The sequence below is a fragment of the Stomoxys calcitrans genome, chromosome 5 (assembly GCF_963082655.1).
Source record: "Stomoxys calcitrans chromosome 5, idStoCalc2.1, whole genome shotgun sequence".
Taxonomy (NCBI): Eukaryota; Metazoa; Arthropoda; class Insecta; order Diptera; family Muscidae; genus Stomoxys; species Stomoxys calcitrans.
The window spans coordinates 79,227,301-79,299,067 of NC_081556.1; the positions used below are offsets into that span (position 1 = coordinate 79,227,301).

The following is a 71,767-nucleotide window of genomic DNA, read 5'->3' on the forward strand; positions in this document are numbered from 1 at the left end:
TGCATGAAAATCCTAACCTCAAAAAAATCACCCTTAAGATCGTGTGTTTTTATAACAAAAAAACGTCTGAGTTCCGATCCTGGCGAAAATACAAAAAAACATTTTTAACTAATATTCTCCGTCACTGATACATACTGACGGCATTTGTAAATGTGGTAACATAGTCAAACTGCTCCGAAGGCAGAGCGCTCAACAAAAAGTTTTTTAAAACAAGTTTTTTTATCATATTTTAAATTTTGAAAAATTTATATAGGCGCTATAGCAACAAAAATAAATTTATAAAAATTATATAATGTCGAAATTTAACATTTTCGATCGAGTTTTAAGTCCTAGATCCAGTGGACTTAAAAATGATACAAAACAATGACCAACGTAATAATAACGAACAATACAATTCAAATTACAAAATAAATCTAGCAAGTAATGAAATATCGGACAACTCCGATCCAAACAAAAGTGAGGTACATCGAAATGCTTCTATTGTGGCCGCATATTTTACCCAAAATGAAGTATAGAATCTAAAGTCTCGAGTATTAAGATACTTCAGAAACAAATTACGACGTCCAAACTACGTTCCTAAGAGATAAGAAGGAAAAATTCGAACTGGGTGTAGGACCCACAACCATTGGTGGATAATTGGGAATAATGTAATAAAACATTCGGAAGCAATAATTGGCTAACCGATAAAACCCTTCACTGTATGAAGGAACAACTATCATAAATATCATAATAGCAGAAATAAAGAAACTTTTTCATTTCTCCGAAGAAAAAAATAGATCAGAAAATGTAATTCTAAAATCTCTATAGAAGGCTTTGCCAAAATCCATCTTTAAAATGAGGCAATGTACAGAGACTTCTAAGATCTTTTGTGTCGTAAACTACGAAATTCCTACAGACCGATTTGGTATTACAACAAATTCTAATTTGAATTTTTGGAAAAAATTCGCCATTACTGAAAATACGTTTTGAGAAAAAAATTGTATCACCTAAACTCTAATTTAAAAATTCACTAGTTAAATAAAACATGAAATTAGCACAAAATTCCAAATCATTTCATGCCTTATAACGGTATAATTATATCCACAAGAAAGGAAATATAGAACAAAACACAGGAAAAGCATAAGCCTAAGTCGCTATTGACAGAAAAGCGAATGAAGTCAATATTGACAATCGTTATCCAATTACCAACATAGATGAAATACTGACAATCTCGGAAAGTTCTTCAACAGCGAAGTCTAAGGGTGCGAACAGAGTGCGCGCTGATGCCGAGCAAAGCCGAGCCGAACTTATTGTCGCTTATTTTCATGCGAGAAAAAAATTGTCTTTGCCACAGTGAATGCGAGAATCAGAGCTGATCGGTGTTAAAATTCTGTTTATTCCACTCTTTTGCTTTTATGTATTTATTCTTTTTGTTCATTTGTGTTTATAGAATCAACAATGTAAACAAGCGCGAAAAACGCTTTGGAACTATTTTCTGCCATTTAATCGAGTTTGCTCTCCGCTCTACTCGGCGTTCAAGTTATGGACAGCTATTAATGGAAACAAATCATAAACCACTGATATGACTATTTTCAATCATATAGCCGCCCTCTACACTTGTTACACAGTGCTAAGAATAACAGCATAAAATAAAAGTTATCTTGATGGAACAAAATTCCTAGACTATTTTTAATCTGAAGTCAGTTATAGCATAAAACGAAATGTCAACCAATACACAAAAATCTATCCTCAAAGCAACAACAAATAAGAACTCTTACAAAAGTCAATCTAACCGGCAGTTTTTAAAATGTACAAACATCATTCGGGACATTTGGTCATTCATTTGACATTCAAATAAATAAATGTGTGTAACACAGATATTTTATTAACATAGATGTGACTCGAAATGTAAGTCTACTTAGGGGCTTACATTGCAAATGCAAATTTTGCCCATGAACATTCCATTAAGGAACGGAGGCAAACTTCTCACATATCAATGAGTGCAGTCCGATTCAAGTTTAAGCTCAATAATAAGGGGCCTTCTTTTTATAGCCGAGTCCGAACGGCGTGCCGCAGTGCGCCACCTCTTTGGAGAGAAGTTTTACATGGCAGAGTACCTCACAAATGTTGCCAGCATTAGGGGGGAAAGGTTAGGTAAGAGTGCCAGTCCATTACAGACTCACTTACACAATTAAAGTACAGCGGTCAAAAAAAGTATTCATCATTCAATGTTTTTTTTTTAATAAGTCTACAAAAGACAATTGGAATAAAAACATATTAAACTAATGATGCAGTAGTGCTTATGTGATATATATGTACACAATTTCATTGTTTTTAAAGAAAAAAATAGTATTTATTGGAACAAAAAGGGCCATTTTACAGCTGAACACAAAAAATTAAACAAAAAAAGTATTCATCATTGCAAAAAAACAAAAAAATAAATAACATAATTTAAAAAAATTAATACTTTGTTATTCGACCACCGCGTCTTATAACTTCTTTTAAACGGTTTGACATCGATTGGACTAATTTAGCGGTTATATTTTGGTCTATATTAGTCCATTCCTCCATTATCACCTGTTGCATTTGACTCTTGCTCGAAAAATTGCGCGTTCTCAATTTGCGTTCGAGATGTTCCCAAAGATGTTCAATTGGGTTCAAGTCGGGACTTTGAGGAGGAGTTTTAATGACTTTGGGGCAGTTATACAGCATCCACATCTTGGTATTTAAAGCAGAATGTTTGGGGTCATTATCTTGATAATATTGAAAGTTATTACCAAGCCCAAGTTTTACAGCACTATCTTTTAAATTCCTCTTTAAAATGTCAATGTAATACTTATGATCCATTACTCCATTAATAATTTCAAGATTTCCCGCTCCTGAAGCCGCCATACACCCCCAAACCATTAAACCACCTCCACCATGTTTTACAGTAGCAACTGTGTTTCGTTCTTCAAGCTCTGTATTTGGTTTTCTGTACACTATGACCTTTCCATCGCACCCAAAAAGATTAAACTTGCTCTCGTCTGCAAAAATGACTGTTTTCCAAAATGATTCGGGCTGTTTTACATACATTTTTGCGAAGTTTAGCCTTTTCACTCGGTTTATTTTATTTATAAAGGGCTTCTTACGTGCAGTTCTTCCTCTGTAACTATGCCTTTTGAGTTTATTTCGAATTGTTTGTGTAGTAACTTCCTTCCCTAAATATTCCATAGTGTTTTTACGAAGAATGGTCGCATTTGTCTTCGGAGTTTTCTGAACTTGCCGCACTAGCCAACGCACATCTCCAACTGAAAGTGCTTTTGGTCGACCAGATCTTGGTTTATTGTCAACAGTTTTCGTTTCTGTCCACTTTCTAATGATGGATTGTATAGTAGATCGTGGTCTATTTAATATTTCACTGATAGTTTTTTGAGTTAAACCATTCCTGTGGTGTTTTATTATCAAAACTTTTACCTCATCAGAAACCTCGTTTTGCTTACGACCCATTTTGACAAAAACTATATTTTCAATGAAATTAAATATTTGCTGTCAAGGGCAAAGCCTCCTTTACTAAATAAAACAGAAAAGGGGGATTCCCAAATAATATTTGAATTTGACTTTGATGATAGCACATCAATGATGAATACTTTTTTTGTTCTGTTTTTGGTGTTATTATATAAAATTGCATTTTTTGCGCTAATTAAATTTATTTTTTGAATTTATTTTAAAACATATTACGAAAAATAAACTATTGCATAAAACTGCATTATTTGTTTACTTTAAATTTTCTTCAATTATGAATTTATTATCAATTTTGATAATGATGAATACTTTTTTTGACCGCTGTATATTGTGGAGGAGGGAAAAACCACCGTTGAAAATTTTTGTCTGATAGTCTCGCCAGGATTCGAACCCAGGCGTTCAACGTCATAGGCGGACATGCTAACCTCTGCGCTACGGTAGCCTCCTTACATTTCCCACAACCGGAAAAAGGAGTTTTGGAAGAATCAGTTGTCATTTGCTTACAAAGAAATGTTGACATAAAATAATTGCTTCTGAACTTCTTTGTAACTAAAATGGTAAATTTTCTCTAATGGGAGAAGGATAGCAACACCTCCGAATAAGTCGAAATAAACATCTCTGAGTATGTCCAAAGGCTGAAAAAAAACCAGGAATGGTAAAATTTTTTAAAGGAATTTTCAAGTAAACCTACCGGATTTTGTTGGTGGGGGAAACCAGTCGACAGGATAATGAATCATTACGAATCATGCCTATGACAAAGACTTGCTAAGGAGGTCTTGTTGAGACCAAACCACGATTTTATCACAAGAACTTGCACAAACTTTCTAAAACTAACGGCCTTGGTTTGTTCGCCAATTCATTGGAAACGACTGATTTTATAAAGGGAGAGCAGATGTTTTCAATGAACTGGCGAACGAATCGAATAGTGAACCTCTTGAAGAGTTATGGGGCCCAACGCACTGCGCAATATATAAAGCTGCATTATCATTAGATTCGACAATGGAAATACGCGACAACAGCGATTAATCAACAGCAAAACTACGGCTATTGATGATATTTGGCAAATGTTGCAGTCTAAACGGCTTACACTCCGCTTGATCGGTTACAGTTCATGAGCAGTTATTCCTATACAAAGGCCGCACCTGATTCACACAATACATTCCATCGAAACCTGCCAAGTACCGGTAAAAATATATGGTGGACGTGCGGCTCAAAATCATTTTATCCCGTCCCAGGAATGATTTACTCTGGGAAATTGCCTGACCAGGCACGAGAGGTCGATCAAGGGCAGAATGTTGTACTTCAACTTTGGGAGAGATATTTGAATACAGGCCGCACAATTTATGCCGACAATTTTTTTACAACTTTGAATTTGGCGCGTACATTGATTAGGAAGAAACCCGCATTTGGAACAGTGCGCTCGAATAAGACATGCCTCGGGATTTCAAAAAAAATCATACGTATCCTATTAACAGCATATTGTTCGGCTTCAACGTAACCGATATAGCACTATGTTCATATGAAGAAGAACAAAGCGGTAATTTTTCTGTACTTGCGGTGTAGACATGCAAACTGAAAAGAAGCCGTTTGCTATTTCGGATTACAAAGCCAACAAATCGGGCGTTGATACAATGGACCAAATGCTTGGCACATTTACATGCAAGCGCTCAACAAACCGCTGGCCAGTGGCCATGATTTATAATCTGGTGGACATGCTGCATTCATTTCATACAACGAGATGAAGCCAATAAAAAGAAGTGACAGACGACGGTCATTCCTACTGATGCTGACAAAACAATTGGCACTACCTTTCTGCTTGTGTCCATAAATTGAGACCTATTATTATTTCATCATATCACCTTCCGCGCAGAGATATTTAAAATTTTTTTGCTATTGAAATTACATATACGATCAGCTGCTCTCCGAATCCTCTCGGACAAACATTTAATACATTTTACCCATAATGTTGGAATAGGAAATTGCATATAAAGACATCTGCAGATGATGTAAGTATTTGTGAAATAGAAACAAGCAGGGAAAAGAAGCTTGGAGACCTAATGCCCATTAACAAAACTCGATTCTAGTGTGTGGAGTACAGTACAATAAAATCCAACTTCCGCGTAAAGATATTGCTGTACATCTTTTTGCACGCTTTTATTTTGATCTCTAAAATCTTTTTGCAATTTTTTCGAACATCTTTCAGCTCGAGATCATATTTGTTCTTCTCTCTTGCTGCGCTAAGGAGAGTTGGAGGACTTAGTGAGCCCTATTTCGAAACAAAATCATGCTCTGCACCGTACTCAATAATCTTATCTGGGTATGTAGGGCACCTTAATCAATTTGACAAAGATGCTGGTGAAGATACATGGCGTATTAGAAATTACGATCCACTAACCAGTCAAACCAGCCCTCTGGAAGATCATGTTACACGGATGGATCAAAGCTAGAGGACAGAGTGGGCCTGGGGGTTTACATTGAGAACCCAGGCACTGAGATCTGTTTTAGACTGCCTGACCATAATACGGTCCTGCAGGCGGAAATCTGGACGATTACGGAATGAGTGAGGTGGTGTGGTGCTAACGCGAGGACGTCGAGTGTGAACATCTTTACGTACAGTAAAATTGCCATAAGGCCAATAACAATCAGGACGGTAAGGTCACGAACAGTCTTGCATTGCAAGAAAGGGATTAACGCTTTCTCTGAGGTTGGCAAAATCCGCATCGTTTGGGTGCCGGGCCATAACGGAGTAAGGGGAAATGAAAGGGCAGACGATTTGGCGGTGAAGGCCAGAGGACTGCCAGAGGACTCAATCTTGGTTAAACTTGGTTAACCCGAAGCCTTTCGGGTCGACGCAGTCCGAGTTAAGGGAGTGACCGACGAATACGCATGCAACATTGTGGAACAGCGAAACGGTCGGTAAGGCGGCGAAAATCCTATGGGGGATCCAGATCATGAGAATACGAGGCTATTACTGAAAGGAAGCAAGAAGGAGGTTAGTATAGCTATTGGTATCATAACGGGACCCATACGACTACGAGCTCACGTATGTAAAATCGGTGCGGCAAGTGCTAGCATGTGTAGGGCATGCGGTGAAGATGATGAGACATTGTAGCATTTCCTTTGTCATTGCCCGGCTTTCACGTCTAGCAGATACCGGCACTTAGGTGGAGGGGCATTGAAAACAATTAAGGATTTTGTAAATAGCACGAAATTCCTAACTTAAAATTTTCTTTTTAAGTCAAATTGTTTTTAAGTCAAATTGTTTTGAATAATAACACACACTTGCTCAACTTTTACAAGTATTGAAAATGATCTTGAGCTGGAAGATGTTCGAAAAATCACGAAAAGATATTGTTGTACTTTACTGTACTCTAGAAACTAGTATTGTTATTGGGTTTCAGGTGTCTTTACCAACAACTTCTGCAGATGTCTTGATCTACATTTCCATTTAAGGGATAAAATTACCATTTAAGGGATAAATGTTTAACCGAAAGGACGCGGAAAGCTGATCAGCTGCATATTAAAATTCCAATTCATTCCAAAGTCAATTTTTGAGTTTGTGTATATGATTGGGAGTCAAATTCACATTGGGCGCAAGTATAATTTCAAAGTCAAAAAATCAACCCTATTACGTTTGTCGAACGCGTAGCCGAATTTAAGCATTTTTATAAAATTCATATAATCGGATATTGTATGGCTGCAGATCGTCGCACCACAACTATACTGTCAAACTGGAAACAGGCCTTTTTCTCATCGGCGAATCACTGAAAATGGTATTATGATTGTCGACGACCAGAAACCTTTAACGACAACGTTGTGTATGTTAATTTCGCTCTTAAGTACATCACGCTTGTTTGTAGGAAGAGCTTGGAACATAATTTAACATTATTTTGTTCTTATAAGATAGTTCTATTACCAAACTGCCTAAGGCAAATAAGTTACATAATACATCGAAATCTAGAATTGGTCTTCGACTACGGCAGCTCTCGGCTTTCGACAACCAGAAAAAGGATGAATATGTTGTTGTTGTAGCAGTGTGTTGTACACTGAGGCGGCAGCCGTTGCCAATAAAGGACTCTATCGGGTCAATCCCGTACGTACAACCTGCTGCTATGAGATTGGGTGAAACCATTGTATACATTGAGATGATCATGCTACAGCATTTTTAACCATATTGTTGACTACTGTAGATATGCGTTTACATAGCGTTATCGATAACTTATTCACTATTTATGCATTTTATTTACCTTCTTCCAAACCAGTGACCCTTATGGTAATGACTATTGCCTAATAGTATTGGTACACTTCATGATGTTGTGATTCATATTGCAATAATACAGAATTGAGGTTATTACATTTTCCTGTCACACAAGATTTTAGTAAATAACGATAACACTGCATGTAGACATTTTTTAGATACTACAATTTGAGGTGCTTCTTGGCTTGACTTTTCTCCATTTTACGCTGCTTGACATTCAGAAATTCACGGCGAACTTCGGAGGTCGTCACTCCCAAAATACAATTGAGTTTCTTTAAAATCTGCTCGGCAATGGGCAGTGTAGTCTCAAAGTCGTAGTGCTTGAAACGAATACTTTGGTTGGAAGATGAATTTGCTGAGGTACTGCCACTCACACTAGAATTATTTAGAAAATTGAAAGGTGATGCAAAGTGGGGATAATGTCCAGGGCTTGAAGGTGAATGAGCTGTTGTATTCAAGGAGGACGATTTGGTGTCATTCATGTTTGCCGGATTTATAGCCGATGCCGATTTTAGCCATATGCGGAGTATGGCTTTCATAGTGCGCTTCTCGACAATTTCACAGTGAGCCACAGCATCTATTGGATAGGTGACAGCTCTTTGCTTTGTCCAAAATTTGCCATGCTTATGCTGGTCAATTTCAATTCGTTCGCCTGATATACCCAATATCACTTCAGTTTTGAAAAATTTTTTGTCGATGATATTCAGAGTAAAAGTACGATACACGGGAGCTTCTAACATATCATCTTGACTTAAAATACGTTCCTCCAAGTCGTCAACACGGCCTTCACCTCCCGTATTATTTTGATTTCCATCAACATCATCTCGGTCGTCGAACGCTCCATCAACTCCTGCTATGCTACTATTGAGCGAACTCACAGCCATGGCTGCTATGCGTGCTTTATCTTCTTCCGATGTCATGGACTTTGTGGGAGCGCCATGAAAGTTCGGCAAACTCCTGCGCTCGGCCAGAGTAAGATGCGAAAATCCAAATTTGGAGCATGGCTCACAATTATCTAATGGTGGAAAAGTTTCCAGATCATCAGTATCTTCAGTCATGTAAAGGCCATAATGTCGTATAGATTTCAGTGGAAGGTTGGGAAATTTAATGCTAGCTTTGTAGCACACCAGTCCAATAACCTAAACAGTTTGGGGAATAACTTGCAAATTCTGTTTATGGTTATGAAGCGTCAAATATATACTCACATCGGATATTTTTGCATGTGAAAGAACACATATTTTCAGAGGATAATTTCTTTCCTTTTCGGGCAGCATACTAAGAAATACATTGATGCGTTTGGTTTGAACTCCCGACTGGGACGTACCATCGAATTTAGCATATTCTTGAAATTTATTCATCACTTGTTTGGGACTATTTGCTAACTGTATGGAGAGTTTACTTTTGAGTTTATCACTACTGTCCTCTCCTTCAGCTCCATTTTCCAGTGACAGTTTTGGCTGTGGCTTGACTAGCTTACGGACAAAGAAATCACTTCGTTCCGGTTGTATAATTTCATCTTCATAATTAACACACTTCGTTTTGGCTGCTTTGCGTCTAGCTATGTCCATCTTTTCCAACTTTTGAGCTGTGTTGGAGCGAAAACGATAAGATCCAATTTCGGGGTCCATTTGTATGTCAAATGATTGTGCAGTTAGGTCCACGTCTTCATCATCACTTTGGTCTAGACCTGGGTAGCAAAAAAAATCAACCTCTTGCAGAGGTGGATCATAGTTTCGGTGATGCGTTGGAAGTTGCTGGCCTAAGAAACGTCTAAGATGTTGTTGTTGTAGAGTTCCCTGATTGTATTTCTTGAGATAATGCTTGGGCAGATCATCGCTCACCATTACCGTCTCACACATGCCCGTATCGTCTGTGGATATAAATGAATTGCGTATATGGCATAGTAACCAATGTGGATTCGAATATGTTGCCATTATAATCTCAGATCAGTTCTTTCTTTTCCAAATTTCACGATATAATGAAGTCCTGCCGAGAACTTTCTCTTCTTCTTTTATTTTATCGATAACTGTTAGCTTGTCAGCTGTAATAGCATATTCTAGCCTTATGAGCAATTTACATGACACCTCACATGTGTCATCATAATAAAAGGTATTGATAGCTTAAGCTGAGTATTCTGTTCAGCTTTTTAGGCGGAATGCTGTCAAACTCCATATAAAAAAGAAACGTCGGTGAAACGCTGGTGGAAAATAGGCGAAAAAGCAGTACACTGTTTATAGTGAGGAAAATGGCAAAAATAAATTTTAGTGGTAACGCTTGAAACCATTGTCGGCGTGAATTTTGTCTGTTATATTAGTTTCAATGGTTCATTTTTTCTTTTTGTTATTTTATTTATTTGCGAAAAATTATAAAACCTTAAGTGCAGATTAAATCGTATTTTGGTATGAAAATGAAAACAAATGATTAATGTCAAATTTCGCTCGCGAAACAAACATTTCAGCGACTTTTCCGAAAGCAGAACAGAATACCAACCCTTAAGCTGACTATTCTGTTCAGTTTTCCATGCGGAGTGCTGTCAAACTGCTGTCGTCGGCAAAACGCTGAAAGAAAATAGGCGAATAAGTAGTACTCTGTTTGTAGTGAGGAAAATGGCAAAAATAAATTTTTGTCGCTTGAATCATTGTCGGCATAATTTTTGTTTGTTTTTTGGTTCGTTTTTTCCTTTTTTTTACTTTATTTATTTGCGAAAAAACAAACGATTACCGTTGAAAACACATTCGCCAAATTTTAGAATTTATGACGAGGTGCAAAACCCAAAAATTGGATCCTTTTATAGAATTTTACCGAATAGTCGGGAAATTATGTGATCCCTTGCACCTTCGTCTAGAAGTAAAAAAAGAAGAAGAATCCCATGCAAGTCAGGATGATTTGGAGGCCTTAAATTTGGAAAATATTGAACGCCAAAGTAATATTTCGGGATACATTTTCCAAATTTGATATCCCCAAACCAGTGAGAAGTGGCAACTTAGCACAAAATAGCCAGTTCCGTGAAATGGAAGGGTACTCACGATAATAAAACTCCTGAAGGGGAATAACATTTGACTATCATTTCCACGCGGTAATCCCTGGGTAACGCCAGGGATTACCCCATAAAATACAGTTTTACCCGTAGCCTAGAGGTCTCAGATGTATCCTTCACAAAGCTGCAGAATTCCACCCAAGAATACCATAAGGAGGTGTACTGTCTCCTCTACTTCGGAATATAGCCATTAATAATATGTTATTGTCTCTGGAAGAAAAAGGTGTAAAGTTGGTGGTTGATGACGTGGCAATTGCGGTTGGGAAAAAGTTTCACAGCATTCTAAGGGATATGCTTCAGGAAGATCTACGTGCAACAGCAAAGTGGGCTATCGAAACTGGACTAGGTATAAATCCGTGCAAGACAGAAGTAGTTCTTTTCAGCAGGAGATACAAGTTGCCTACAGTGGAACCGGTCTCATTGGGAGGACAGAATATTCCATTTACAGAAAGCGCAAAATACCTGCGTGTTTTGCTGGGCTGGACTTAAAATCTAACGTTTTGGAAAGGGAAAAAAGGCAACGCTTACCCTGTACACCTGAAAGAGAGTTGGGGGTTTAGATCGCGTGTCATGCATTTGGAATATGTTTGTGCATCACAGCCGCACTGAGGACGTCACCATCTGATGCACTGAATTTAATGCTGCATCTTATGCCTCTGGACATAGTGGCTACCCAAATTGCAGCGACCACTGCCGTGAGGTTAAGTGAGCTTTCTCATTGGTCATGTGGCGGCGAAGAACACTGTGTTATGCTTGATACAATATCCGATGTTCCAAGCAGTGTAGAGTACACCCTACCTGAGCAGCTTTTTGATAAAAATTACTGTACCACTATTCCCGATAGAGCCGATTGGAACTACGATATCCCTGAAAACAGATGTTAAATAGACTTCTGTACGGATGGTTCCAAACTAAACGACCAGGTGTACTTTGGGGTGTACTCTAAAGATCTAGAACTAGTCATATCGAAAGGTTACCCGACCATTGCAGTGTGTACCAAGCGGAGATCCTTGTAATTAAGGAAGTGGTGGAGTGACTAAAATTTAATGTCATTACGACCATTGGCATAAATATCTTCTCAGACAGCCAGGCAGCCATTAAATCCCTGGAGAACGTATTTCTGAACACAAAAACCGCCCTCGACTGTCGCAGATATCTCAACGAGATGGCTGAACAGTTAAAAAATTCACCTGTTCTGGGTGCCGGGGCACAGAGATATCCCAGGGAAATGTAAAGCGAACAAGCTTGCGAGACTAGAAACTACCCTTTAAATTCTAGGGATACTGGAATCGGTGGTTATGCCTCTAGCGATATGTAAACTAAGTTTTCAAAACCAGGCCCGAAGGACAACGAATGATAGATGGTCACAAAGAGGGGGCTGTGACCATTCAAAAACTATGTGGCCTAATCTAGACTTGGCTAGAACAGACGTCTCAGTCATTGTGTCAGTCATGAAAGGTCACTGTCTACTCGGAAAACATGCTGAAAGACTGAAGGTTGCCAGCAACGACTTTTGCAGAAGCTGTGTAGACATCGAAGAAGAAGAGACTATAGAACACCTTCTGTGTGTGTTCCGCTCTAGCACTCAGAACGAGCTCCACTTTAGGTTCTCATTTCTTTGAGAACCTGTTTGATTAAGTGGGTGTAAACATTCGCAAGTTATTGGGATTTTTAAAGCGATCTGGATGGTTCAACGGTAGGAACTTGAAGGTATCTTCCTTCTTCTGTTCCTGTGGTATCACATTGGACGAAAACGTCAAAGTGAGTCTGATGGCAGACTGCCACTTAAACCTAACCTAGCCTAACCTTTTCAGCTCGCCCATGTATTTTCATAGCTTAGCTTTATAAACGCCCAAATCGTATAATGCCCTTGCGGCTTTTGCTCTGTTGAAGAGATTTATTAAATTTATTACAAATCGCCAGATTGCAACTTATAATATATTCGAAAATCAGCTTACCCCTTTCGTTGATATCCGCACTTCCCCATATCTGGATCTGGTGATATGAATTAGCATTCATTCCTATAAGGAATGAATCGTGTGTCATATATAGGCAAGCCAGCCAGTAATGAGGTTTATTTATTTCAAGGCTGGCTACAACTGAATCTTTAGTGCTCAACGACGGAAGAAAAAAAAGGCAAAGTCGGGTCATAATGTTAGCTGATGTGTTAACCAAACGAAACCGAAGCTACTTCCCTTAGCTGTTGCTGTCGTAGCTATATTTGTATGTGGAGGTAGCGATCATCGTCAATCGCCGCAGGAACGTTATGGCCATTGGTTATTTCAAGTTGACGATAACTCGCCTTTTCATATCGAGTATCACAGGAACTTAATATCTACAAGAGCCGGGCCAACCGCTGATTGTCCAACATCACTATCCGCAATCTGTGGACGCTCCCGGTAGCTCTTAGCTGAGCTTCTCATGACATAGATCGGAGCTCACAGCTTTATGCTTTTCAACTTCGTTAGTGCATCCAACATGCTGTTATTAACAACATTCGCATGCGGTAGCCTTTGCATTTGACCAAGGCGGATTTAAAAAGGTGGTCTCACGTGTTGTTTGCACGGGCCGTGTTTGACAGATTTTTGTATGCATTCTCTGTTTTGTTATCTTCTTTCTTGCATTTTCTCTGCTCGTGTACGCACATGTATACACACATGCACACACATTTTTATGTGTGTGTTGACAAAACTTCGATCAGCTTGATGGCAAGATGGAATTAGGACCAATTTATTCAACTTACAACCAGGTCAATCTGAAAGCACCCTAAACAAGTTGCAAAGTTCCTTAATCAGTATGCTTAAAAGAACCTAACCAATGAATAATGGATGAAAACCTAATACGATTACAATAACAATAATCTTTTGTAGGCCCCGATTTATGCGGCCTATTTTTCTTAGGACTGTCTTATTACTCATTGGTCGTCAGCTGATCTCCGACTGTTTTTTTGGAGTTCTAAAATAAAAATAAACAAAAAAAGTGCAATAAGTAATCAAATCATTAAAAACGTTCAAACAGTTATAAACTATGCTACTGCTCAAAAACCCCGCTTCCCATATGGCCAAACATTGGTGGCATAAGTCAGTCTCAACATGGACACCTTTAGCAACTGCCTTCAATTCGCCGCCCTACAAGAAAATCAATTTTACACGCAATGAAGTGGTAGGTCAACAACCAATTTGTTATGTATATATTTCCAATGTTTTCCTTTATTTCTGGTGGAAACTTTAGGGTTTATTCTGTATGTCAGAACTTAAGGACCATGAAGGATTTTTCCTACTTAAAGACAATGTCACTCATCAAACGACACAACTGATAGATGAAGCCATTTCCTCGAATCGGCAAAGAAAAATGGTACAAATATTCGATGAACTCTCAGACTCTTTGTGCAAGGTAGCCGATTTGTCTGAGTTCATACGGGTAGCTCACCCTCAAGCGAAGTTTGCGCAAGCTGCTGAGGATGCCTGCATCAGCATTAGCGGTATAGTGGAACACCTGAATACTCACAAGCAGTTGTATACGACCTTAAGTCATGTGACTCACAATGGCGATATTGTGCCTACCACGGACATAGATACACATGTGGCCAAATTATTCCTCTTCGATTTTGAACAATCCGGTATTCACTTACAGGAGGATGAAAGGGAGAAAGTGGTGCGCTTAAATGACTACATTCTGCAATTAGGCCAAAAGTTTATGCACGGAGCAATTCAGCCAACATCATTTCCACGAGCACAAGTACCAGAATCCATACGGAACTATTTCCCTTCCGACGGCGATCACATCCTTGTGTCCGGTCTCTACACAAACTCCACGAATGGCCAAGCTCGTGAAGCAGCCTATAAACTGTATCTATATCCCTCAGAAAGGCAGGAAGAATTGCTGACGGATTTGTTAAAGTGTAGACATGCTTTGGGGAGGATATGTGGGTTCGAAACCTATGCCCACCGAGCGCTGAATTCAAGTACTGTAGAAAGCCCCGAAATGGTCAAAGAGTTCATAGACGAGTTAACACGAGATTTGAGGCCTCGTGCTGAGGCAGACTTCCGCATAATGGAAAGGATGAAGCGTAAGGATAGTGGCAATCAACAGAGCACGTTGGCTGCCTGGGACACGCCATACTTTACATCACTAATGAAAAAGAATGCCCTAAATGCAAATGCCAGCGAGTTTTTGCCATATTTTAGCCTAGGTGGCTGCATGCAAGGCTTAGACAACCTAATGCGATCCCTATATGGCATTAGCCTACAAAACACAGAAATGGAACCGGGCGAATCTTGGCATAATGATATTTACAAATTATCTGTAGTCCACGAAAACGAGGGCCTTCTGGGCTACATCTACTGTGATTTCTTCGAGCGCAATGGTAAACCCAACCAGGACTGCCATTTCACTATACAAGGCGGCAAGCGGTTGTCTGACGGGTCATATCAACTGCCAATTGTTGTGGTAATGCTTAATCTCTCACAACCTCGTTGGACTGGACCAACCCTCCTCACTCCGTCTAGAGTTGACAATTTATTCCATGAAATGGGGCATGCTATGCATTCTATGTTGGCTCGCACAGAATACCAACATGTGACCGGCACTAGGTGTTCAACTGACTTCGCAGAAGTACCCTCAGTTCTGATGGAATACTTTGCCAGTGATCCGCGAGTTTTACGCACCTTTGCTAAACACTTCCAAACACACAAACCAATGTCAGAAGATATGCTGCAGAGGTTATGTGCTTCGAAAAATCTATTCTCAGCCAGTGAGACACAACTCCAAGTGTTTTATTCAGCTTTGGATCAAATTTACCACGGAGATCCATCAAAACATGGAGAAAACACCACCGAGACTTTAAAGAATGCTCAAAATGAATACTACAGTCTGCCATATGTAAATAACACGGTAAGTATTTCGCAAGAGAATTCGAATATTAAAAAAAAAAACCTAAATTATGTTTAAGGCTTGGCAGCTACGATTTTCCCACTTGGTTGGTTATGGAGCAAAATATTACTCATACTTGATATCCAAGACAATTGCATCTTGGATATGGCAGAGTTACTTCGAGGCGAATCCTTTCAATCGCGAAGCAGGTGAAAAATACCGTCAAGAAGTTCTAGCCCACGGAGGAGGAAAGCCTTCCCGCCACTTAGTGTCTAAATTTCTTCAACGTGATCTCACACCAAAGAATCTTGCCCAAAGCTTGATTCATGAAATCGATGTGAACAATGACAAGATCAAAGATATGCTTCATGTCGACAATCATTGACCATTGTTAGCTAGTTCTATAAAATAGGCCGACACCACATGTTATAATTATTTTTTGTTTTTTTTTTAGTTATTACTGTTATTATTAAACATTTTTCAATAAAAATGTTAACAACCATACAATCTATTCATACTTATAAGAAACTATTTTAAACAATAGGGAATCATCAAGCTAGTGGGCTATGGCCGGCATAATTTCCACTCCCACGAATTCCTTAGCGATACGTACGCCCAAAAAGAACAGTCCAAAACTTTTGACCACGGACCTGAGATAAACAAACAAAAATTAGGTTATAGTTTTTATTTCATGTTATAAAACATTGCGATGGTTGTCTCTAAATGAATTACCATTGAAATTCGTTGTGATAAATGCTTTTAAAGAAATTTACAGCGGAATTGCCTTTTTGTGCCATTTTATATAACTTTTTCTCTGGAGTTCTTGGGACTACACACCAATTTTGAGAAGAACAGGTTTGGAAAAAACACCTGTTTTTATTTGAGTACTTAAAACGAAACGCATTGCATACAATTACTGGCAATAGCTACAATGTATTTTCTCCAAAATACGATCTCCACAACGAACGGCGAATATTCTGTAACACGCTCATGGTACCAGCCTTTAAGCCAAGTACTGAGTTCGACTTTTCGCCAAAATGTTCTACAAAACTTAGTGGCAAAGGTAATGAAAACCCAATCCGCTTAAGCGGACGTGTTTTATTTATCCATAAAGGCTAGTCTTATATGCGCTTTTCGCGTAGTGTTACCAGGTAACACTACCTGGTAATTATGTTATGGCCGGTACTATGTTCGTTTTTCACCGGTTGTTGTTGTTGTAGCAGTTTATTGTGTTCTATCTTTCGTCTGTTTAATTCTGTTGAGTCAAGAACCAGGAAACTTTGCGACTAAGATGGGGTGCGTCCACAGGCATCTGGGTCTGAGTCGAGTGGGTCTGGCCGGGCAGTTAAACAGGTAACGTGTACAGTGTGGTCCTTGGTTACAATCGGGACATACATCTTGCGCGTCGGCATCAATCCTTGCTCTATAGAAGTTGGGGCGGCTGCATCTGCAGAAACGTATTTGAGCCAGAACTACTCTGGTTTGCCGGGGGACGTCAATTTCTTCAGGTGCAATGGGAGGCGGTCGTTCTCCAAGGACTACATTCATCCGGTAGCCATTTACCGCATCTGCTACCCTGTCTGCATGAATGTTGCCTAGACCTGCTTGATATGCCGCTTGATCAGAGGTTCTCTCTTGTAGCGCTGAACCTCACGCTGTAGATCATGTAGATTTACCTTAAGGCTTCTGGGCGGTGGATATCTATCCCCAAGATGATGAATTGGATGGTCTTTGCGATAACATCCCAAAAAGGTGTTGCTTAGGCAGCATGTAGTAATGTCTGGTAGAATTGTCTTCTGATGGAGATGGTCTACATGAGAACTGAGGAGACAGCCCGTCGCAGTTCGGAAGGCGGCATTCTGACAGATCTGAATGTTATTCCACCGCGTGTCACAAAGTTGACGAGACCACACTGGCGCTGCATAACTTACCACAGACCGGCCAATTGCTTTGTACGTGGTTAACAAGGTTTCTTTGTTTGCACCCCAAGTGCTGCCAGCAAGTGACTTGAGAACCTTGTTTCTACGTTTGACTTTATCGCAAATTGCTGCATTTGATTGCAAGTTGACAGTGCTTCGAGATCTTATCTCTAAATTCCACAAATGACTGGCGACCACACAGATAATTCGCGACCCAGCGTTTCTGGCCTAGTTGGAGAGACGTGTTGGCGATGTCCTCAAATAATTTGGCATTGCTGACCGTGTCGAATGCCTTCGATAGGTCCAGTGCCACGAGGACCGTTCTATCACATGGCCTGCGCTAATTGAAACCACGGCAAATGTGTGCGGTGATGGCATGCAAAGCTGTTGCTGTGCTATGCAGTCTTTAAAATCCATATTGATACTCGACGAATGGAAAATCTTCTACGAGGCTCGGGAGGAGTAATGCCTCAAGCGTCTTTGCCACTGGTGGGAAAGGGGAGTTGGTCTGTACGATTCCTCCAAACTCGGGTCCTTTCCAGGCTTCAGTAGCGGGATCACTCTGCCCATTTTCCAGACATCGGGAACTATAAGAGTGTTCAAAAACAGGTTGAGGACAGTAGTAAGGTACTCGATTCAGGTGAATTCAAATTCTTCAACATCAATGTAGAGATTCCGTCGGGGCCCAACGCCTTAGGTGATTTGGCACCACGGATGACATTCGTAACTTCGCCCACGGTAAATTGTGATGGCTGTTCATCGTCTCGGGGACCATGAATACGGCGAATGGCTCTCCTCCTTGCTCTGTCACTCTCGAGATGCTACACGTTGTATAGCGGCAGTACCGGACCTGACTGAGGCCGCAGCCCCTGCCGATGAGGGTTCCATTGGGTCAATCCGATGCGTACAACCGGCTGTCACCGGTGAAAACACATGGTTACTTTTTTGAATCTATACCAAAATCTCAATGATAACATAATACTTTTATAAAAATTTGTTTATAAGTAGCGAAGGAATGTCCTACTGAATGAAATCTGCAAGTTATTTTGCTTCAAAATCTATTATCTAAAAAAAGTATTCATGAAAAAATTTCGATAAAAGCGAATTAGTACTACCCTTAAGCGGGGATAGTATTTTTCTCCATACAAACTAAGAGAGAAAATCCCCTTAGTGGGTAATTAAAACCCACTAAAGGGCGATGACACTCATATTTTGCTCATAGAACTTAGTACCACTTCTGAGGAATGAGTCCGCGTTCTCTTCGCTAACATATTTTTATAGAGCATTTTGACAGGTATTCAGGCGAAAAGTCGAACTCAGTATTAGGTTTAATGTGTGTTGGCAGTTGTTCCGGCGGAAAGATGAACTTAGTACTAGGCTTTAGAGACAAAAATCGTCGCAATTCGATTAAGCAGAATCGCTCGCCGAAAGCATTGTGGTTAGTCTCTTGCTTGAAAAAATCAATGGCTCGCAAAATTTTAGATGACACCCGTTTGTAGAAAATCTTTAAAACAGATGTTAATTTAAGGTTAGTTTCAAAAATTAGTAATTAAATACAATGAGCAGTTTAATAAGATTATTATTAAATCCCATTAAAATTGTACCTAGCCACCAACAGAGTATACATTTAATAACCCGAAAACCCCTACTTAATAAGCTCAAAGAGACCTTGTCATTCACTTCCCACACAAAATCGGCAAATGTTGTCGGTCGGCGCTACTGCACAAGAGCCTATGATGTAAACACAAGCGTTCCGAAAGACGTTATTTTATACAAATATGAAAATCCAAAATTTTTTCGAATTATCAACATATTCGGAATATGCCAGTTTGTGTTTTGGACATATTTGTCGCATTTCGCATTAACATCACTGCGTGATGCTCCGGTAGAACAAAGGGAAGGCGAGGAGTTGGCTTGGTACGAAAAGATCAATTTGGGTGAAAACAAGTATCGTAATGGAATATCAATTATAAGCTTTGCTATTGGTAATGTGATATGGTTTTACATTTGTCTGGGAACACATAGTTAATTTATCGCTACTTCATAGGTTATGGTATACTTTTCACTGTTTGGATGTTTACTTTGAGATCTGTGCGTTTCCTGATTCTTAGGAAAGGTGGACGTGATGTGACTCTAGTGACCTATGGACCATTTGGGCACAACCGAATCATGACCGTTCCTTTAAAAGATGTTTCAGCCCAGCAACCCCGAGAAATTGCTAATGTTCATCTGCCCTTAAAAGTGCGAAACCGTTCATTGTTTTATGTACTAGACATGAGAGGAGAGTTCAAGAATACCCGACTATATGACTACACAGCTGGTTTGAATCGACATTTCTAGATGGGGAAAGAAAAAATGAATAAATAGCTATCATATTAAATTATTATTTTTTAATTATTTGAAACTAAATAAATTAGTGTGTAAAGTACAAGATAAATAGAATGAGTCAGAAAGTAAATGGATGAAATACATGGCAGAGGGTTTTAAAAGTTGCAGCGCTGGGCAGTGGGTAATAACAACTTGGCTTTACAGGAATTGTCTCCAAGGATTTGGGTTAAGATTACTGTTCATTTCTGCGGTGCGTTCTATTAAGAACTCCAATGTGGTAGTTCCTACCACAGCCTACCATCCACAAGATTTGAATATTTCATGTCCAATTGCAGTCATTTTATAAAAAACTAATTTATCATTTTTAGTAAACAACATGTGATTATTAAGCGAAGGAACTCTTACATCTCAATTTTCTATAATAAGAGAAAATCAGGTAACTCATTTTCGGATGGACTTGGAACTCTCAATTCCGATTTGTGTGGTGTTCATCGTCATTACGAGAAGCTCAGCTGAGAGCACAGGTTGCGCATAGGGGGATGCTCCATATACGGAGTAGCTGCAACTATAGTCGCGGACAATCGGCCGGCACCGGCCATTTCTTAAATTCCCCTATGATATTCGATATGTCAAGGCAAGTTTTTGGCTTGCGCACATATGGAGCCTGAAGAGGTTCGCTACCTCTCCATACAAATGTGATTGGAAAAACAACAAGGGAAAAAATAAATGAAACCAGCATGTCTTATTAAAGAACTTTACAACAGACATATGGGCGATTTTTAGTTTGCGGCTCAAATTAAAAACTCTCAGTGGTAACTAATTATTATTTATTTTAAATGAAATGGTACATAGCGATGTGCCCTTAAAGTCTTAAAAACAAATTACAATATATAGTAGCTATTCACTAGAAAAAATGGGAATAGTTTTGTAGCTTCAGTAAACTGGCTCTGGTTTTTGTGTAAGTAATAGCCCGAAACGTTTCTTTATGGTAAGACGTTGGCGGGAGTACTTATCTTCAGGAGAGAAATGAGCTGGATGTGCAGAAATGGTCGGACGTCCATCGTCAGTACGTTTCTAAACAAAATAAGATATTTAGATCGGTTTCCCACATGAGATTATTTATATTTTTGGTTAAAAGTTTCCTCACCTTTAAAGTGTAAACACGTTCACCATTCTCATTCAGTGTGTACATTAAATACATTTTGATTATTTTTAGGCGAATAGCTAATCAATTTAAATTCAATTCTCTAGAAACACGTGCAATAATTTGTTTTTATTCAATAACGACGCTACTTAACATGAGACGTGCATCGCTGACAGCTGTCAACAGAATACTGTATGGGAGCATGGTACAACTAAGAGGTATTGTATTTAGTACAGCAACAAAAATCTACCCCCAACGAAACTACCTTGAGTGGCATATGTTGTAAATTGAAATGTCAAAATGGTTTTTGAAACAAACCTTGTTTTGCAACTGATCTTCTTCAAATGTATTTTATATTTGTATTTTTATAATTATAACATTGTTTTGTTGGCAATATTTGGAATATCGGATCAAATGGACCATCTTTTGAAGATTTTAGAAAAAATTCAGCAGTGTTGTCCAGCCTTTGACATTTAGATTTACTGCAAAATCAAAACAAATATAAAAAAATTGTTCTCAGCTGGTCGCATGACCTCACCTTATAAGTCCATCCTGGTATGGGGGTCTCACACACTTAAGGCGCTATTACAAGGCGTGTAGATGCCTTATAACATGTCCCTTTTTTGTATTCACATGCAATTGAAAATGATTGTCAAAATACTCAATTTGCATATGATTCTCCTTTTTACTATCACATCTATATGTTATTTTTCGTATGACCTAACCTAAACATTTGAACAAAATTTGATTTTTTTAGACGTAATAATTGTTGAAGTTGTGAAAAAGTTGGTTAAAACATAAATTTTTGAAACAATTCAATTTGGGGTTGCTTTCATTTGACTGACAACAAAAACAGGTAATTTCTTTATATTTTTTTTTCAGAAAGAATAAAGCACGCACTAATCGAAAAAAATTACATTTGCTATTTGAAAAGTGATTTTCATATTTTAGTTTCGTTTGTACCATACGACATGTACAACTCAACATATGCTAAATTTGACATGTCATAAGACATGCCGTATAGTAGAGCCTTAACGACGCTATTACACTGCATGTAGTCGTCTTATGACACGTCACATTTTTGTTAAAGGTGTTATTAGACTACATGTTCTTGTCTTATGACATGCCAGTTTTTAAATATCATTGGTATTTCATTATGTGTGTCAAAGTTGCCAATTCACATACGATTCATAATTTTTGCATGTTATTTTTTTATGACATCACCTAAAAATTTAAGCAAAATCAGTTTTTTTAAAGGTGTGAAAACAATTTAATTTTGCGTTGCTTTCATTCAACATACAACAAAAACCGTTGCACTAGGCTTTATTCCTAGTACTCATTTAAACCCATGACATAACTATCGGGTAGAGTACCGTAAACAGCTGAGTACAATTTTTTCTCGTGAAGTGCACTATCTGTCAACGAGTTTTGGTTGTGTGTGTGTATTATAAGTAAGAACTATACACACACAAACAACGAAGAATGGCTCGAATTAATACCATTCTCAAAATCAGGGTTGCACTAATCACTGATTTTGACAGATAGTGAGCTCAACATTTTGTTGTTGGGCAACTGCCACTACCTGTAAATGAATGCATCTTGCTTAAACCCAGTTTACATCAAGATATATTCATTTCAGGTAGGGGCAGTTGCCCAACAACAAAATATTCTGTGCACTATCTGTAAAAATCAGTGATTAGTACAACTCTGATTTTGTGTATGTTACTAGTTGGCGCATTTTTTCGTCACACAACCAAAACTCATTGACAGATAGTGAACTTCGAGAGAAAAAATTGTACTCAGCTGTTAACTGTACAATTCCTTGTAATTATGCCATGGTTTACACTACACTTCAAATCCGGATTTAATAGCTCGATCATCTGTTTGCCCTTTATAAAACAGGTAACGAGAGCCTTAAATCCGGATTTAATGAGCAGTGGAAACGGGGTTTTAAATCACATTTACACCGGAGCCCAGGGGGAATTAAAAAGGTGGTCTCACGTTTGTTTGCATTCTCTCTTTTGTTATCTTCTTTCTCACATTTTCTCTGCTCATGTACGCACATGTATACACACACATTTCTTTGTGCGTGTTTTGGCAAAATCACGATCAGCTTGATGGCAATATGGCGGATTGCACCATATGATTTGCGGTTGTTGTACAAATGAGACCACCATTTACTGTTTCGCCATGACTAGAGCCCAAGGTGGATTTAAATAGGTGGTCTCACATGAACAGCTGTTAACAGCCAGCCAAGTTTGACGGTAATATTTAAGATGTGAGATTTTGGTTTGCATTCTCTTTGTTGTCATCTTCTTCCTCGCATATTCTCTGCTCATGAACGTACAAGTATACCCACACGTACTCATTTCGTACCCTCATTTGTACAACAACTACGAATCATATGGTGATTCCATAGACAACCTCTTTGACCCCTTATTTTTATCATGGAATCCGTGGTGGTAACCTAAGGTTTTTTAATGCTAAGATTTGTATAATTTCACTTCATTTTGCTTTGCAGTTTTGCTAAAAAAAATTTCGCTCGGAAGCAAATTGCATTGTGGATGGTTTCAACATTTGCTTCGTATTGTTGACAACTGTTACGATATACATAAACCCTTTTTTGTATGGGAATGCTTACGTTTTTGTTCGGCTTGTCGTTCCATGAATTTTTCGGTTAAATTGAGATTCACAAACCAAAATCGGGTTTTTTTCCGTTTGCAGGCCGAACCAACGCCTGCGTTCGACGTCGACAAGCAGGCATTAAACTTCCTTTTGTCGATGAATGAGAGTTTGATGTTCCGTCTAAACTCCGCTTAAAATTAAACACAGCAAATATCGATACAATGAAGTATCAGCCGATAATGAACCAAAAATGAAACATCGATAGTGCCATCGATATATTGCCAGCTCTAGTGTTTATTTAACACAGCTCCATATTGTTTGTGGTTGATTGCGGCACGCGTATTCCCCACTTTCGTTGCGATCGCCGAATTCCTTGCCCACTTTCGTTGCGATCGCCGAATCCTTTATTGGGCTTTTTTCGTGGAAATAGGAAGTGCAAATAATAATAAATGAAAAAAGCTATTAGGCAAGACTGACAACGCCCCAATGAAATGAGGGACTTGCTATTCCAAGCAACGGTCAAAAATGTTATAGATATTTGAGATACACAAAAAACAAGTGCAACGCAAAGACGAATCTGAAAAAAAGGATACTACGAGTTATAAACTGTGTTTTTAGAATTTGAGAAAAAATATGAATCTTAAACACTTCTTGAATCATGCACCCTCATACATACATGTGTGTACCACTGTTGGAAAAAAATAAAAAAAATACAACTTTACCCCATTTAACAAAACAAATAATGCAATTTCTGCTTGTAATGTAAAAGTTCATGCATACAGCAGTTGAGTTAAGTGCAGCACTTTAAAGTTTAACAAAAAACGTTAGAAAATCTCATGAATTATTGTTTTTTGTGGAAACATTGTACAAAGTTCTAACAAATATATTAGTAAAAATATTGGTAAGTATTCTTTCAAAATGTTTTTATTTTACATTGTTTTCTAAATTTAAAAACAATTGAAATGTATAAAATTGTAGGCAAACCTCCGTTTCATGTTTGTTCGCCATTAAACCAGTAGGGTTGCCAATATTTTATGCCTTCACCAAATAAATTGGGAATGAGTTGCTTTAAAGGCGATACACAAGAAGTCCTGTGAACTAAAAATAGACACAATTCAGTTTTTATAGAAAAGAAGATCAATTTTGTTTGTGAGAATTTTTTATTAAATTTTTTAATAATAAGATTTGTATCCATTGAATCGTATCACCTTTTATATGGGGTCTTATGTTTAAAGGTTGGTATTATGTTCGCTTATCGCGATTACTCCTTTAGATTATAGATTTGGAACTAAAAAATTTGCTGATTCTATGTAGTAGGAGATTCCCTCATTATTTACGAAAAAATTTTATAAATGTATTATGGTACCATTGACATTTTTGAAGTGTTTCAAAAAAGTTATCGCGAAAAAACACCAGTTTTGAACTGTGAAAAATTTACATACTACCAGCCTCAACATATAATATTTTATTGACGGAACTTTGTTATAAAATATTCTGCTGCTGTTGTTGTAAACACATTTTTATATGGTGGTCCCGGGATCGTGACTCTTTTTGTCAATCCGTGCTGCGTAGGAACTCTGAATTTAAGCAAGAGTCGTTAACACCCGGCCTCGCGGAGCCTATTCGATACCGCTGATTGCCGTCGACTAAAGTTGTAGCTACTCAGTATACGGAGCATTCCACTATCCGCAAAATGTGAACGCGTTCGGCAGCTCTCAGGTGAGCTTCTCATGATAACGATGAACATCACAATAGATCGGAACTCTAAGTTCCAGTCCTTGTGCTCATTGTTATCCCGTGCCGCTGTTTCTACTCTACGGTTAGATATGCACAATTTTTAAAATGATTTTAATGTTGAAAGCTATGTAAGCCTTCATAATAGATAAAGACCACTTGCGTTTGTCCCCAGCGATTGTGCCTCTCTAAAGGGAGCTTGCATGGTACAACTAAGAGGTGGCGTAATAGCACAACAACGAAAATCCACCCCCAACTAAAATACCTTGATTGGAAAATTCCGTAAATTGAAATGTCAAAGTGGTTTTAGAAATAAACTTTGTTTTATAACTTATCTTTTAAAAATTTGTTTTATATTTGTATTTGCATCATTATAACACTGTTTTGTTGCTTATGTGTGAAATATCGGATCAAATAGGACATCTTTTTAAGATTTTAGAAAAAAATCACAGATGTGTTATCAAGCCTTTGACATTTAGATTTACTGCAAAATCAAAACAAAAAAAAAAAATAAAAAAAATTGTGTACTCAGCTGTTCGCATGACCTCACCTTATTAGTGCATCCAAAGAGCTTGCCAAGGATCGTTACAACAACACGTAAGTAAATTGTTACAACATGCCGCACGACCGTTCTAGCACGAACAGCAACAACTTATTCCACGAACTTTTCACTAAGAGCAGCATATTAAATTTTTATAACAATAATTAGGAGCATATTTTTTTGGGGGTATTTGATTTTTATGTCGCCTTTTTGTATGTAGAGATAGCGATCTTCGTCAAGATCCATATATGAGCAAAGTTTGTTTCGGTCTATAGGACCGATCGCCGAGGGATTCTGATCATTGATCATTTAAAGGCGCGAAACTTTGACCTCCAATCTCTTTGGTTTTCTTTATTATCACGAGAAGCTTAGCTGGGAGATACCAGGCGCGCCCACAGGTGGCGGATAGTGGAATGCTCCATAAGCTGCAACTGCAGTCGCGGACAATCAGCAGAATCGAGTGAAGAGTCTCAGTGAGAGCCCGAATGGCACCGGCTCTTACTTAAATACTGAGTGCTTACGATGCTCGATATGACAAGGCGAGTAATTGGTGCCTTTAAATAACCAATGGCCATCATGTTCCCTCGCTTATATGAGCTTGACGAGGATCGCCGCTTCCACTTGCAAATGTGGCTACAACAATAACAACATCAATCATTGCTCTTTAAGAATTTAGGAGTGTGGCGGCTGTATCTGCCGGATCGTAATTGAGCCAGAACAACTATGGTTTGCCGGTGGAGGTCAATTTCTTCAGGTGAAACGGGAGGCGATCGTTCTCCCAGGACCACATTAACCCGGTAGCTATTAACCGCATCTTGTACCTAGTCTGCATGAATGTTGTCTAGAGCCGTTTGATATGTCGCTGGATCTAGAGGTTCTCTCTTATAGTGGTGAACCTCTCGCTGTAGATCATTTAGATCCACCTTAAGGTTTCTGGGCGTTGAATACCTATCCTCAAGATGATGATTTGGTTGATCCCTGCGTCTTTGCACGTGTAGGATCTATGTCTTCTGATGAAGGAGGTCCAGGTGAGAACCGGGGAGATTTCCCGTCGCAGTTCGAACAGCGGCATTCTGAAAAATCTAAGAGTTAGACCTTCATCCTATCGGAGATGCCACCAACGGTGGGGTCCAATGACATGATGGTATAACCGTCCACAGTTGATAAGATTTTAATGCCGTTATGATGGGGGGTGACATCTTTCACTCTGCGGGGCTTCGAATGCTTATCCATATATTCCACAAATGACTGGCGAAAACACAGATAATTCATGACCCAGCATTTCAGGCCTAACTGGAGGCCGAAGTCCTTTAATAGTTTGGTATGGCTACACGTCTTGAACGCTTTTGATAGGTCCAGTGCCACGAAGACCTTCCTATCACATGGCCTGGGCTGATCGAAGATGCGGCAAGTGGGTGCGGTAATGGCTTGCAAATCAATTGTTGTGCTATACAGTGTACGAAATCTATGCTGATGCTCGGCGAATGGAAATTCTCCTATGAGTCACGTGAGGAGTAGTATATCAATCATCTTGGATGATAGTCGGAACTTCTTCCACGGCAAATTGTGATGGCTGTCCATCGGCTCGGAGACCACGGATTAGATGGATGGCTCACGTAGCCTTCACACTCTCGCGATGCTCAATAAATTGACGGTGAAAAACTTGGCGGCATTTCTTCGGATCAGTCACAGTCACGTCGTTAAAAGTGGCTGAGGCGCTGTAATGCCTCCTTCCGGGGATAGAGAGTGCTTGCTGATTATTTGCGGGTGCGGACGCGGCGGGCTGCCTTCGATGATAACGATGAACACAACATAAGTCGAAGCCACAAGTTCCAATATGTGCGGTGCTCATAGTTTTCCCGCGTATAATATTTTCCTTTAAGATCAACGTTCTGTGCGAGAGGGCCCCTCCCTGGACCAGGGGGTCCCTATTTAAATTCCCATAATTTATTGAAACTATCACACATTTTAATTTGAGAAACATACATTTCCTCCAGTTTTGTAAATAAATTTTTTGAGATTTGGGCATTTTTAAAAATCCCGTTGGGATTTCTAAAACTGTATACAGGGTAACCCTTGCACAAAGAGAATAACAATTAAACTGTGGTACCAGTTTATTCTTCCGTTGTCAGTTTTTTTAAAATTGTAATTTTGTAAAAATATGTTTTTTTTTGTTTTTAATCAGTATGTACTTGGAAATCCGAAGGTCTTTTGCAATTTTTTGTCGTGCACATAACCTCAAATGCTACACATACTGGTTTATATGTGAGCACAATTTCACAGGCAGCCATCTTAATTTGCCAAGGTATATTTGCTTCGTCATACAACAACACAAACCGCTGTTTTGGTGTTGTACCCCTGCTTTAAAACATTGCCTTTTCGTAAAAATCAATATGGCCGCCAGTCTAGTTTTTTTCCAAATCCCTTGTACGTTCGAAAATATCTTGATCATATGTAGGTCTATTCTGATTTTTTCACCAAGTTTTTTTTTTATTAAGCATGTACCTAGTATGTATACAGCCAGTCAGCTATTTGTGCAGCAACTTTTTTACTTTTTTTCTACAATTCGTTGCCGACCTATTCTTTATACATACATGTATGAACGTTCCCCTCTTTGTATTTTTGTGTTTCTTTAACATTCCTCTCTTCGCTATAGCTGTTGTTGTCTCTCACATTTAAGATAACTTGAACAATGGCATCGACTTAAATGTCGCAACAGATATCGGTCTATATACGTAGTGGATTTATATAGATTGCGGTTATTCAAGATAAATATTTTTTTGCATTTTGTTTAAATCTTGTGTTTAATATGTTGGCATAAGTTTCTTACGCATTATGCGCTTTCGCTTTAAGCATTAGATGCATACATTTTAACCCATGTGTATAATATCGTGCACCGATATTTTTTGGTTTTATATAGTGTTGGCAAAAATTGAATTGTATGCTTCCCCCACCCTACCCATTTTTCATTTCAGCTAAATTAGTTGTATCTCTTTCTTTCACTTACCCTCACTTGCCAGTACGAGTGAGCAAGCATGTAACGTTTCACACAGAATAATGTTGTGTCGTCGTGTTGGTTATTTTTGTTCTGTCTTTATTTCTTCTACTTTATGCCAATGTTATATGGGCACCAATTTGCTTTAAATATTTTTATTTAAGGTGGATTTGAATTTATGCTTATTTAAATTAATTTCCAATTGTATTTTCTTCTAACCACTCTAATAGACTATAGTCCGGCCATTGACCTTTAAGCTCCAACTTAATACACTAATAAAAAAAAAGCTAAAAACTCATTATAGGTACTTTATTTCTAAAAAAAGTTTTTTATTTATTAATTTGTAAATAGAAATATATCTCCATATAGCCAAAAAGATTTTCCAATGCCTTTCACTTTTATTTATCTCTTTCCCTTCAACTTTTGTGTATACTTAAATATACAATAGTATGTATGTATGTATGTAAATGTGTTGCTCGTATGACAACGTCATTTCGAGCACTGCAACTTCTGTCTGTTAAGTGTTTGGAAGGTCAGCATATGAGCACGATTTTTAAAGCCGATTCTAGAAATGAAGTATTATGGAACAAGTACCTACCATAAATTAAAAATATGTTTTTTCTTCTAAATATAGTAACAAACCAGGGTTTCTGTTTAACAGTCGATAACATAACCTAATTTGTGCATCGCTTTGTTAGTTGGCACAAAACATGTAAAGCAACATCTATGTATATATGGCCTTACTTTTAATATCGTAATTTAAAATTTGTAGAAATACAGAAAATTTTAAAAGAAAACCCAAGCGAATATGAAAATAAGTAAAGAGGGCACTGCATGCAATAAAATAAATAAAGTTTTTATAAAGAGCAAGAGAGAAAAAGAGAGAGAGAGAGAGAGCGAGGGAATTTTCTCTCATATTCCGACAATAGTTTGAATAACAGGTCCAAAATAAGTGGGTATACATACCTTAAATAAAGTACACGAGACAGAAAAAATAAGAAAAGAACATAGGTAGGTATCTAGATTTACTTAAAAAAGGTCCAAAGATATGTTATCGTTTACTTTTACATTCTTTGCAATAGTACCTATAAGAATAATAATAAAACGTAATAAATTCAATTATGGAGCATTATTTGAAAGTATAAAAGTCTTAAAAGAAATTTAGTATTTCTTTTTTTTATAAATAATGTTTCTTCAAATACCAACCTATGAACAGAACTAAGCGTTTGGATACATTAGCTCCATTATGTTACACTAATAAACGTGAATACACTCGTAAGCCATACGTATTATTTGCCATTATCAGTATTTTTTCATACATATATCAGAAGGGCAGAAGATTTTAACATATGGCAGAGTGGGAAGACTTTTAAATTTGAGCGGTCCCTTAGTTAAACTGGTAACGTTCATAGCTTAGGGAAGTTGTAAACATCTAGGTATTGATTATTTTTCTTCGCCATTGACTGCGCTATACTCTAAGCACATACTGTATAAGAAGAGACTATTAAATACAAGTGCGGTCGTCTCGTCTATGGCTCAGGTCAAAGCAAACGCAAAGAAGATATCTTTTGTTTCTTTTTTGTAGTTACTCTGGAAGGGGCCACATTATGAGATTATACTTAAGATTAATAACAATATGTTTGGCATTTTCTTCAAAATTTTAAGTTTAACAATTTTTAAAGCAATGTGCTTTCTCTAAACACAAACTACCTTCTAGTGCAATGATATAAACCTCCATATATTTAGTTTTAGTCAAGTATATCCTGAACTATAGTCACCAGTATATAGCAGAATTGTGCAATTTTGTATCTCGTTTCTTTTGTTTTTAAAAATATGTACATGAACCTTTGATTTAAGTCAACAAGAGCGTTGTACCATCTTCCTCGATTTAGTCTCTACAATGCTATACTGTGTGTGTGTGTCAGAGTGTGCATAACTGTCAGAGCATTTGATTACCCTCTCATTGAATTCTTGTTTAAAAAGAGTATAGGCATACATTTTTTAAAATAATATTTTTATTTAAAATATAAACAAAATATAAATATCTAACATTATTTATTTATAGATTTATTTTGCGGGAATTTTACTGTAATTATGTATTTTTATTAATTATACCTATAGACCGAAGCGAGAAAACTAACATTTTTATATAAATTAAAGTATTATTCATATAACCTAAATATTGTCTCTCGTAGGGCGAGGAATGGGCGACAGGTATTATTTTAAGAAATCCCTTTAAGTTACTACTTTAAGAAATCGAATAAGGTACTACCTACCCAATATGTATTGTGTAGCGTTTTTAGGTATGTATACCGGTTTGATGAAGTTTGTTTTCTTCTTATGGTCTGCTTTGAATTGGCATCAGTATACAACAGCTTCTGTCTAGCTAGCAATAGTGGGTTAAATAAGTCAATTGCATTAATGTCAAAGTATTTGCCATTTATGAAAAATACTTTTTATATAAAATATTTCTTATAATAATTTGCTATAACTATGCTCTCATCGTCTACTCTCTTCGTTTTTGGTTGCATAAGGCGGTGTGGGTTTGTGTGTTTGTTGGTATTTTTTTATTTTTGTACAAAGGAAAAGATGAGTTGTTCAATTATATGAAAATTATGTTTAAATTTGTTGTAATGTTTAAATGATGAAATATTAATAAAAAAAATACATATTGAGCATGTTACCATAAAATATAATTATCGTCAAATAACAGAAATGTTACCTATGATGTTGCATATTCAATTATGCATTACAGAGCAGAGGTTTATTTGTTTTATAGAACAAAATTTGTAATATGGCCAGATATGAAAAACTATATTAACCAGAAATGTCCATTAAGTTATTGATGTGGTACAATATACAACTCTGAGGGGCCATTATACCTCAATAGATATTACGTGTCATAGCACTATGTAATGAAACAGAAACAACAAAAGAGCGAACAATACAAAGCCGACAGACAAAACGCTCTCTTGCTCTCTCTCTCTCTTTAGTGTATAACAAGTTTTTATGACCTCAAATTAGGGAAAATCATATTTTTTTGTATTTATAACTGCAAACAAAAAATCTTGTTTGTTTTATTTTCTTAATTTTAATATATTAAAGATTTATTCACAGATCTTTACAAAGAAAGGGACTAGTATGGCATATGTTAGTTCAGTTAGGTACGTATGTACATGTTTTGCGAAAGCTTTGACTTATAGAATTGTCAAATGTTACTTTCATTTAAGGTTTTCTTTAGTTTGTGTAAAAATACATAAAATTATAAGCATTCCTGGACTACAAGTACCTCATGGCAAACAGCTTAGAGCTACATCCAAATTTTACAGTCGCACACACTTGCACACATACACTTATGTTCACATAGCACACCGGTCTTTCTTGGGTTGGATTGTAGACTATTTTGTATCTGTGAGTAAATATCATGCTTTGCTTGTGGCGTTATGGCATTTAGTTTGCTCTTTTTTTCCAAATTATATTTTTAAGAAGAAAGTGGGGAGCAATCTATTCATTTAGGGTAACATGGGCACGTTTGGGTTCCTAAGGTTATTACATAATATCATTCATTTAGAAATGCAAAAGTACCCATAATCTTATTGAGATTCGGTATTTATTTTTCGTGTCCTTTGCATATTTCCATTTTTGTCATTTCATTCCAGGCTTTTGCTGGGTGCTTTCAGCTGTCTCCCAAGCCACTTTGTGTATGTATACCATGAAAATACGCCCATAGCTTTTGTGTTGATAAATGTTCCACATCTGGTTTTTTTCTCTATATGCATGTGGGTACCTTGTTATCTAGTCATCGAAAGATGTATTAGAAAATGTTCCAAGAAAACTAACAGAAAGTCAAAATATTATTTATATAATTTTTTTGACGAATTTCATTTTTTAAATTGGTACCTGCTAAGCTATCCTCGCTGTTTCTTTTTTAACATACAAATATTACATTTTTGAGCTTAGAAACATTACCCTATTTCAAATTTAAACTCTAAAATATGTACTTCTTAACATTGTTCTTAATATTTACTAAGTATGTGTTGTGTGCCCTACCTTATTGGTGCTGTGGCATCCTGTTAGTGCTGGTGTTGCTCTGTGTGTGTTTTGCAACAGTAACCAAGTAGGGGACATGTTTAGCTTTTTTTTTGATGGTTTTCTGAAAAAAGGGTTATTATAAACTAAATTTAAGATCATGCAGTAGACTCGAACCAAAAAAAGTCGTAGTTAGGGCTTACCCTTAGAGCTACCTTCCTCTTCTTCCCTGAAAAGTCAAGAGGTGGTTCTTTTTTGTTGTTGGGAGTAGTGCTAGGTCCAGAAAGGGCATTTTATTCCCCTTGTTTTACTACTAAGTCATAGCCCCAACTTTCAGAATTCACGAGAGTACAGCCTAGCTATAAACCGAATGCTCGTTCAACACACGAATGTCAAAAATCATGCCAGCAATGGGTCTCACTTGTTTGTTTATTATAGCTCGCCGTTCAGTTCTCTGTTTCACGTGTGCCCGTGCGGTTGCTTTTTTCATGCACACTTGAATTAATTTTTGCGTTAGTCATTCTTCTTTGGCAAAACTCAAAGTAATCTGCATTAAAGCCAACAATTTTGCAAAAAAATATTCTTGCGAATCCAAAATTATGTAAGTTTTCCAAAAAAAAAAATTACAAATTTATATCTTGAATGTTTTGTCTCATTTTTTTGTATTACGCTCCCTACATTATTCTTATCTTCTCTTTCGCTCTCAACATTTCATATCACGTCTCCTCTATACTCTTCATACCCGCATACAATCGGTTGTTTATGATACGTACTAACGTTAGCATTTGTGTGTGTGTGTGATTGTCTTTTGAAATATGTAAGTGGAAATATTTCACACTTTAGTTAGATGTCGCCATTTTGTTTTGAAATCAAAAAAGTCAAGTCCACATCTCTTAAATTTTTATGATAGGTACCTATTTGTTCTGCTTTTATTTGAATTAATGCATATTTGTTTTATTGCTGAGCTGGTGGACTTTGTACCACTCATTTGAATTAATAAAAATACATAGTACTCAAGTAAACTTTTAAATCGGGTCTATTACGGACAGCATGAAGTATCAGAACAAGCTTGGGGTTACATAGGGTAAAAAATATGCCGTCGCCCAGAACTAGTTTGCCATATTCGAAAAACGCACAAATGACCGCTTTAAGCATTTTTTACTTATATTTACGTTTCTGTATTTGCATGCACATAATATATGTATGTATGTTTGCATCTATGGTAGTAGTGTCGTGCAACATGTAAGTAACCGAATATTTTCATTATGATATGGGGAAAGAGAGAGAGAGAGGAAGAGGTAAAAAATTGTTAATGGTTTTGCAAAACCAATAGCGTAAATGCATGGATGCAATCAGGATGCATTTATAAGGCGAGGTCATGCGTACAGCTGAGTATTTTTTTTATTTTTGTTTTGATTTTGTAGTAAATCTAATGCCTGATACTATGTTCGTCTTTCACCGCTGAAAACCCATGTTTTTCACGATTACTTTTTTGAAACAAGACCAACTAACAATTCTATTAAATTTTTTCCATAACTTATAAGGGAATGTTCTACTGAATGAATTCAGCAAGAAGATTATTATATTATCTAAAAAAGTAATCGGTGAAAAATATCGCGAAAGGCGAATTTATTAGCAGCCTTAAATGTTAGTAATGTCCTCAGTAAGAGTAGCATGGCTGACGAATCAAAGTGTTTAGAGAGGTCCAGAGCCACGAGGACCGTTCTATCTCATGGCCTAATCTGATTTAGACCGCGGTTATTATGTATAGTGATGGCGTCGTAGTGCTATGCTATCTATGGAATCTGTGCTGGTGTTCAGCAAATGGGATTACTTCAACTATGTTCAGGAGGATAAGTCCGTCAAGCGTCGTGGTTACTGGTGGGAGAAGGGAGATCGGTCTGTACGACTGACTCACCTTTACTCGTTAGCCGACAACACAATAGTAAAGTTAATCGATTATTATTTGGTATTCTCGTGTGTGCGTTCACTAGCCTGATTAACAGCTGATATAATTTTTTTCCTGTTGTACAGTGTAACCCGAAAGGAAAAAGTTTGTTCACTGCTATGAAGATGTTTCAGAGGGTTGGACATATACAGCGGTCAAAAAAAGTATTCATCATTAGCAAAATTGATAATAAATTCATTTATTTTGGGTAATTAAAGAAAATTTAAAGTAAACAAATAATGCAGTTTTATGCAATAGTTTATTTTTCGTAATATGTTTTAAAATAAATTCAAAAAATAAATTTAATTAGCGCAAAAAATGCAATTTTATATAATAACACCAAAAACAGAACAAAAAAAGTATTCATCATTGATGTGCTATCATCAAAGTCAAATTCAAATATTATTTGGGAATCCCCCTTTTCTGTTTTATTTAGTAAAGGAGGCTTTGCCCTTGACATCAAATATTTAATTTCATTGAAAATATAGTTTTTGTCAAAATGGGTCGTAAGCAAAACGAGGTTTCTGATGAGGTAAAAGTTTTGATAATAAAACACCACAGGAATGGTTTAACTCAAAAAACTATCAGTGAAATATTAAATAGACCACGATCTACTATACAATCCATCATCAGAAAGTGGACAGAAACGAAAACTGTTGACAATAAACCAAGATCTGGTCGACCAAAAGCACTTTCAGTTGAAGATGTGCGTTGGCTAGTGCGGCAAGTTCAGAAAACTCCGAAGACAAATGCGACCATTCTTCGTAAAAACACTATGGAATATTTAGGGAAGGAAGTTACTACACAAACAATTCGAAATACACTCAAAAGGCATAGTTACAGAGGAAGAACTGCACGTAAGAAGCCCTTTATAAATAAAATAAACCGAGTGAAAAGGCTAAACTTCGCAAAAATGTATGTAAAACAGCCCGAATCATTTTGGAAAACAGTAATTTTTGCAGACGAGAGCAAGTTTAATCTTTTTGGGTGCGATGGAAAGGTCATAGTGTACAGAAAACCAAATACAGAGCTTGAAGAACGAAACACAGTTGCTACTGTAAAACATGGTGGAGGTGGTTTAATGGTTTGAAGGTGTATGGCGGCTTCAGGAGCGGGAAATCTTGAAATTATTAATGGAGTAATGGATCATAAGTATTACATTGACATTTTAAAGAGGAATTTAAAAGATAGTGCTGTAAAACTTGGGCTTGGTAATAACTTTCAATATTATCAAGATAATGACCCCAAACATTCTGCTTTAAATACCAAGATGTGGATGCTGTATAACTGCCCCAAAGTCATTAAAACTCCTCCTCAAAGTCCCGACTTGAACCCAATTGAACATCTTTGGGAACATCTCGAACGCAAATTGAGAACGCGCAATTTTTCGAGCAAGAGTCAAATGCAACAGGTGATAATGGAGGAATGGACTAATATAGACCAAAATATAACCGCTAAATTAGTCCAATCGATGTCAAACCGTTTAAAAGAAGTTATAAGACGCGGTGGTCGAATAACAAAGTATTAATTTTTTTAAATTATGTTATTTATTTTTTTGTTTTTTTGCAATGATGAATACTTTTTTTGTTTAATTTTTTGTGTTTAGCTGTAAAAGGGCCTTTTTGTTCCAATAAATACTATTTTTTTCTTTAAAAACAATGAAATTGTGTACATATATATCACACAAGCACTACTGCATCATTAGTTTAATATGTTTTTATTCCAATTGTCTTTTGTAGACTTATTAAAAAAAAAACATTGAATGATGAATACTTTTTTTGACCGCTGTATAACCTTGTTTTATTGTAAAACACGTCTTTTTTATTTTTATAGATAGACGCCCAATTCAGATGAACGAAGAGTACTAAATAACCGCTCCAAGTAAAATAAGATCAAAATGATGGAAGTAAAACAAAATACGGCGGTCGATTTGAATGACCTCTTGGCTCCGGTTAAAAACACAGAAGCAACTGATGAGGTTGATGACGTTATTATGACAGACTTAACAGAGAGAGCAGCACACGAATTAAATTGTGATATGATAAAGACAAGTGGTGAGTATATCTGATATTAGTTTAAACTTTTTCAATAGGTGTACTGATTTTGTTTTTTTACTCTTAGAAAAGTCCAACAATGGCTTGGTCACAAATGGCGAGGAAACTATTTCCTCCTTAATTGATTTGGATTCAACTAATGTTGCACTTGCCACTCCTGTCCCTGCTGAGCTTGAGGATGCTTTATTGGCCGAAGAGGATGTCTTGCCAAAGTTGACTGATGCTAAAGTGAACAGTGCCACATCGTCGTCTGCCGCAGTAGATGACATTTTGGCAGATAAAGTGGAGACATCAAATTCCACAACCAGTTCAAATAATGTGCGCGATCCTGGGGACGACTTAGATACGCTTCTATCAAAAATCAATGATATTGTGGATGATTGTATGGACAGTGAAATGGCTCCTGTAGATAACATTCCGAAGACAGAGGACGAAAATACGGATTTAGCTCCAGATTCAACTAATGCAAACCAAGAGCCTGTAGATGAGAGCGTAATTACGTTAGACGATACAGTAGCAGAGGATAGCTGCATAGAAAATGATGACATATCGAACCAGGATGAAAAAGGCACAGTTAGTGAAGCAGCGGAATCTCTTGCAGATGATAATAACGATGTCATAAGGGATGTGGAAATTAATTCAAGCGAGCAAACAGATGTGGAAAGTCATCGGCTGGATAAGATGTCTGAAAATGATTTGGATGATGGAAATGTTATTGATCAGCCTACGGCAATAGAAGCAAACAGTGACAATGAGGCTAGAGAGTCAAAAACGGAAAAAAGTGTAGATGAAGAATCTACTCTTGCGAAAGTATCCAGTGATAATATTTCTAAAGAGAATATTCCAAAAGAGTTTGATTCTGAAGATAATTCTTGTTTAGATGATATATCTAAAGAGCCGACTCCTAAAGATATTCCCCTAGAGGAAGGCTCCATGGAGGAATCCGCAAAAGAACAATGTACAATGGACTCGAACGCTGCTGGAGCAAATTCTGAGAATATGAATTTGGATGAATCAGAAGCTGTAGTTGAAGATGAAAGAGAAAACATCGATGATGAAAAGAGTCAGGAACAAGATATCGATGAAATAAAAGAGGATGATGCGGAAATTGACCAATTAAATGAGGATGAACTGCTGAAAGATGATGATAAAATGGATGATATTGACTTACATGTGGATGATAAAATCAATGATGATCAGCTGTTGGAAGACGTTGCAACTACCAATGCGAAATCTGATATTGAAAAAGGGAGCAAAGTACCAGGTTTAAAAGAGGGTATTAGATTGGAAGAGGTTGCCCAAGAAAATATATTAAAAGACGACGTTGGGGAGCTTGAAGGAAAAGTTCCGCAGTCGAAAGACGATAAACCAGAAATTGAAGTCTCTGAGCTAAATATAAATGAAGGAGAGAAAGAAACTAAAGACCAAGATGAGGTAACAGAAGAGGATAATCAGAAACAAGACAAGGAAGAAACAACCACTCCTATAATTGAATCCAGTAATTCTGCATCTATTCCTCAGTTTGAGACTGAAGAGAAAGTCGAGGTGCAAAAACAGGAGAAAAAGATTGAAAATGAGGATTCCGATGATGACATCGTGTTCTATGTGGACAAGCCACCGGAAGCTGAAAAGGAAAAACCCTCAGAGACATCTGAAACAAATGAAAAGCAAGCAGTTGAGGTGGAAAATAGGAAAACAAAATCTGCTGATGATGATGATATTGTTATTCTCGATGACGACGATGAAGTACAAACGGACAAAAAACCAACATCTGACACGAGCCAAAAGGAGGTGACATTATCCCCAGCAAAAACTTCCAATGACAACCAAACTGACAAGGAAGTTGAATCCGAAGCAGAGAAAAAGGATGCGGAAAATGATCGGAAACATTCCACCATAGACATGGATAATTCGGATAATGCTCGAGATGATTTTGTGGTTAGTGACAAACCGTCCACGGCCGTCGACAAAAAGGTTGAAGAGACCGAAGACAATAACAGTAACTGCAGCAGTAGTAGTAATCTCTTGCTGGAAGCTAAGCAAACCGAGAATATCAACGATGAGCCTACCCAAGAAGACAACGATAATGACAATGATGAGGATGATGATGACGGGGATGTAGAATTAATTGAAACTGAATCCAAAGAAGCCGAACTAGCTTCAGAAAAGGGTGATGAATCCTCAGATATTATCCAGCCTGCCAAGCGTCCTAGGTTGAGTGAAGATAGCGAAATGTCTTCAAAAACCGATGAGGCAAGCAAGAGCAGAAGAACGTCGGAAAGCTTGGAAAAGAAAACAGATGTCACCGATTCAACAACAGCTGATAGCACGACACCCAACTCCCTGAAGCGTACACACGATGTAATTGAATTGGAGCTCGATGATGAGAAATCAAATGACTCAAGCATTGAGAGTGCCAACAAAAAGGCCAGGACGGAAGAAGGAAGTGCAACAAAAGAGGACTCGGAAAATAAAAAACCAAAGGAGGAGATGGATTCAAAAATTGAAGCGAAAAAAGATATTGTCAAAATTGTCCCTTCCGATATACCAATACCGTTGTATCCACCACCAAAGTTGAAGAATCTAAGCTCCCACGAGTCCATTGGGTTGGGCTTCTTGAAAAAGTTCCGCAAATCCTTCGATAAAATGACCAAACAAGATTTGGAAGAACTCGTGCTACAAAAAGTCGTTGAAGCCATCATCCACCGAAGTGAATTTGCAGAAATGCGCGAATTAATTGAGAAACAAGAGAAAATAATAACAACACATCGAACAAGAATATCCGAATTGTCAAAGCAGTTCCGTGACCTTGAAATGGTTCACAATCGTGTGGTAAAGGACATTGAGCAGCGCAATTCTCAGTTCATAATGCCAGTCAAAATCACTCGGGCTGTGGGTCTTCAAGTCTACATACCCAACAAGAAAACAGTAATGGAATCTCCAGTTAGCGCTAGTAGTGGTCCACCTGCCAGTATGCCCACTGTTTCTCCTCAACGACCCACAACTTCATCACAAAATAATTTGACATCACCCCAGAGACAATATCATTCGTCAACCCAAGCCACAGAAGTACGTAATACTCAATCCAATACTGTTAACACATCGGCAATAAATTCTGCTTCATTACAACGGCGTGGTTGCGCCCAGAAAGTAACACCAATTCGACCAGTACCCAGCACCAATTCGTCAACAGCAAGTGCAACTTCCAGCAGTTCTGCTGCCAGTACTCAAGTATATCGCAATAGTCCCAATCAAAATCAGCAAATATCATCACAACCCAGAATTTTAAATAAAAATGCTTCAAATGCACCCATGGGTGCAACATCAGTTAGCGCCAATGCTTCCACCATGCAGAGGCAAAGATATATGCAATCCACTCCAGACTCGGCACAGCGTCTGCAGCATACGCAACAAAACAACGTTCGACCTGTCAACAACACTATGTCCAAGTAAGTGTTACACTCTTTTTTTTTAACTCTAACAACGTTTAAATGATGATAGAGTTCGGCCGGGCCGAACCTTATATACCCTCCACCATGGATCGCATTTGTCGAGTTCTTTGCGCAGTATCTCTTTTTAGGCTAACAAAGAATAATGAATATGGACGGAGGAGGAGCTATATCAAGTTATAGCCCGATTCGGGGCTCAAGAAGCAAAATCGGGAGATCGGTTAATTTGGGAGTTTTGTCAAGCTATAGATCGATTCAGACCATATTACACACGTATGTTGAAGGTCATGGAAGAAACCGTTGTACAAAATTTGTGCCAAATCGGATGAGAATTGCGTTCTCTAGAGGCTCAAGAAGTCAAGACACAAGATCGGTTTATATAGCGGCTATGTCAGGTTATGGACCGATTTGAACCATGTGCAAAATTTCAGTCAAATCGGATAAGAATTCCGCCTTCTAAAAGCTCAAGAAGTCAAGACCCAAGGTCGGTTTATATGGCAGCACTATTGTTAGAAATGATATCAAAACACTATGTGCATAATTTCAGTCAAATCGGACAAGAATTGCGCCCTCTAAAGGCTCAAGACCGTTTTATATGGCAGCTATTTCAAAACATGGACCGATTTGGCCATTTACAATCCCAACCGACCTACACCAATAAGTATTTGTACAAATTTTAAAGCCGCTAGCTCTACTCCTTCATAAGTTAGCGTGCTTTCGTCTGACAGTCGGACGGAAGGACGGACAGATGGACGGACATGGCCAATTCTACTTAAAATGTCACGACGATCAAGAATATATATTCTTTATGAGGTCTTAGACGCATATTTCGAGGTGTTACAATCAGAATGACCCCCATCCTATGGTGGAGGGTATAAAAACGTGCTAAGTTCGGCCGGGCCGAATCTTGGGAACCCACCACCATGGATTCTGCTGCAAACTTATGCAAATGAACTTAGTTGAAGGACGTATTTATACTTTAAATATGTTCTAAATTTCTGCCAAATCGGGCAAAAATTTAAACTTATAGGCGCAGAAGAACACTTAGCGGGAGATTGGTTTCTATGGTTGTGGTAGCTACATTTTCATGTGGAGGTGGCAATCCTCTTCAAGCTCCTGTAGGTGAGCAAACTCTTTCCGGTCCAAAGGACCGATTGCCGCGGAAACAAGTTGGCCATTAGTTATTTAAAGGCGCCAATAACTCGGAGGCCACCGTAGCGCAGAGGTTACCATGTCCGCCTATGACGCTGAACGCCTGGGTTCGAATCCTGGCTAGACCACCAGAAAAAATATGTTCAACGGTGGTTTTCCCCTCCTAATGCTGGCAACATTTGTGAGGTACTATGCCATGTAAAACTTCTCTCCAAAGAGGTGTCGCACTGCGGTACGCCGTTCGGACTCGTTTATAAAAAGGAGGACCCTTATCATTGAGCTTAAACTTGAATCGGACTGCACTTATTGATATGTGAGAAGTTTGCCCCTGTTCCTTAGTGGAATGTTCATGGGCAAAATTTGCAATAACTCGTCTTGTCATATCGAGCATCATAGGCACTTATGCCGGTGCCGCCCCACCTCTCACTGAGACTCTCCGCTCGATACCGCTGATTATCCGCGACTGCCGCTGCAGCTTCTTCGTATGGAGCATGCCACTATCCGCAATTTGTGGACGTGCCCGGTAGCTCGCAGCTAACTTTCTGACAGCAATGAACACCACACAGATTGGACCTCAATGTTCCAGCCTTTGTGGTCTTCACAGCTATCTCGTGCCGGAGGTTTCTATGGTTGTTGTTTCAGGTTAAGGTCCGATTTTGCCTCTAATTGAAACAGTAGTAACCGAACATTACGGCTAAATATTGCGGGTTCGAGGGGCTCAAGATAGGGGGATCGGTTTATAAGGGAGTTATATCAGCCAAATCGAATCACAATTGCGGCTTATAGGGCTCAAGAAAATCCTGGGATCGTTTTATATGACAGCTATATCTATTGATGGACCTATCTGAGCGGTATTTGGTGTGGGTATTAGTGGTGGGTATAAAAAGTCTTCAAAATAAAATCTTAGAGACCGAATTTTTATGCAAAATAATAGAATACAATAAAAGTACCTGTAAAGTACAGAGCATGATTTTAAATTTATGCTATGGGTTTAGCATGATCCCTGCCGTGTAAGAGTACTAGGGGCCATGAATCTGAAGAGATACAATCGTTCGAAACTCTTTGGCAATAATGCCCTTTTCTGGCGAATAAATACTGAGAATTTTGGATGAACACATTTTTCTTCTGCTTGGAGTTTCTTAACCACTTAATCCACTTCTCATTTCTTATTTTCGTAAAAGCGGAAAAAATTAACTTTTCTACATTGCTTTTGAGCTATTGTAAAAAACTGCGGCATAATACACTTGCTTGAATTCTGGATACAATCTCACCCAGTTCGTAGAGAAGCGGTACATATTTTCTTTTGCCGGTCATTGTTTTGATATCCGGGAAATCAGCAAATATATCCCAAGCACAAGATTTCTCTGAAACTGCCGTCTCTCTCAAATAGTCATAAAGTTTTATTTGGTAAGGGTTTTTCTTATAACCATCATCGTCATTCCGTTTGTAACATACACATGCTCAGCTATGTCCTTCGGTCAATGAAGCCATTCTCTTGACGTCTCTAGACGGTGAATGCCACAAGACGATGATTTTGGATGGCTGGTGCTTAGAAAGCAAGTTATATTGTTTGTAACTACGCACGGGTAGGATTTTTCTATCCTGCTGGAAGTGGTCCGCACATGAACTGACGAGACAGCCCGTCGTCGCAAGCTCGTAGAGCAGTATTCTGCCAGGTATGAATCTTATTCCGCGGCCTGTTGTTCAACTGGCGAATTCACACCGGCTGCGTAACGTACATCTGATCGACCAATTGCTTTATAAGTAGCGAACCTGGTTCGTGTGGCAGCACTTCAAGTCATCCCAGTAAGTGACTTGACCATTTCTTTCTTTGCCACAAATTGCAGTAGCATTTGAGGAGGACATGTAAAGTTTTTTTTTATAGACACATTTTTATATGCGGTGGTAGCGAGGATCGCTTTTTAGGTGAGCAAGCTTGTTTGGGTCCATAGGACAGATTGCGCGGGAACGTAATGGCCATTGGTTATTTATTCATATCGAATATCATAGGCACTCGGTACTTAAACAAGCCCGCCACGGGATAGCCTATGATGCTGAGTGCCTATGATCGATACGACAAGGCGGGTTATTGGTGCCTTTAAATAATCAATGACCATCCTGTTCCTGTGGCGATCGGTCCTTTGTACCGGAACGAGCTTGCTCACCTACAGGTGCTTAACGAGGAACGCCACCTCCATGTGAAAATGTGGTTACAACAACAACAACATTTAGCCAAAAGCCGGTGCCACCCGTCCTCTTACTGAGATTCTTTACTCAATACCGCAGCTTGCCCGGGACTGCAGTTTTATCTTCCCCATATTCGTAATTTTAGACTATCCATAACCTGTGGACGCGCACGGTAGCTCTCAGTTGAGCTTCTCGTGATGGCGATAAAAACCACCGGATGGAGACCTTCATCGGCAGGTGTTGCCGCTTCAGTGTACAACATACTGTTACAGCAACAACATTTTGTCGCCATTACTTTGGGTGACCACCATAAATAACCTATTACGGATGCTGACTGAGGGGGGATTTGAACCCGTCTATGCAGACAATGTTATAATACTTCTTAGACGTAAGGATCCGAACCAGCTATGCAGAAGGGCCGAAAAGGTCTTGCAAATGGCTGGACTAGACCCAGGGTTCTCAATGTTAACCCAGAGAAGACTAAAATATGCCTGTTCATGAGGATGACGAAGGTGAAACCAATTTGATGCACCAGATATCGAAATCGTTTCGTTGAGAAACGATTTCCTATCCAAGATCACTTTGGAGTGATCTTGGATAGGAAACTTAATTGGAAGTGTCACATTCAGAAGCGTACTGAGAAGGCTCACAGATATTGGGCACTATGTCGAGCTCACAGATGTTGGACACTATGTCGACGGGCTGTAGGCTCGAAATGGGACTTGAATCTGAGGATAGTCAGTGCAACATAATGACCATACAACATGTGCTGAGAACATGTTGCCTTGGCATAGGCGGAACGATGAGGACCATTCACATTAGGTCACTGGAGACTATTATAGATATCCGACCTATTTAAACACAGACTAAGTGTGAGGCAGCCACTGCGGCTATGAGTCAATGGGAGAATGGGTTGAGGATGGGAGCAGCTCATATAATTGTTGTATAATCGAGGCCACGATATGAAACCTGGAAGGAAGGGAAGAGGTTTCCGATCGGATAACTGAGACGACATTTGAGGTCGAGTTCGAGGCAATGCCGCCAGCGGCACAGTCTTGAACTGGCGCAACCCTGGTATTGCCATCTGAAAGATCATGTTACACGGGTGGATTAAAGCTAGAGGACGGAGTGGGCCTGAGGGTCTACATTGAGATCCCAGGGACTGAGATCTGTTTTTGGCTGCCTAAACATAATATGGTCCTGCAGGCGGAGGTCCGGGTGATCACGGAGTGCGTGAGGTGGTGTGGTGCTAACGCGAGCACGTTGAGTGTGGACATCTTTACGGACAGTAAAATAGCCATAAGGGCAATCACAACCGGTAAGGTCACGAACAGTCCTGTAGTGTAAGAAGAAGATTGACGCCTTCTCCGAGGATGGCACAGTCCGCATCGTTTGGGTGACGGGGAATAACGGAGTAAGGTGAAGGCCAGAGGACTGTCGTTAATAAACTTGGTTAACCCGAAACCTTTCGGGTCGACGATGTCCGAGTTAAGGGCGTGGGCGAAGAACGCCCATAGCCCGGATAGAATCTGGAAGAGGCTATTACTGAAAGGAAGTAAGAAGGAGGTCAGTATAGCTTTTGGTATCATAATGGGACACATAGAACTAAGTCTTACTTATGTAAAATTGGTGCGGCCAGTGATAGGATGTCTAATGCATGTGGGGAAGATGATGAGACGTTGGAGCATTTCCTATGTCATTTTTTTTTGCGACTAGAAGACACCGGTACATAGGTGGGGACATAATACCAGACATGAAACAAATTAGGGGCGTGGCATGGAGAAGAATTAAGGGTTTTGCAAGTAGCACGAAATTTCTAACTTAGATTTCCTTTTTCGAGGTTCCTTTTTTAGTATTTAGAGTGCACCACTGGCTTAGGAGTATGTCCGTAGTGGCATGGGGCGAATAAATATCCGCACCCTCTTTTCAACTTACCTAATGTCAATTCTTTTTATAAATTATTATCGACTTAGTGATTTGCGTTCTTAAATTTCAAAAAAAGTTCCCCTGTGGTCCGGCACTGAGAACAGGTGAACAGTTTAATCTGTTCAGCCGTTATGTAATCGTCGGGTTATTTTCTACCTTTAAGGCAGACCTCCAAGCCCACATTGGAATAAACAATTGGCCGTCTGTGTTCTCCCCTGCTCCCATCATTGTATGGGGAAGCAAGTGCAAATTTGCCCATGAACATTTCATAAAGGAACAGCGGGGATACTTCTCATATCAACGAGTGCTGTCCAATACAATTTTAGGCTCAATGATACGGGATTTCGTTTTTATCGTACTTTGGTAGAGAAGTTGACAGTTGGCGGCCAACGTGGTGCAAAGGTTAGTATATATGCCCATGACGCCGAACGCCTGGATTCAAATCCCGGCGTGAACATCAAAAAAACTTTCAGCGCTGATTTTCTCATTGCAACATTTGTGAGGTATGTTAAATCTTCTCCACCTAGTGGTGTCGCTATGTGGCATGCCGTTCGGACTTGTCATAAAAAGGAGCTTAAACTTTAATCGGACTGCACTCATTGATATTAGAAAAGTATCCCCCCTTCCTTAATGTAATGTTCATGGGAAATTTAGTTTAGCGAAGTTGATACGGCTTGCTACCTTAGGAAAATACCTCAAGTGTCGCCAGCACTAGAAGGGGATTAACCACCGTAGAACGTTTTTTCTGAGGTATTCTCCGTGACTTGAACCCAGGTGTTCAGCGTCGAAGGCGGACATGTTGACTTCTGAGCTACATTGGATAAACACTGAATTTTTGGTGAGAGGTGAGTGTGGTCCCAAGATCGCAATCGGGGTCACCTGTTAATCTGGCCAGCCAGACCTTAGTCACAGAGTTCCTGGATCTGTATAATCAACAGAAACAAGCAGACGAAAGATAGAACACAACACACTGCTACAACAACCACAACTGAATTTTCTATAAACAGTTCTGTAGCCGCCTCTTCAACGACTCTTCTTTGCTCCTATCGTGCTGCGTTGGGTACATAAATCCAATTCAAGTGAGAATCGGCCTAATCACCTTGACGGTGTTGGTTTTTGCTGATTTTACGCACTGACAAGGACACGACATGACTAATTCATTTGACACCATACTCCATGTTCAGAAATGCAATAAAATCGCTTATGGACAAAAATCAATAAATAATTCTAAACAACACAGCTAATGTAAATGTTTGCTATTTTTCAGCCAACGAGTTGCACCACAACAAAAATTACCTACAGCACCCACTGCACCGCAACGACGTCCAGATGCCACAACCCCGACTGGTTCAGGAGGTAGTACAGCAGCTTTGGATAATTACATGAGTACACTAAGCCAACTGACTGGGGGTAATACTGCGGTTAGTATTACACCAGCCAAACCCAAAGAGAAGGCTGTTATTGATCTAACTGATGAAGATGAGACACCCTCTGCGCCGCAACAAACCAATAATGCGCCCGCGGTTCAAGCTCAACGCCGGAGTTTGCCGGTACAAAGCAGCAACATGAATTCTACTCAACAGCAGTATGGCAGAACTGCGCCACCATTGACTCGCATACCGCCCAATAGCCAAATGGCCAACACTAATAAAAGCCGTCAAATGGCAATGCAAGGTAAGCATTACTCTCTGTTATAGTATGGCATCAAGTACTACATGTTTGCATTGTAAAATCTTCCCCATATAGGCCAAAAGAACAGTCCGTACTCATCAACAATCAATACACCTCCCGGTACAAGTATTACCCGCATAAATGTTGGCGCCAACGCTCAAGGACCGCAGCGTGTAAAATACAGCCATCCGGCACCTTTGCCCGCCACACCACCCCAGGCTTTCAATCCATCGTGGAAGTTGCCACCTCCGCGTCCCACTATACGCATTAGCAACTTGGACAATGGCATTGTTATTTCGTGGACCATGGAGGAAGCCATGGACCGTCACGCCGAATGTGTCAGCTACCAGATTTACGCCTATCAAGAAACCTCAGGCCCGCCCTTGGTTGATTCGTGGCGTCATGTGGGTGACGTTAAGGCCATGCTTTTGCCTATGGCTGTAACGCTAACACAGTTTCAAGAGGGACAGCGTTACTTTTTCGCTGTAAGGGCAGTTGACTGTCATCAACGTTATGGGCCTTTCAGCTTGCCGAAGACATGGAGTTAAACTGCCTAGCCGTGCTGAACTGTCCCTCTTCCCCCTCCATGAGACACAGAGGAACAACACATTATTGAAGTTTCATCTTGTTTTGTGTAATTTTTTCTTGATACTGTAATTAGCTATTTATTTCCTCGTCTGCTTAAGTTGTATGTTAATAACTAAGGGTTTTGCGTTAAGTGAGGATGTACAGTTGTCCCGATTAGATCGCACACACACACACGCGCACTCATTCGGCAAGCAAGTTTTATATAAATGAGCGGGAGGAGCTCTGTAATTTATTTTCCACATTTCTTGATTCTATTTATTACAAACTTCCTAAAATCAAATCTAAAATACTAAACCATTTTTACCAAGACTACCACCCTTCCTTTGCACTTTTAGTATTCTTCCCATTAGTTCCCATTAAATTTTATTATATAAACCTTTCCGTAAAGGCCTGAATTCAGTGTGTAAAAGTTTTAGTTTTAACTATTATTTTTTAATTTTAGTTTAGTGTTTAAATAGAGAAATAAGTTTTTTTTAACCAACAATGCAAATGGTACGAAACATTGTACTGTTGAAAAGAGCAAGCTTCTGACATATAGACATATAGCTTCATTCGGCTATAATTTAAATGGTATATTATATAATTAATATAAATATTTGCACTAAAATATAAACATGAAATCAATCTACTATATATAGAGAGAGATAGCATTAAAATAAATTCCTAATACCTAATGGAGCACAGGCTATTTTTTAATTAATGCTCGCAGTTATGTCATTTCCCGTTATTGTTGTGTATAAAACACACCATTCTCCATAAGGAAATTAACCGAATGGAATGGGCATACAAATACTTCACTTCACTGGGCATAAAAATACTTCACATCGTAGCCGATTCGGCGGATTAAAGTGTACGAGTGTATTTTGGGCTGCACTTTTTCCCTAAAAACAAATAATTATTATTGATTTATTCCTTGTGGTAAAAACTTCTTTTGCATACGATATAAAAAATCTTATGCTAAAAATTTTGTTTGAAATTTTGACACTTCATTTGGTTGTAAATAAAAACAGCCATGATTTGTTTTAGTACAATACAGTGCAGTGCAAAAAGTAATTGCGGATTTTTCATATAGTCGGCGTTGACAAATTTTTTCACAGCTTGTGACTCTGTAATTGCATTCTTTCTTCTGTCAGTTATCAGCTGTTACTTTTAGCTTGCTTTAGAAAAAAAAGTGTAAAAAAGTATATTTGATTAAAGTTCATTCTAAGTTTTATTAAAAATGCATTTACTTTCTTTTAAAAAATCCGCAATTACTTTTTGGGCAACCCAATATGTATATAAAAATCAATTTTTGTTTGTATGTTTGTTGGTTTGTTTGTGGTTTTGTATGTTTGTGTGTTCCTTATAGACTCACAAACGGCTGAACCGATTTTCTTGACATTTTCACAGATGGTGCATAATGATCCCGTAGTGAAAATAGGGTACTATATTTTTTGATATCTGAAGGGGGGCGGACCCTCCGCCTTATCCTAATTTTCAGAAACGCCAGATCTCGGAGATGAGTGGTGCGATTTAAGTGAAATTTTGTGTGCTCACATATAGTACCCTAAAAATAAAAATTTGGTACCCAAATGGGATGGGGTACCTAGGGGGACCGCCCCACCCTAAAACCTACCAGACATATATTTAGACCAATCACGACAATATGGGACTCAAATGAAAGGTTTTTAGGATAAGAAGACGTATCTGATATCCATTTGTCGAACCAAGTGCTAGTGAGACCACCCCAACCCCCAAAACACCCCTAAATTGGACATATTTACCGACCATGGCAATATGGGACTTAAATGAAAGGTATTTGTGAGTAGAATACGAATCTGATATCCAAATGTGGGACCACGTTTCTGGGGGTCCACCCCATCTCCAAAACACAACCCCCAAACAGGACTTATTTACTGACCATGGGAATATGGGGTTTAAATAAAAGGTATTTGAGTGTAGAATTAGAATCTGATATCCAAATATGAGACCAAGTGTTTGGGGGGCCGCCTCTCCCCAAAAACCTCCCCCAAAGGGGACACATTTGCGACCATAGCCACATGGGGCTCAAATGAAAGGTCTTTGGGAGTAAAGCACAAATCAGATATCAATATTCGGGAAAAGTGTCTATGGGGCCACCTCACCCCCACAACACCACCTCACCCCCACAACACCACCCAACCCCCAAAACACCCCTAAATCGGACATATTTACCGATCTTGGCAATATGGAACTCAAATGAAAGGTCTTTGGGAGTAAAGCACGAATCTGATATCAATATTTGGGAAAAGTGTCTATGGGCCACCCCACCCCCACAACACCACCCAAATAGTAAGTATTTGCTGACTTTTGGAATATGAGGCTCAAATAATAGGGTTTTTAGAGTGGAACACGAATCCGATATATTTTTTCAAGGCCAACTCACTGAGTGGCCGCCCATCCCCTAAAACACCCCCCAAGCCGGTCACGTTTGCCGACTATGGAAATATGGGGCTCAAAATAAAGGTATTTGGAAGTTGAATACGAGTTTGATAACCAAATGTAGGACCATATATTTAGGGAATCACCCCTTCCCCAAAATACCCCGCAAAGGGTAAAAAATTTTCGACCATGCCAATATGTGGCATTTCAGATTAGAAAACGATAACCTATTTTGGGCCATATGTTTGGGGGACGCCTCATCGTGTAAACTCCTCTAAACCAATGGCAATATGGTGTTTAAATATGGTTTTTGAAAGAAGAGCACGATGCTGATATTTTTTTAGGCCCAAGTGCCTGGGGGACCACCTCACCCCCGAAAACACCCCTAAATCAGATATCATGAGAGAAGCGGGCTGAAATAAAGTATTTTAAGAATGGAGTATACCTTACATCCAAACTTGAGTTCCTAGACCAATAAAGATCATACGGGATTCAGATAAAGGCACTTATATTGTTAAACTGTTAGTCAAGCGATATACTATTTTCGTAGCATTGTATTTCACTAAAAGCTCTTTAATTGTGGAAAATAGATATTCCAAGGAAACTTTTGTTCCATATAAAGTAAAAGAAGGCGCAGCAGGCGCAGCGGAGCGGGACGGGTCAGCTAGTATTTTATACAAATTAATTTTTGTTTGTATGTTTGTGGGTTTGTAAATTTGTTTGTTCCGTATAGACTCCAAAACGACTGAACCGATTTCTTTAAAATTTTCACAGATTGTGGGGAATGATCCGGAAGGAGCAATAGGCTATATAAATTATTGATATCGGTAGGGGGGCAGACCCTCCCTAAAAGTACCACTCCAAAATAAAAGTGAACCGATCGGGCAATATGGGATTCGAATGAAAGGTATTCAGGAGTAGACTACGAATTTCATATTAATTGGATCCAAGTAAATTGGGCAGCCGCCACGACCCCAAAACCCCCTAAAATAGGTTTATTAGACGATAATGACAAAATGGGACTCGAATCAAAGGTATTCGGGAGTATATTACGAAAATGGTCAGGAAGGAGGAAAAGGCTTTTTAGTTTGTCGATAGTGGAAAGGGGCGGACCCTCCCCCATTACCCCAAAAACACAACTTAAAATCAAAAAAGGGCCGATAGGTACAATATGGGTATCAAATGAAATGTATGGGGGATCAAGAATGCGAGGGGTCGTCCCTTCCCAAAACCTACCCCAAACAAACATATCGCACGTAAATATCAATATGGTACTCAAATGAAATGTATTCGGGACTAGACCACGAATATAACATAAAAAATCAGGTCCATGTAATTGGACCTCAAATGAAAATATAACTCGATCATAGCTAAAGGAGCTTCAAATGAAATGTATTTGAAAGCAGATTACGAATATGACATTAAACTTTGTGTCAAAGAATCTAGGTGGTGCTTTACTTCTTAAAGTCGCAGTTTAATTGACCCACTAAAACATTGGGGGATCAAGTGATAGATATTTTTAAGTGGAGTGCGTTATTCAAATTTGTGCTCAAGTAGCAAAGTAACTCCACCCTAAAAGTACCACCCCCAACAAACGGCTGTATACACCAATTATGACAATATGGGGTTCAATTCAAAGTATAAGTTTGTGGACTGCGAATATGAAATCTTTATTCTGCTCATATATCTAGCGGATCACATCACCTCAAAACAGTTGATCAGTTATAATGACCTAATAGGACACTGCCTCCAAAGTTATGACGTTCAGTGTGATCGGAGCAGTTGCAAACCTTAACGTAATGGTGGCCGCCATTTGTAGCTCATCGACAAGGAGCTTTCTTTCCCTAGACAAATCCAAACAACGTGCTGTTGGGCGGTACTTTCATGATTAAAAGTTTTACACGGTTTATTTACTAGGAACTTTCACCACCGCACCTAATATAAAGACTGGAAAATTAGTTCTTTACCACTGAGAATCGTTTAATATGACAATTTGATTTGATATAAAAAGGCTAAATAGTCATACTATTCAAAAGGTAGCCATATAGTCAGTTATAGACAACTATCACATAATGATCAATGTTATAGGCGTTAAGCCGCTCTAAGCGAGTAGCAAAAAAGCTCTAGCAGATGAGAGAAATGTCAAATTCTCAGCCGTTTAATACCTTTTGGGTATTAAAGTCTAAACCTTTCTCTTATAGATGGCAGCGTTAACATTTAGAAAAGCGTCATCTGTTTGCAAATGGATCAACTGAATAGAGACGCCACCACGAACAGAGAGAGAGGGCAGAGTGGTAAAAATTGATCATGCAGCATTTATCTTTGTTATGGTAACCTATCGATCCTTAAAATAAAAAAAATTGTATATAGGAATTTCGTTGCGGTTGATTGCTGTATTATTTTTTAAATTTCCCCATAGATAAAAATGTATTTAGTAGAGTGCGAATATCCAAGTTTGTGCTTAACTGTTAGAGGGTAAGGCTCAACAAACGTACACAGAATCAGATCTATTGGAGAGTAGGTTACGTAACAGAGGTGGCTATTTTCTATGTTTTGAAAGCGAAAGCGCAGTGGAGAGGGTTTGATTGAAAATTTAGCTCAAAGAAAAGAAGCCTTCTTTTTATAGCCGAGCCCAAGTGGAGTGCCGATAAGCACACATTTTTTTCGCTGTGTCATTCGATTCGTTCGCCAAGTCATTGAAAACAGCTGATTTTATAAAGGGAAATAGCTGTTTTCAATGACTTGGCGAACGAATAGAGTGGCAACAAGAAAAAGCGTGAAAAGTTCGGCCGGGCCGAATCTTACATATCCATCGTAGAGGGCATGGATCTCATTTGTAATTTTTTTGCCCAATATTTCGTTATAAGCATACAAAGGATAATGGATAAAAATTGCAAAGCTATTGGAGCTATTTTAAGCTATCAACCGATTCGGACCATGCTTGGTTATGCTGTTGGAGTAAAAGTAGTTGTGCAAAATGTCAGCCAAAATTGAATATGAATTGAGCCCTATAGTGACTCAAGAATTAAAATCGGTAGATCGGTTCATATGGGAGTTATATCAAGTTAAGGACCCATTCAGTCGTTAAAATAATGTTTAGTCAAATCGCATAAGAATTGCGTCCTCTAGAGGCTCAGAGAGTCAAATTAGGAGATCGGTTTATATGGGAGCTATATCAAATTGTAAACCGGTTTGAAACATACTTAGCACAGATGTTGAAAGTCATAACAAAATATCTTATACAACATTTATGGCAGCTATATCAAATCATAGACCAATATGACCCATTTACAATCCCAACTGACCTACACTAATAGGAAGTATTTGAGCAAAATTTCATGCGCCTAGCTTTATGCCTTCGAAAGTTAGCGTGCTTTCGACGAATGGACGGACCCACATAGCTAAATCGACTTAGAATGTCAAGACGATCAAAAATGTATATATATATATATTGTTGGGTCTCAGATGAATATTTCGATGTTTTATAAACGGAATGACGAAATTAGTTTATGATGAAGGGTACAAAAAGAAAAAACTAATTTAGTGGTCTAGGCCGTAAGTTTTTGTACTGAATCCTTAAATAGATAATGATTATTGTCGCAACTATTGGGTTGCCTAAAAAGTAATTGCGCATTTTTTAAAAGAAAGTAAATGCATTTTAATAAAACTTAGAATGAACTTTAATCAAATATATAATTGCCATTTTGTTCGATAACCTTTTGCCATCTTCCTGGCAAATTTAGTATTCCACGCTCATAGAACTTCTGGCCTTTATCTGCAAAAAACTGAAGCAAGTGCGATTTTATAGCCTCATCATTGCCGAAAGTTTTACCTTTTAAGGAGTTCTGCAAAGATCGAAATAAATGGTAGTCTGATGGTGCAAGGTCAGGGCTATATGGTGGCTGCATCAAAAGTTCCCAGCCAAGCTCACTACGTTTTTGGCGAGTGACCAAAGATGTGTGCGGTCTAGCGTTGTCTTGGTGGAATGTGACACCTTTACGATTGACCAATTCTGGTCGCTTCTCCTTGATGGCTGTATTCAATTTGTCCAATTGTTGACAGTAAACATCCGAATTAATCGTTTGGTTCCTTGGAAGCAGCTCAAAATATACCACACCCTTCCAATCCCACCAAACAGACAGCATAACCTTCTTTTGGTGGATATCAGCCTTTGAAGTGGTTTGAGCTGGTTCATCATGTTTGGACCATGATCGTTTTCGACTAACGTTATTGCAAACAATCCATTTTTCATCTCCAGTTATGATTCGTTTTAAAAACTGATCGAATTCATTGCGTTTAAGGTGCATGAGGTGCACAAGCGTTGATTCGGTTTGTTTAATGAATTTCTTTCAATACATGTGGTACCCAAATATCAAGCTTTTTTACCAGTCCAAGACTTTTTATGTGATAATGAACGGTTGAGTTTGGTATATTTAACTTCCCTCCTATCTCACGCTCAGTTACATGACGATCCAATTCGATTAATGCTTAAAATTTGCTTAAAATTTGTCAACGCCGACTATATGAAAAATCAGCAATTACTTTTTGGGCAACCCAATATTATTGAAGAAATATCCAGTGCTCAAAATTTTTATACCCTCCACCATAAGATGGGGGGTATACTAATTTCGTCATTCTGTTTGTAACTACTCGAAATATTCGTCTGAGACCCCATAAAGTATATATATTCTTGATCGTCGCGACATTTTATGTCGATCTAGCCATGTCCGTCCGTCCGTCTGTCTGTCGAAAGCACGCTAACTTCCGAAGGAGTAAAGCTAGCCGCTTGAAATTTTGCACAAATACTTCTTATTAGTGTAGGTCGGTTGGTATTGTAAATGGGCCATATCGGTCCATGTTTTGATATAGGTGCCATATAAACCGATCTTGGGTCTTGACTTCTTGAGCCTCTAGAGAGCGCAATTCTTATCCGATTGGAATGAAACTTTGCACGACGTGTTTTGTTATGATATCCAACAACTGCGCCAAGTAAAGTTCAAATCGGTCTACAACCTGATATAGCTGCCATATAAACCGATCTTGGGTCTTGACTTCTTGAGCCTCTAGCGTGCGCAATTCTTATCCGATCAGAATGAAATTTTGCACGACGTGTTTTGTTGTTATATCCAACAACTGTGCCAAGTATGGTTCAAATCGGTCCAAAACCTGATATAGCTGCCATATAAACCGATCTTGGGTCTTGACTTCTTGAGCCTCTAGAGGGCACAATTCTTATCCGATTTGAATGAATTTTTGCACGACGTGTTTTGTTGTTATATCCAACAACTGTGCCAAGTATGGTTTAAATCGGTCCATAACCTGATATAGTTGCCATATAATCCGATCTTGGGTCTTGACTTCTTGAGCCTCTAGAGTGCGCAATTCTTATCCGATTAGAATGGAATTTCGCACGACGCGTTTTGTTATGATACCCAACAATTGTGCCAAGTATGGTTTAAATCGGTCCATAACCTGATATAGCTGCCATATAAACCGATCTTGGGTCTTGACTTCTTGCGCCTCTAGAGGGCACAATTCTTATCCGATTTGAATGAATTTTTGCACGAAGTATTTCGTTATGATATCCAACAACTGTGCCAAGTATGGTTGAAATCGGTCCATAACCTGATATAGCTGTCATATAAACAGATCTGGGGATTTGACTTCTTGAGCTTCTAGAGGGCGCAATTCCTATCCGATTTGGCTAAAATTTTGCACGACGTATTTTATTTTTACATTTTTACAACTGTGTCAAATAAGGTTCAAATCGGTTCATAACCTGATATAGCTACCATATAAACCGATCTGGGATCTTGACTTCTTGACCCCTAGAGGTCGCAATTATTATCCGATATGCCTGAAATTTTGTACGATGGATCCTCTCATGACCATCAACAAACGTGTTTATTATGGTCTGAATCGGTCTATAGCCCGATACAGATCCCATATAAATCGTTCTCTCTATTTTACTTCGTGAGCCCCAATGGGCGCAATTCTTATACGAATTGGCTGAAATTTTACACAGGTCTCCAACATATAATTTAATTGTGGTCCGAACCGGACCATATCTTGATATCGTCTTAATAGCAGAGCAACTCTTTTCTTATATCCTTTTTTGCCTAAGAAGAGATGCCGGGAAAAGAACTCGACAAATGCGATCCATGGTGGAGGGTATATAAGATTCGGCCCGGCCGAACTTACCACGCTTTTACTTGTTTCTGATGTTTTTGGCATGGGTAAGCCTTTGATGCTTACCCATGCACAACGATGACATTAGATAGGCCGACAAAAGTGGAAATTCGATTGAATTCAAATGTAGACAAAATAATGGCAATGTGATGGGAGTCAACAGTGAGCATTACCAACAACAAATTCAGCGCCATCTATTGGGAGATAGAAATTATTTGAATAGCCAACCAAACCCGAGCAAAGAAAAAGAGATCTATGATCTACTTTGAAAACAGGAGAGTGTTTTCAAAGTAGATCATATGCTTTTCACTACTGGTTTGACATGTTGTCTGTCCTCCAATAAATAAAATATGGAAACTAACCTTTGACTGTTTTCGGTATTATTTTTTTAACCCTCCTTCCCTGGGACAAGCTTCCACAATAGTCTGGAAGTTCTATAAAAATATGGCCGCAAAATATATACGTAACTTTGCGAATGCAAAGAAGAGTAATTGAAAAAAGTTATAATTCATATGGTGTGAAAGGAAGCGCAGCGAAGCGGGCTAGTCTTATATATAAAATTCAATTTGGGCTTGTTCGTTCCGTATAGACTCAAAAACTGCTGAACCGATTACCTTGAAATTTTCACAGATTGTGTAGGTTGGTTTGGAAGGAAACATAGGCTATATAATTTTTTGATATCGGGAGGGGGCGGACCCTCCCCCTTACCCCAAAAGTACAACCCAAAAATAGAAGTGGACCGATCGGGACAATATGGATTTCAAATGAAAGGTATTCAAGAGTAGAGTAGGAATTTCATAATAAAAATTGGGTCCCAGTACCTGGGGGCCGCCCTAACCCCAAAACCCCTTAAAATAGGTTTATTTGACGATCATGACAATATGGGACTCAAATGAAAGGTATTTAATGGCATTAAAATTTGAGTCTAAGTACCCATCGGGCCGCCCCAAACAGACGTTAATTTCAATATGGGTTCAAATGAAAGATATTCGGGAGTAGAATTGGCACACAATATAGCATACCAAATAAGATCGAAGTATAAGGGGTCACGCCACCCCTTATGACTATATGATACTTGGCTGTACCGATTTTCTAAAAATGTTCATAGATTGTGTACCTTTGCCTGGAAGGAAACATAGGCTATATAATTTTTAAATATCGGATGGAAGTGGACCCTCCCCTTTACCCCAAAAACGCCACCCATATCCGAAAGTGGTCCGATGGGCACAATAAAGGTATCAAATGAAAGGTAAAAAAGAATTTGGTATTAAGATTTGGGTTTAAGTACCCAGCGGGTTATTTGACCCATTATGACAATATGGAACTCAAATGATAGATATTTGAAAGAAGAGAACGAATTTGATATCCAAATAAATAAATAAAGAACGAATTTGATATATATTTTTAGTGCTAAGTGCCGGTGGCCGCCCCAGCCCCATAATACCCGCCATGGCAACATAGGGTTCAAATTGAAGAGATTTGGAAGTGCAGCACGAATTTGATATTCATATTTGAGTCGAAATGTCTGAGGTGCCATCCCTCCCCAAATGAGAACATTACCCTTAGGAAGAATACAGTGCATTTATCATAGATGTATTTATTGATCCATCCATCGAATTCCTGGCTGTTAAATTAAAATATGGAAATAAATTTTTATTTTTGACTTGTTCATATATTCCTCTTGGATCTACTACTGAAATCTATAAAGCACACTTAGCTGCTATCCAATCTGTGCTAAGTCTTTCTAAACCAATGGACTCATTAATTGTAACTGGAGATTTCAATTTACCATCTATTCATTGGAAGGAAAATACTGATACAAACTATTTATTACCCGTCACAAAAAATGGTCATGTTGTGGAATTTATTGAAACAATTTTGAATACTGGTTCATGCCAAATTAATAGAATTTTCAACGCTAATGATAAGATGTTGGATTTACTATTTACCACTGAACCTATGCAAACTTCGCTACAAAGAACAAACGCTATTACTAGTCCAGAGGATGTATTTCATCCTACTATTCACGTTGATGTCAACCTTTCTACCTCTTTCCTTCGCAAAACACGATTGTCTAATATTGATAGTATTTATGCTTTTTCGAAAACTGATTACCGAAAACTTATTACTCTTATATCCGAAGTTGATTGGCAAGAATCAAATGTCAGTATGCTTTGACATTTCATCATGAATAGACTTACTAACGAGCAACGCTTGCAAATCATTGAATTTTATTACCAAAATCAGTGTTCGGTTCGAAATGTGTTCATTCACCGTAACGTTGCGTCCAACAGCATCTTTGAAAAAATACGGTCCAATGATTCCACCAGCGTACAAACCACACCAAACAGTGCATTTTTCGGGATGCATGGGCAGTTCTTGAACGGCTTCTGGTTGCTCTTCACTCCAAATGCGGCAATTTTGCTTATTTGCGTAGCCATTCAACCAGAAATGAGCCTCATCGCTGAACAAAATTTGTCAAAATTTGAACACATTTCGAACCGAACACTGATTTTGGTAATAAAATTCAATGATTTGCAAGCGTTGCTCGTTAGTAAGTCTATTCATGATGAAATGTCAAAGCATACTGAGCATCTTTCTCTTTGACACCATGTCTGAAATCCCACGTGATCTGTCAAATACTAATGCATGAAAATCCTAACCTCAAAAAAATCACCCTTTATTTTATGATATTCTTAAGGGTTGTATCCAGAAATCCGTTCCTGTTTAATGTAATTTCATTGGTAATGGGCCACCTTGGAATAATAACAAACTGCGCAACTTGAAGAATAGAAAAAATAAACTATATAAAAAGTACAAGAAAACTGGTACTGCGATGGACTTTTCCAAATACTCTGTTGTTCGTTCTGAATATAACATCTGCAATAAGATCTCATACAACACTCATTTGTCGAATATAAAAAGTCAACTACAAGTAAACCCTAAGTCTTTTTATAAATTTGTAAACTCTAAACGTCGGTCGAATACTTTTCCAAAAGTTTTGAAATTTGGAGCCATCGAAGCGGATGATGACCTTTCCATCAGCAATATGTTTGCAGACTTCTTTGCCACTACTTATTCCCGGAAAACATATAATAAAACTAATGAGCCCTCCCAAAGCTTCTACGGAAATAGCACGATATCTGTTCCACTAACAACATCTGATACTGTACAGCATTATTTGAGGAATATGAAATGTTCCTACAATCCAGGTCCAGATGGTATCCCTAACAATATTCTTAAGCACTGCGCAAATTCCCTGTCCGGTGTTCTCTCAATATTGTTTAATGAATCTTTACGGAATCTGAAGTCACTAACTACAGAGGAATCGCAAAGCTTAGCGCTATTCCGAAACTTCTTGAAAAAATCATCACTGACTCACTGTCTCATCAAGTTTCTTCACTGTTATCACGATATCAGCATGGATTTCGTAAATCGTACTCAACTGTAACAAATGTTTTGGAATTTACTACAATTGTAAACGAAGGATTTAGAAATCGTTTGCGAACTGACGTTATATATACTGATTTTAGCAAGGCTTTTGATAAGGTAAATCATAGTCTTCTATTACACCAGCTAGACCTCCTGGGGTTTTCAGACTCGTTGCTAGCATGAATATCAAATTACCTGTCTAATCGCACTCAAACTGTAAAATTTAATGATTCTGTTTCTAAAACTATTGATGTTTTATCTGGAGTCCCACAAGGTAGTCATATTGGGCCTATTTTGTTTTCATTATTTATTAATGATCTACCATCCACTGCCACTTTCTCTCGAGTACTTATGTATGCAGACGATGTTAAACTTTTCAAAACCATTCAAAATGACACAGATCAACTGAAACTACAATCCGACCTTGACCGATTATACGATTGGTGTCAACTGAATCTAATGGAATTGAACATAAAAAAATGTAAACATATATCGTTTTACAGATTAAATCATCTAACAACAATTTACTCTATAAACGGTTCGCCCCTAGAAACTGTGGAATCAATCATGGATCTTGGCTTCTTGTTAGATCAAAGGTTAAACTATAGATCACATATATCTTTGACGATCAATAAAGCCTATGGTTCTTTAGGATTTGTTAAGCGTTGGAGCAAAGAGTTTGTTGATCCAATCGTCACAAGAAATCTATACACATCCCTTGTGCGACCGATACTGGAGTATGGTTCTATAATATGGTGCCCAAATTATAAAATCCACTGCAATTCAATTGAGTCTGTGCAAAAACAGTTCGTGTTATTCTGCTTACGTAGACGTAACTGGACATTTAATATTTTACCATCTTATAAAGAAAGATTAAATTTGATCAAATTGCCTTCGTTGGAAAGTCGGCGTACAATGCTGAATCTGAATTTCATGTTAAATATACTAAACGGAAACTTGAAGTCGGAGTTTCTGTTGGACCACATCTACTTGAACGTGCCGCTGAGACCTTCACGAAATTTTAATCTTCTTCATGTTGAATACTATCGTACGAATTTTGCGAACAATGACCCATTTAGGCGTTTATGTGTTGAATTTAATAAATTTTACAATAATATAGATCTGTGCGAAAACAAATATTCTTTAAAGAAAAAGATTATTATTTTGCTGAATTCGTAGTTATTAAGCTTAGTTTGTATATATTGTACATAGTCTAGTCTGTAAGGATTATAATATCTATAGACTAATAAATAAATAAAAAAAAGAACATTACCACCAGGAATAGAGAAGGGGCAAATTTTCACACATCAGCATTCGAACGCGCTCAGCGTCATAGGCTACAATGGCACGAATTCAATATCCACATTCAGGGCGAAGTGTCCCCACCATAAACAGATATTAGAGAGTTAAAGAAGGCGCAGCCGAGCGGGCCCGATTATTATATAAAAATAAAATTGTTGCGCTTTGTTTGTTAGTTTGTTTGTCTGTTCCGTATAGACTCAAAAACGGCTGAACCGATTTTCATGAAATTTTTATAGATGGTAGAGTTTGGGCCCCCGGTGAAAATAGGGTACTAAATTTTTTGATATCTGAAGGAGGGCGGACCCTCCCCCATACCCCAATTTCCAAAAACGCCAGATCTCGGAGATGGGTGCACCGATTTAAGCGAAATTTTGTATGCCAGCTATGTTACGCCACAAAACAAAATTGGTATAAAATGTTTGGGTCAATTAACCTGGGGGGACGCCCCATCCTATAATCCACCAGGACGGATATGTTTAACGATTGCTACAATATGGGTATCAGATGAAATGTGTTAAAGAGTAGAGTATGAACTTGGTATAAAAATTTTTCCCAAAGTGTTCGGGGGGTCCCCCACCCCCAATAACACCCCCAAAAGGACTCTTACACCGCTTTGGGTAATATGGGTATCAAATTAAAGGTATTGCAAATAAGAGTACAAATCTGACATAAAAATTTTTTCCTTGATGTCTGAGGGGCCTCCCCACCCCCCCAAATTTCCCCCTCACGGACATGTTTACCGATTGAGACAATAGAGTATGAACTTCGTATACAAAATTTGGCCCAAAGTGTTCGTGGGGTCCCCCCCCAACAAAGCCCCCATAGGGCTCTTTCACCGCTTTGAGCAATATGGGTATCAAATGAAAGGTATACAAAATTAGAGAACGAAACTGACACATTTATTCATTGATTGTTTTTGTTGTTGTAGCAGTGTGTTGTTGTTGTAGCAGTGTGTTGTACACTGAAGCGGCAGCCCTTGCCGATGAAGGACTTCTTCGGGTCAATCCAGCACGTACAACCGGCAGCCTTGGGATTGTATTCATTGGTGTTTGGGAGGTCTCCCCATTTCCCATAACCTTCCCCCTCCCCTCCCCCGCACGGAACATTTACTAATTGGGACAATATAGATATCAAATGAAAGGTATTTAAAAGTAGAGTAAGTATCTGATATACAAATTTATCCTTGGTATCTGAGGCGCCTCCCCACCCCCAAACCCCCAAGAAGAGTTTATTTACCAATTGGTCCAATATGGATATCAAATGAAAGTTGTTTGGGAGTTGAATACACATCTGTAATAAGAATTAGGGGCCTCCCCAACCGCAAAATCCCTTAAACGGGCATGAATGTCCAACGTCACAAAATGGGTATCAAATGAAAGGTCTTTGGGAGGTATAGATATTTGTGTGTTTTTGTGTCTGGGTCCGGCCCACCCACTAAATACCCTTCAATAAGACGTGTAGTTCTAGTGGGATAATATGTGAATTAAAAGAAAGATCTATGTCAGTAGAGTTAGAATCTAATGTTGATATAAGGATTCAAAAATCTGGGTCACGTTCAGCCGTCCTGCAGTTCAGCAGGACATGTGTATCGCGACAATAAAGGACTACATTAAATTGTCTTTTGGGTCTTATCGTCGGGGAGAGCGGCCCTCTCCAACCAATAAAAACAAGACCAAACTGTCATGTAGGACGACCGAGAATATACTGTACTCAAATTAAAGGATGCGTCAGAGTGCAATCCCCTTCCCCCTATCCTACCCAAAAAAGGGAATTAAAAATAATATATGAAGGACCATTAGAATAGAATAGGACACCAATAAAAGGTCTTTGGTAGTGGAGTACACATTTTACCCCCAAATTGGGATAGACACAGGAGGACCTATGGATCTTTAAAAATGGGGTATCCCAAGTGGTAGCTTTGAAATATGATTTTGAATGTAGATAACCAAAACAAAAACAAGTAAAAAGGCATTAAGTTCGTCCGGGCCGAACTTTGGATACCCACCACCTCGAGTATATATGTAAACCCCCTTTCGTCATAATCTGATGAAAATTGGATAACTTATGCACCCAAATTCGGCACGAATATTGAGTGGTCTTATACATATAAGTCACTGTTGAATTTTGTATTTCAAATTCCAACAAAATCGGGTAATAAATAAAGCTTTTTATGAGCTTCAGACCCTTAACCGGCATATCAATCTATATGACAGCTATATCTAAACACAGTCCTATTTTTACCATATTTGGGACGGATGGCGGGTGGCCTTAAACTACTCACGGTTTTAAATTTCAGTGAAATTGGGTAAAAAAAATAATGCTTTTATGGGCTTGAGAACCTTTATCGGGAGATCGGTCTATATGGCAGCTATATCTAAATATAGTCCGATCCAAAACCATATTTGGGGCGGATGTCGGGAGACCTAAAACCACCCACTGTTTCAAATTTCAGCTAAATTGGGTAATAAATAGGGCTTTTATAGGCTTCAGACCCTTTATCGGCAGATCGGTCTATATGGCAGCTATCTCTCTTATATATAAAAATCAATTTGTGTTTGTTTGTTTGTTTGTATGTTTGTGTGTTCCTTATAGACTCAGAAACGGCTGAACCGATTTTCTTGAAATTTTCACAGATGGTCCAAGTGCTAGGGGGACCACCCCAAGCCCCAAAACAACCCTAAATCGGACATATTTACCGACCATTGCAATATGGGACTCAAATGAAAGGTATTTGCGAGTAGAATACGAATCTGATATCCAAATGTGGGACCTCGTTTTTGGGGGTCCACCTCTTCCCCAAAACACCCCCCAAACTGGACTTATACACTGACCATTGGAATATGGGGCTTAAATAGAAGATATTTGAATGTAAAATACGAATCTGATATCCAAATATGGGACCAAGTGTTTTAAGGGCCGCCTCTCACCAAAAACTTCCCCAAAGGGGACAAATTTACGACCATAGCAATATGGGGCTCAAATCAAAGGTCTTTGGGAGTAAAGCACGACTTTGATATCAATATTCGGGAAAAGTGTCTATGGGGCCACCCCAACCCCACAACAACACCCAAATAGTAAGTATTTTCTGACTATTGCAATATGAGGCTCAAATAACAAGGGTTTTTAAAGTTGAACACGAATCCGATATATATTTTCAAGGGCAACTCACTGAGCGGCCGCCCATCCCCCAAAACACCCCAAGCCGGTCATGTTTGCCGACTATGGAAATATGGGGCTCAAATTAAAGGTATGTGGGAGTAGACCACGTATCTGATATCAACATTAGGGACCAACTAGAACGTATTTGCTCACCAAGACAATTTGGTTCTTAAAGTGAGTGGAACTGAATATTCATAGTTTTTAGGGCCAATACCCCAAACCGGACATATTTGCTGACTTTTGCAATAAAGAGTTTAAATGAGATTAGAAAACGAGTTTGATATTCTATTTTGAGGGCAATGGCAATATGGGGTTCAAATAAATGATATATAGATATATGAGAATAGAGCACGTTGCTGATATATTTTCCGGGCTTAGTGTTTGGGCGACCACCCTAATCCCCAAAACACCCTTAAATCGGCCATATATACCGACCATGTCAATGTGGAGCTTAAATGAAAGCAGTTGGGGAGTAGAGCAAAAATTGATACCCATTTTCGGGACCAATTTTCTGGGGGTCTACCCGTTTCCCAAAGTACCCCACAAACAGCATTTTTTTTGTGACCATCGCAAAATGTGGCTTAAATAAAAGGTATTTGAGATTAGAAAACAAATTTGATGACCTATTTTGGGGCCATGTGTTTGGGGGACGCCTCATCCTGTAAACTCCTCTTAAGCCAATGGCAATATGGGGTTTAAATAAATGATATTTGAGAGAAGAGCACGATGCTGATATTTTTTCAGGGCCAAGTATCTATGGGACCACCTCTCCCCGAAAATACCAATCAGACATCATGACAATATCGGGCTGCAATGAAGTATTTTAAGAATGGAGTACACCTTACATCCAAACTTAAATTCCTAGATCAATAAAAATCATATGGGATTTAGATAAAGGCACTTACATTGTTAAACTCTTAGTCAAGGTAGCACGGTATTTCACTAAAAGATCTTCGAAAATAAATATTCCAAGGAAACTTTTGTTCCATATAAAGTAAAAGTTCCATATAAAGTTTCAAATTTAAAAAATAACACTTTTATGGGCTTCAGATCCTTTATTGGGAGATCGGTCTATATGGCAGCTATATCTAAATATAGTGCGATCTGAACCATATTCGGGTCAGATGTCGGGAGGCTTTAAATTACCCCCTGTTTCAAATTTCAGCGAAATTGGGCAATAAATAAAGCTTTTATGGGCTTCCGACCCTTTATCGGCAGATCGGTCTATACGGCAGCTATATCTAAATATAGGCCGATCGGAACCATATTCGGGTCAGATGTCGGGAGGCCTAAAACTACTCTTTGTTTAAAATTTCAGCAAAATCGGATAAAAAGTTGTCGTTTGTTATGGGCGTACGACCCTTTATTCGAAAATCGGCCTATATACAATATCAGCTATATCCACATATAGTTCGATTTGGCCCGTTCAAGAACTTAACCAGCGTGCACCAAAAAGACGTATCTGTGCTAAATTTCAGCTCAATATCTCAATTTTTGAAGCCTGTAGAGTGGACAGACACACACACGGACATCGTTAAATCGTCTTAGAATTTTATGACGATCCGAATTATAAAGGGTGATTTTTTTGAGGTTAGGATTTTCATGCATTAGTATTTGACAGATCACGTGGGATTTCAGCCATGGTGTCAAAGAGAAAGATGCTCAGTATGCTTTGACATTTAATCATGAATAGACTTACTAACGAGCAACGCTTGCAAATCATTGAATTTTATTACCAAAATTAGTGTTCGGTTCGAAATGTGTTCAAATTTTGACAAATTTTGTTCAGCGATGAGGCTCATTTCTGGTTGAATGGCTACGTAAATAAGCAAAATTGCCGCATTTGGAGTGAAGAGCAACCAGAAGCCGTTCAAGAACTGCCCATGCATCCCGAAAAATTCACTGTTTGGTGTGGTTTGTACGCTGGTGGAATCATTGGACCGTATTTTTTCAAAGATGCTGTTGGACGCAACGTTACGGTGAATGAACACATTTCGAACCGAACACTGATTTTGGTAATAAAATTCAATGACTTGCAAGCGTTGCTCGTTAGTAAGTCTATTCATGATGAAATGTCAAAGCATACTGAGCATCTTTCTCTTTGACACCATGTCTGAAATCCCACGTGATCTGTCAAATACTAATGCATGAAAATCCTAACCTCAAAAAAATCACCCTTTATATACTTTGTAGGGTCGGAAATTGATATTTCGATGTGTTGCAAACGGAATGACTAAATGAATATACCCCCTATCTTACAGTGGAGGGTATAAAAATTATTTAGTGTGGATTTGAACGGGACCCGTTGCTCTGAATTTCTTGATAGCCACCTTTAAAATGCTTGACATTATGGGGCTCAAACAACATCGTGCTCTAGCACGATGCTGATGTTATTTCAGAGCCCGCATCCTAAACTCCATTTAAACCGGCGATGTTTGCCTACTATGGCAACAAATAAAAGATATTTTATACCCAATTTTGAAGCCAAGTGTTTGGGGGTCGTCTCACCCCATAAACTCATCCAAAACGCTTTACGCGAAATTTTTTATAATAACTCAAAATAGATGTCTGCTAATGGAAATACAAACCAATAATGACAATATGAGGCTCAAATTAAAGGCATTTGAGACTAGAGAAGAAATCTGATATACGACGGTCCACCTCAACCCAAAATATACCCTCATACAGGATTTATTTACCGACCATGATATAAGGCTCAAATGAAAGGTATTTGAGAGTAGAGCGCTGATAGGATATCCACATTGGGGCGAAATATCTGAAAGGCCGTACCAGCACCCCCAAACAGGACTTTTTCCTGACCATGCCAGTATAAGGGTCAGATAAAATAAGAGAGTGAAAGAGGCCACCATTCTGTTTTCACTAAACAAACGATGTCTAAATTGAAGGGATGACAATGTGACCTGGTGGACGGTGAACAAGTTTATTATGTCGTGTTGTCCTGGTTGCATAAGGAACACACATCCTGCACGTTGCTGGCTTTCCATTACCAAAAGGAGTTAAGGTGGCTGAATCGACCGGATCGTTCTTCAGCCTAACTACTTTAGGGAGTAGTATAAAGGTTTACTTCTGCTACTTCATCATCATGAATGATGTGGCGGTCTGCCTTTATCTAAATTCCTTCTTTTGTGTAGCTAGTACGTAAAGATCTGATCGACATTTTCGGAAGGTGGGCGCTTTTGTAATGGTTGGTAATTGCGACGGCTTCTGGATATAGTGATGCCGGAAAGGGACTTCTTCTTCCCGACCTTGACATAAGTTTCAGGGGGAGGAGCACATGCAGCCAAATGTGACAGAAAGAATTTTGCTATAATTGATGGTCTATAATTCAATGTTGCAGAATTGCCAAAGAACATTCCATTAAAGAACAGTCGGAAGACTTCTCGCATATCAATGAATGCTGCCCGATTTAACTTTTGGACTTTACTATCGATGTCCGAAAGGAGAATATAAAAATATGAACCGAACATCTTGGTATAATCATATCTTCCAAGATCTTCCAAGCTCATGGTAAATGAGAATTGTAATGAAGTGTTTTTGATAAGTTTTTGCCAATAAGTGAACAAAAATTTAAGACCAGTTTAGGTTAGGTTAGGTTGAAAAGAGGGTGCAGATATTAATCCGCCCCATGCCACTATGGACATACACCTACATCTAAAAACTATAAAATAACCTCTAAAAAGAAAATTTTAAGTGCTACTTACTAAATCTTTAATTGTTTTCAATACCACTCTCCTAAGTTGGTTCATATCTGGTACTGTGTCTCCACCTAAGTGCCGGTATCTGTTGGACGCGAAAGCCGGGCAATGACAAAGGAAATTCACCAACGTCTCATCATCTTCCCCGCTTGCCCTACACATGCTATCACTTGCCGCACCGATTTTACATAAGTGAGCTCGTAGTCCTATGTGTCCCGTTATGATACCAATAGCTATGCTGACCTCCTTCTCACTTCCTTTCAGTAATAGCCTCGAATTCTCACGATCTGGATCCGCCCAAAGGATTTTTGCCGACATACCGACCGTTCTGCTGTTCCACAATGTTGCATGCGCATTCGTCGCCCACTCACTTAACTCGGACCCGAAAGGCTTCGTGTTAACCAAGTTGATTGACGACAGTCCTCTGGCCTTCACCGCCACATCGTCTGCCCTTTCATTTCCCCTTACTGCGTTATGGCCCGGCACCTAAACGATGCGGCTTTTGCCATCCTCAGAGAAGGCTTTAATCTCCTTCTTACACTGCAAGACTGTTCGTGACCATACCGTCCTGGTTGTTATTGCCTTTATGGCAATTTTACTGTCGGTAAAGATGTTCACACTCGACGTCCTCGCGTTAGCACCACACCACTTCAAGCATTCTGTGATCGACCGGATCTCCGACTGCAGGACCGTATTATGGTCAGACAATCTGAAACAGATGTCAGTCCTTGGGTTTTCAATGTAAACACCCAGACCCACTCTGTCGTCTAGCTTTGATCCATCCATGTAACATGATCTTCCAGATGGCAATACTAGGGTTCCGTCAATCCAAGACTGTGCCGATGGCAGCAGTGCCTCGCACTCGACTTCAAGGTTCATCTCAGGTATCCGATCGGAAACCTCTTCCCTTCCTTCCAGGTTTCCTATGGTCGCCTCGATTACACCGCGATGGTATGAGCTGCTTCCATTCTCCCATCCCCTTAAGTTTCATAGCCGCAGTGGCTGCCTCACACTTAATCTGTGTGAGGCAGCCAAATTGTAGATGTTTTATTATATCTCAATTTAGCGCACCTTGAATTGAATTTTTAACCCAAAAACTAATGACACAAATAAAAAAACAACCCAAATGTGGTTATTCAACAGTTGTTTTGTGATTTTAAGGTGTATTCCCCCTTACCCTAATTTTCAGAAACGCCAGATCTTGGAGATGGGTGGTGCGATTTAAGCGAAATTTGGGTGCTCTCATATAGTGCCCTAAAAAAATTTTGGTATCCAAATTTCGAATGGGGTACCTAGGGGGGCCGACCCACCCTAAAACCTACCAAACATACATTTAGACCAATCATGACAATATGGGACTCAAATGAAAGGTATTTAGGATAAGAAAACGTATCTGATATCCAAATGTCGGACCAAGTGTTAGGGGGGGCCACCCCAACCCACAAAACATCCCTAAATCGGACATATTTACCGACCATGCCAATACGGGACTCAAATGAAAGGTATTTGCGAGTAGAATATGAATCTAATATCCAAATGTGGGGCTACGTTTCTGGGGGTCCACCCCTTCCCCAAAACACCCCCCAAACAGGACTTATTTACTAACCATGGGAATATGGGGCTTAAATTAATTAATTAATTTAAGTGTAGAATTTGAATCTGATATCCAAATATGGGACCAAGTGTTTGGGGAGCCGCCTTTCCCCAAAAACATCCCCCAAAGGGGACAAATTTACGACCAAAGCAATGTGGGGCTCAAATCAAAGGCCTTTGGGAGTAAAGCACGAATTTGATATCAACATTCGGGAAAAGTGTGTATGGGGCTACCCCACCCCACAATACCACCCAAATTGGAATAGGCTCAAATAAGAGGGTTTTTAAAGTGGAACACGAATCCGATATATATTTTCAAGGCCAACTCACTGAGTGGCCGCCCATTCCCCAAAACACCCCCCAAGCCGGTCATGTTTGCCGACTATGGAAATATGGGGCTCAAATTAAAAGTATGTGGGAGTAGACTACGTATCTGATATCAACATTAGAGGCCAACTGTCTAGCGGACGTCCCAACATCATAACAACCCCCAAATAGGACGTATTTGCTCACAAAGACAATTTGGGTCTTAAAGAGAGTGGAACTAAATATTCATAGTTTTTAGGGCCAATACCCCAAACCGGACATATTTGCTGACTTTTGCAATAAGGAGTTTAAATGAGATTAGAAAACGAATTTGATATCCAATTTTGAGGCCAATGGCAATATGGGGTTCAAATAAATGATATATAGATATATGAGAATAGAGCACGTTGCTGATATATTTTCCGGGCTTAGTGTTTGGGGGACCAACCCAATCCCCAAACAACCCCTAAATTGGGCATATTTACCCACCATTTAAATGTGGAGCTTAAATTAAAGGTATTGGGGAGTAGAGCAAGAATTGATACCCACTTTCGGGACCAATTATCTAGGGGTCTACCCCTTTCCCAAAATACCTACAAACTGAAATTTTTTACTGACCATCAATACAATTACTGACCATATGACCAGCAATATGGGACTCAAATAAAGGTATTGGGTTGCCCAAAAAGTAATTGAGGATTTTTTAAAAGAAAGTAAATTTTTAATAAAACTTAGAATGAACTTTAATCAAATATACTTTTTTTACACTTTTTTTCTAAAGCAAGCTAAAAGTAACAGCTGATAACTGACAGAAGAAAGAATGCAATTACAGAGTAGCAAGCTGTGAAAAAATTTGTCAATGCCGACTATATGAAAAATCCGCAATTACTTTTTGGGCAACCCAATATTTGGGAGAAGAATACGAATTTGATATCCAAATGTAGGACCATGTATTTAGGTCATCACCCCTTCCCCAAAACACCGCGCCAAAGTGTAAAAGTTTACCGACCATGCCAATATGTGGCTCAAATGAAAGGTATTTGAGATTAGAAAACGAATTTGATAACCTATTTTGGGGTCATGTGTTTGGGGGACGCCTCATCCTGTAAACTCCCTCTCAAAACCAATGGCAATATGGGGTTTAAATAAATGGTATTTGAAAGAAGAGCACAATGCTGATATTTTTTCAGGGCCAAGTGTCTGGGAGACCACCTCACCCCCGAAAACACCCCTAAATCAGATATCACGAGAATATCGGGCTGGAATAAAATATTTTAAGAATGGAGTACACCTTACATCCAAACTTAAATTCGTAGACCAATAAAGATCATGTGGGATTCAGATAAAGGCACTTATATTGTTGAACTGTTTGTCAAGCTAAATACTATTTTCGTAAAGGCTCTTTAATTGTCGAAAATAAATATTCCAGGGAAATTTTTGTTCCATATAAAGTAAAAGAAGTCGCAGCGGAGGGGGCCCGGGTCAGCTAGTAAGCTATATAATTAAAGTGAGCTTCCATTTGATTACAGGGTTCCCATATTTCTCTGGAAAATGGTTTTTAGTAGTACTTTGATAAAATTTGGCGCACAGTGGTACTATTTTATACAAGGGGTCAAAATTACCGGCTATTCTATCTAGGGCACGTACATTTCTCTGTAAATTTTTATACCCTACACCACTACTGTGGTACAGGGTACTATAACTTTATGAATTAGTTATAGTAGAGAGAG

The 71,767-nt window shown here is 38.7% G+C and overlaps 6 protein-coding genes and 1 long non-coding RNA gene across 8 annotated transcripts; 3 read left to right on the top strand and 4 right to left on the bottom strand.

Moving 5' to 3' along the window:
• Positions 1-7,820: 7,820 nt before the first annotated feature.
• LOC106089814 (stress-activated map kinase-interacting protein 1) lies at positions 7,821-9,738 on the bottom strand. The gene is made up of 2 exons (XM_013255806.2): positions 8,947-9,738; positions 7,821-8,880 (listed from the first exon to the last, which is right to left on the bottom strand). Exons 1-2 carry the CDS (start codon positions 9,673-9,675, stop codon positions 7,903-7,905), a joined length of 1,707 nt encoding a protein of 568 aa, XP_013111260.1. The 5' UTR covers positions 9,676-9,738; the 3' UTR covers positions 7,821-7,902.
• Positions 9,739-13,665: 3,927 nt separating this feature from the next.
• On the top strand, positions 13,666-16,157 carry LOC106089823 (mitochondrial intermediate peptidase). The gene is made up of 3 exons (XM_013255815.2): positions 13,666-13,940; positions 14,010-15,671; positions 15,730-16,157. The coding sequence occupies exons 1-3, from the start codon at positions 13,806-13,808 to the stop codon at positions 16,033-16,035; spliced, it is 2,103 nt and encodes a 700-aa protein (XP_013111269.1). The 5' UTR covers positions 13,666-13,805; the 3' UTR covers positions 16,036-16,157.
• LOC106089824 (uncharacterized) lies at positions 16,120-16,539 on the bottom strand. Its single transcript, XM_013255816.2, has 2 exons — positions 16,383-16,539; positions 16,120-16,300 (listed from the first exon to the last, which is right to left on the bottom strand). The coding sequence occupies exons 1-2, from the start codon at positions 16,445-16,447 to the stop codon at positions 16,207-16,209; spliced, it is 159 nt and encodes a 52-aa protein (XP_013111270.1). The 5' UTR covers positions 16,448-16,539; the 3' UTR covers positions 16,120-16,206.
• Positions 16,540-19,084: 2,545 nt separating this feature from the next.
• Positions 19,085-19,949, top strand: LOC106089816 (transmembrane protein 223). The gene is made up of 2 exons (XM_013255808.2): positions 19,085-19,554; positions 19,617-19,949. Exons 1-2 carry the CDS (start codon positions 19,128-19,130, stop codon positions 19,907-19,909), a joined length of 720 nt encoding a protein of 239 aa, XP_013111262.2. The 5' UTR covers positions 19,085-19,127; the 3' UTR covers positions 19,910-19,949.
• A 761-nt stretch (positions 19,950-20,710) lies between these two features.
• Positions 20,711-21,212, bottom strand: LOC106089819 (H/ACA ribonucleoprotein complex subunit 3). Its single transcript, XM_013255810.2, has 2 exons — positions 21,045-21,212; positions 20,711-20,971 (listed from the first exon to the last, which is right to left on the bottom strand). Exons 1-2 carry the CDS (start codon positions 21,096-21,098, stop codon positions 20,831-20,833), a joined length of 195 nt encoding a protein of 64 aa, XP_013111264.1. The 5' UTR covers positions 21,099-21,212; the 3' UTR covers positions 20,711-20,830.
• Positions 21,213-23,995: 2,783 nt separating this feature from the next.
• Positions 23,996-48,618, top strand: LOC106089820 (myb-like protein X). 2 transcript variants are annotated; one of them, XM_013255812.2, is made up of 5 exons: positions 23,996-24,567; positions 36,747-36,967; positions 37,035-40,416; positions 46,949-47,355; positions 47,428-48,618. In XM_013255812.2, exons 2-5 carry the CDS (start codon positions 36,811-36,813, stop codon positions 47,898-47,900), a joined length of 4,419 nt encoding a protein of 1,472 aa, XP_013111266.2. In that variant the 5' UTR covers positions 23,996-24,567; positions 36,747-36,810; the 3' UTR covers positions 47,901-48,618. The 2 variants fall into 2 exon arrangements, with proteins under 2 accessions (XP_013111266.2, XP_013111265.2); XM_013255811.2 differs by lacking the exon at positions 23,996-24,567 and adding an exon at positions 33,461-33,566.
• On the bottom strand, positions 31,623-33,370 carry LOC106089821 (uncharacterized). The gene is made up of 3 exons (XR_001221696.2): positions 33,169-33,370; positions 32,987-33,111; positions 31,623-32,731 (listed from the first exon to the last, which is right to left on the bottom strand). It is a non-coding gene; the product is annotated as an uncharacterized LOC106089821 (long non-coding RNA).
• Positions 48,619-71,767: the final 23,149 nt, after the last annotated feature.

What these genes read in the sequence shown, in the direction of transcription:
- LOC106089824 (XM_013255816.2), bottom strand. Translation starts at nt 16,447, where the DNA reads ATGGCACAAAAAGGCAATTCCGCTGTAAATTTCTTTAAAAGCATTTAT. An exon ending in TATCACAACGAATTTCAATG is followed by an intron (nt 16,301 to 16,382) that starts GTAATTCATTTA and finishes TGTTTATCTCAG; the next exon opens with GTCCGTGGTCAAAAGTTTTG.
- LOC106089814 (XM_013255806.2), bottom strand. Translation starts at nt 9,675, where the DNA reads ATGGCAACATATTCGAATCCACATTGGTTACTATGCCATATACGCAAT. An exon ending in CACATGCAAAAATATCCGAT is followed by an intron (nt 8,881 to 8,946) that starts GTGAGTATATAT and finishes CAAACTGTTTAG; the next exon opens with GTTATTGGACTGGTGTGCTA.
- LOC106089820 (XM_013255812.2), top strand. Translation starts at nt 36,811, where the DNA reads ATGATGGAAGTAAAACAAAATACGGCGGTCGATTTGAATGACCTCTTG. An exon ending in TGATATGATAAAGACAAGTG is followed by an intron (nt 36,968 to 37,034) that starts GTGAGTATATCT and finishes TTTTACTCTTAG; the next exon opens with AAAAGTCCAACAATGGCTTG. An exon ending in CCGTCAAATGGCAATGCAAG is followed by an intron (nt 47,356 to 47,427) that starts GTAAGCATTACT and finishes TTCCCCATATAG; the next exon opens with GCCAAAAGAACAGTCCGTAC.
- LOC106089819 (XM_013255810.2), bottom strand. Translation starts at nt 21,098, where the DNA reads ATGTATTTAATGTACACACTGAATGAGAATGGTGAACGTGTTTACACT. An exon ending in AACGTGTTTACACTTTAAAG is followed by an intron (nt 20,972 to 21,044) that starts GTGAGGAAACTT and finishes TATTTTGTTTAG; the next exon opens with AAACGTACTGACGATGGACG.
- LOC106089823 (XM_013255815.2), top strand. Translation starts at nt 13,806, where the DNA reads ATGCTACTGCTCAAAAACCCCGCTTCCCATATGGCCAAACATTGGTGG. An exon ending in ATTTTACACGCAATGAAGTG is followed by an intron (nt 13,941 to 14,009) that starts GTAGGTCAACAA and finishes TGGAAACTTTAG; the next exon opens with GGTTTATTCTGTATGTCAGA. An exon ending in TGCCATATGTAAATAACACG is followed by an intron (nt 15,672 to 15,729) that starts GTAAGTATTTCG and finishes ATTATGTTTAAG; the next exon opens with GCTTGGCAGCTACGATTTTC.
- LOC106089816 (XM_013255808.2), top strand. Translation starts at nt 19,128, where the DNA reads ATGAGCAGTTTAATAAGATTATTATTAAATCCCATTAAAATTGTACCT. An exon ending in AATTATAAGCTTTGCTATTG is followed by an intron (nt 19,555 to 19,616) that starts GTAATGTGATAT and finishes GCTACTTCATAG; the next exon opens with GTTATGGTATACTTTTCACT.